A 72089-nucleotide genomic window follows, 5' to 3' on the forward strand; every position below is an offset into this window, starting at 1 on the left:
GTCCTACCGGGGACCCTCACCACAATCTCTCTTTGGTACATTGAATGCTTGTGGATGTGACTGCTTTATCTTGGATGGTGTCAAGTCTCTTGACTGTTATTGGAACTGGAAATGTGTTGCTGGAAAAACGCAGCAGGTCAGGCAGCATCCAGGGAACAGGAGAATCGACGTTTCGGGCATAAGCCCTTCTTCAGGAATGAGGAAAGTTTGTCCAGCAGGCTAAGATAAAAGGTAGGGAGGAGGGACTTGGGGGAGGGGCGTCGGAAATGTGATAGGTGGAGAGAGGTCAAGGTGAGGGTGATAGGTCAGACTGGGGTGGGGGCGGAGAGGTCGGGAAGAAGATTGCAGGTTAGGAAGGGGGTGCTGAATTTGATGGATTTGACTGAGACAGGGTGGGGGGAGGGGAAATGAGGAAACTGGTGAAATCCGAGTTCATCCCTTGTGGTTGGAGGGTTCCTAGCCGGAAGATGAGGCGTTCTTCCTCCAACCGTCGTTTTGTTGTGGTCTGACGATGGAGGAGTCCAAAGACCTGCATATCCTTGGTGGAGTGGGAGGGGGAATTGAAATGTTGAGCTACAGGGTGGTTGGGTTGGTTGGTCCGGGTGTCCCAGAGGTGTTCTCTGAAATGCTCCGCAAGTAGCCGGCCTGTCTCCCCAATATAGAGGAGGCCACATCGGGTGCAGAGGATGCAATAGATGATATGTGTGGAGGTGCAGGTGAATCTGTGGCGGATATGGAAGTTTCCTTTGGGGCCTTGGAGGGAGGTGAGGGGGGAGGTGTGGGCGCAAGTCTTGCACCTCCTGCGGTTGCAGGGGAAGGTGCCGGGAGTGGAGGTTGGGTTGGTGGGGGGTGTGGATCTGATGAGGGAGTCGCGGAGGGAGTGGTCTTTACGGAATGTTGATAGGGGAGGGGAGGGAAATATATCCTTGGTGGTGGGGTCCGTTTGGAGGTAGCGGAAATGACGGCGCTGTACATGGAGATTGGTGGGGTGGTAGGTGAGGACCAGTGGGGTTCTGTCCTGGTGGCGGTTGGAGGGGCGGGGTTCAAGGGCGGAGGAGCGGGAAGTGGAAGAGATGCGGTGGAGGGCATCGTCGACCACGTCGGGGGGGAAATTGCGGTCCTTGAAGAAGGAGGCCATCTGGGTTGTGCGTTTTTGGAACTGGTCCTCCTGGGAGCAGATGCGGCGGAGTCAAAGGAATTGGGAGAATGGGATGGCGTTTTTACAGGGGGCAGGATGGGAGGAGGTGTAGTCCAGGTAGCTGTGGGAGTCGGTCGGTTTGTAGTAGATGTCCGTGTTGATTTGGTCGCCTGAGATAGAAATAGAAAGGTCGAGGAAGGGGAGGGAGGAATCTGAGACTGTCCAGGTGAATTTGAGGTCGGGGTGGAAGGTGTTGGTGAAGTGAATGAACTGTTCAACCTCCTCGTGGGAGCACGAGGCGGCGCCGATACAGTCATCGATGTAGCGGAGGAAAAGGTGGGGGGTGGGGCCAGTGTAGTTGTGGAAGATGGATTGTTCCAAATATCCTACGAAGAGGCAGGTGTAGCTGGGGCCCATGCGGGTGCCCATGGCTACTCCTTTCGTTTGAAGGAAGTGGGAGGATTGGAAAGAGAAGTTGTTCAGGGTGAGGACCAGTTCAGTCAGTCGAAGGAGGGTGTCAGTGGAAGGGTGCTGGTCGGTACGGCGGGAAAGAAAGAAGCGGAGGGCTTTGAGTCCTTCGTGATGGGGGATGGAGGTGTACAGGGACTGGATGTCCATGGTGAAAATAAGGCGTTGGGGACCGGGGAAGCGAAAATCATGGAGCAGGTGGAGGGCATGGGTGGTGTCCCGAACGTGTCACACTCCTGAATTGTGCCTAGTTTGTATGCAGCTTCTATAAAAAGAGAGTTATTAGCATCTATGCAAGTTCAGTAGCTTCAGTCTGAATACAGAATTAGAATGATGGGCTTTCTTTTCCGAATGTAATACGTGCTGTAAGCAGTTGGTGGCACTATCAGGTTTGAGAGGACCAGACTGAAGCCCAGCATGACGTAGAGAGGCATACAGAGTACAAGGTAATGAAAACAGTCGACTGTAAACATGAATGAATGTTAGCTGGTTTGTCTCTTTTTACATGCTAGCAAACACGCTCTGTATTTCTTTAGCACCCTCTTTGTTTTAATTTCAGTGCAAAGTGGTTATACAGGACACCTTAACAAAGGGACGATTGTGAGGAAAACAGTTGAAATGAGTTTCAGCACGAGGGAGTTTGTTCTGGTGAGACTGTATGACTTTGTAATTTAAAAAAGGTTTGATTCCAGCATGGAGGAGGACGATAGCATCTTGTCAGAGCACCTTTTCCAGGTGGTTCAGATGCAAAGTAAGCATCTTTCTTTTACGGAGCAAGGAAAAGTATCCAAAAGGTGACAATGGAAGGAAACAATAAAAGTTGATGCTTTTATCAAATGCCAAGAGCACTATTTTGCAAATAACTTGCAAGATTATGGAAAGCACAGGAGGGAATTGCAAACATTATTACTGGAGACAAAGAGAGCCCCTGAAATCAAGGCAGAGTATTTGCTTCTTCTGAATGATGAGTTTAGTGGCAGGTAAGACATTTCATTGAGCAGGATGCTGGTGACTGGGGTCTTATGGGACAACTAATGTCCTCTTACGAGCCCATCTCACTGCCATTGACCTAGGGACAGGTGGGTTACTCACCATGTAGGAGCATGACAAGCAAACCCATACATGTTGCTTGCCAGTTCTCTGGAATGAGGAGTTCTACATTTGAAGGCACCCAGTGCCTCTGCATTGGGAAGGCAGGTTACTGGAGCAATAACAGCCACCTCTGTCCTTGTTATCTATCCTCTTACTTTGTGAATTCCAGCCCATGATGCCATTTCTGCCAACACTCACCTGTAGCCTGGGTCCATCCACAATCCTGGACCATGGGTGGGTGTCCTACTTGCAGCAGCTGCCATTTTTGAGTGCTGCTGCTGTTGAATAGATCTGCCTGCCTCTGATCATCTAGCAGCTTTTGGTGAGCAATACTTGTACCCCCTTCTGGGGTCCTTACCCCAGGGCCAGCCCAATGCATGGGCTGTTGCAGTTATCCATCTGATGGGTAAGACCCCATTGCTTTGACTAAATACTGTTCCCTGTTCCCTGGATGCTGCCTGACCTGCTGTGCTGTTCCAGCAATAAAGTTTCAACTTTGACTAAATACTGTCCCAGGAATGGGAATCAGCACGGCATGATGAACTTATAACAAATGAGTTGTGATATAGAGTCACCAGAATGGAAATGTAAACTCTGCCCTCTTTCCAAAGATGCTTCCAGACCTGCTGAGTTTTGCCAGCAATTTCTGTTTTTGTTTGAGATCCCCAGTATCGACAATTCTGATTCAGTTAGCTGCCAACTTGGTGTTGCCTTCCATCTTCAATGATTTCAGAATCCAGCCAGCACTGACCGTGCTTTTGAATGACTAATTCCTGAGCAGGAGCCAACTTCATGATGGCTAGCCCCATTCAAAGCTGCTTAATGCTAGCCTGTACCTCTTAAACCATGAGTGCATTGTGGCTAGAGTGAATGCCTGGAGTCATTTGTGAACTGGAATTGAAATGTAAAACATTGAATGATGGCACATTAGGAAAGAAAGTACTGTAGACATTGACATTTTCAGATACATCATTGGAAACCTTAGTGAAGGATATGGAAAGGAGGGGATTGCTTTCAAAATATGATCTCTGTTGGCAGTGGAAGCAGATGACTGTGGAGGTCGATGCCAAGAATCAGGACCCAAAACCCACAAGAGGTTCAGTGACGTTAAGTAATTGCTCAGGTTGGTAAATGCGTCTTCAAACGCTATACACTATCAGCTGTACCATTCGCCTCAGGCCTCCTTTGTGAGGTACATGGAACATTAGCTCAAGGATGTGTCAGGCACAGTGAGTGGAAACATTAGAAATGTTTATTTTCGAACACTGAAGGTCAAACCAGTTCAGAAATGAAAGGTTTTGATGGAGTAGCTAAAGAAAATATAGGCCTGGCAAATGGGCCAATGTCTACATGTCATAGAGTTAAGATCACTTTCCACAGATCCAAAGGGCTGGAGATGAGGACAATTGTTTTCATTCAGAGTGTCAGTGGGATCTAGCTTTCTGTAGCTTTAGCTGTAGTCGAAGCTGAATTCATAATTAATTTTAAAGGGAGTTGGGCAGGCACTCACAGGATTGTGGAAAATAAATGGGACTACGAGGCTCAGCATAACTGCACTTTCAAAGAACTCATACAGACAAGATGCACTGAATGTTTAATTTTCTATTATTGTAATTTGAGGGTAAATTTTAATGCCAGTGGACAGTGGAAAATAAACTGGTGTATCAAACGTTAATAACTGCTTTATTTACCCAACAGCTTTAAAGTAGTGAAACAGAATCCAAACTTGATTTTGAATGAATTGTGAAGTTCCATTCAGGCCGAAAGTATAACCACAATTTTAAACATGTGGTAACCATTTCTTACTTTGTGAATTACATGAAAGGAATGGAAGTGTTGCGAATAACGTGGGGTCCCTTAAAAGCTGATCAACTACAAAGAGACTTTGGAGTGAGGGTTCACAGCTCCTTGAAAGTAGAATCGCGGGTAGATAAGATAGTGAAGATGGCATTTGGTATACTTTGTTATTGTCAGAACATTGAGTATCGAAGTTGGGATGCCATGTTGTGGCTGTACAGGACGTTGGTTAGGCCACTTTTGGAATATTGCATGAAATTCTGGTCTCCTTCCTATCAAAAGGATGTTGTGAAACTTGAAAGAATTCAAAAAAGATTTACAAGGATGTTGCCGGGGTTGGAGGGTTTGAGCTATAGGGAGAGGCTGAACTGGCTGGAGCGTCAAAGGCTGAGAGGTGACCTTATAGAGGTTTGTAAAATCATGAGTGGCATGGATAGGATAAATAGACAAGGTTTTTCCCTGGGGTGGGGGAGTCCAGAACTAGAGGGCAGAGGTTGAGGGTGAGAGGGGAAAGATAGAAAAGAGACCTAAGGTGCAACTCTTTCACGCAGAGGGTGGTACATGTGTGGAATGGGCTGCCAGAGGAAGTGGTGGAGGCTAGTACAATTGCAACATTTAGAAGGCATCTGGTTGAGTATATGAAGAGGAAGGGTTTGGAGGGATATGGGCTGGCTGCTGGCAGGTGGAACATATTGGTGTGGGATATCTGGTCAGCATGGATGAGTTGGACCAAAGGGTCTGTTTCTGTACTGTACACCTCTATAACTCTATGACTCTTACAGTGTTTTCAGAGTCTTCTTTAATGGATTTTTTTTTGTCTTTCCTCCCCACAATGAAGTCAGGATTAGAGGCTGGGTTGGAGCTATAGGTAACCCATCAGTCAGAGTTCCAGTTTGCTGGACCGAACCTTCTTCTCGGCCATTTTTTGCAGAGGCATACCCCCTGTCTGCCCTAACTTTGCCGGTGAGAAGGAGCAGTCACAGATCACCCTATCAAAGGGATCCCCAAACCATCCCAGTTCCCCTCCCTAATTTCTACTTCCTATTAAACAATTTATACCCAATATTAATCATCAACAGAGATTAATAGATTTTAAATTAATCAATGTATTAATGGATATGCAGCAAAGATCAATCCTTGGCATTAAATTAAAACTCAGCTCAGATTTCCTTGCATATATTAAAGGCTACATGGCCTACTCCTTTTCCTGTCGTGCTATATTTCTATCCACAGTGTCAGACCTTTCAAAGTTCCTCAATATGTGGCACCTCAAAAGCATTGCACTCAAAAGTTCATAACAACAAGCAAAATGGTTTAAATTATATCAAGCGTATAATTTAATAAATAATGACCCAAATGGCTAAATATGAATCAATCATGTAAGGTTGCATTTTTTGAAATTACGTAACAGACTTGTTAAGGTCTTATCAAAATTATTACAAGAAGATGTGAACTTCAATATGTAGCTAATTTATTGGGTTTAAACATTTGATACATTTGTGAATGAATAATTATCAGTGCATTCTACTGATATACATTGTAAAGTTATATAATTCAATTAAACAACAGATATAAGCAAGTGTGTCTTTCTATCCTTTTGGGATTTTGGCAATGGAGCACTCAGAGCTCAATCTCAGATCCCACAGCACTAGTCGCATAACCCCAGCCAGATGGTGTGAAGTCCAGTGAGCGAGGCAGCATCCCTGATATTAATACTATTCTGAATCTAAGGTTATATGCTGAATTCCATTTCATGACTTTTCCAACCCTCAAAAGTAGGTGAAAACAAAGCCAAATGGCCCAGTGTAGACTATACAAGTGGACAGTTCCCCACCAACCCTCAAGGGTCAGAGAGTTTCCCCCTCTTCCTGGTGAAAAAAGACTGTTTTTGAATTAAACCTGTTTTTCATTGACTTGTCCACTTTACTTCAATTGATCATTGTCATATCCAATTAAGCCTTAACAATTGATCATTAATGGTCGGGTTGGAAGATTTCATTTATAAGCCCAACACTACAGCAGGTCAATCTCTCATGCACGGAAAAAAATGTGTTTCTTTTACTGTCCGTAATCTGCATGACTATATTTAAGAAATGTTGATTTTGTTAGAGTGTGGATCTCAAGTACAATAATTTCAGCGGTAAACTTCTGTGAATTAAAAATAAATGAAGCAGGTTATTTATTCTCATTCACTCATCTTGAAAAAAGTACAATGTTTCATTCACTCATCTATGTCTCTCTCTCTCTCTCTCTCTCTCTCTCTCTCTCTCTCACACACACACACACACACACACAAAGGTTAGAGATAAAAATACTATACTGTATAACATAATTATCTCTGTTTCTTTTGTGGTAATCCTGTGGTTTTTTAGATAAAGTTGATCCCTTAAATTGATGAATGTCTTGTAAAGATAAAGCTTCTCAGTAGGCTGTGAGGTTTCTTGTCGTCACATTTCAAGAGATTGGTTTTCAGGTGAACTTGTTGTTGGAAAATGTTAGGAAAGTCCTCTCCATTAGGATCTCCCATTTCAAGGTATTATTCCTTGGCTGCTTGGATGATATGCAACCATTTGGATATCTTTCTGTTAGAATGCTGTCTGCAGGATACCTTTGCTGATCTTTAACATGACTCTAATCATGTGACCTTTCATAAGTTCAAAATCTTTTTCCAAATAAGCTGGGTGGTTAGGTTGATTATACACTGTGTTGTGAGTTTCATATCTTGAGAGCTTGAGACATCCAGTGTCTTTGCGTTTGAGTTACCCAATCAAATGGATGAATCAGTTTCATGAAAGGGCATTCATGTCTCATCAATTTAGAATGGTATTTTTCCCCTTCTTCGTCCACAAAAGTGGTCAGGCGACCCTTGGACAGCTATCTTTTGCTTTCAGATTTAAAATGTAAGACGAGTTTGAGATGCAAAACATACTGAGACATGTTCCTTCAGCGGGATGTACAATTTGTTAACATACAATAAGTGCTCTATGTCATTTGAAAGCTTTGGTTCATTGCTTGGGTATAATTTTCAGAGCACAAAGTACACTGAGGTATGGCTGAATTCAAGGCATCACCTTATATGTTTTGATAGTGTTGCCTGGCAATTTGACACCAGTAATTTAGTCAGTAACCACAGTCTCATTGAATTGTGATTATACCTGGGAACTTTATATGATTTTACTCTTCCCAGCCAGAAAGCATTGAAAACAATTGTGACATTTATAGACAGGTGACCCTTTCAAATGGGGTAGTGAGATTTCCATCTGAGTGATTTCCAATAAGATAGTGCAATGTGAAAATTTTTTTTCTGAAAAACTGGCAGAAGGTTTGAGTTGATAATGTTTATCAGATTAGAATTGGATAAGGGCATAATGTGCTATGAGTTAGAAACACCGAAGAAACCCATAAAAATGTAACAATTTACACTGAAAATTAAGGCAATTGGATTTAATTCTATTACAATAAAATAATGGATCTACTGATGTTAAAAAACAACAGCTTTACTAATCTGTCACACAGTTGATTATTAAATTTAACAGCTGAAACGAAGTGATAAATTATTGAAAATGATAGACTTCAGCTCATGAAATTGTGTATCATCTATTTTGATTGTGACATCAATACTGACATTGGTTAGCGATGCATTCTGGGACTCTTAATGGGGTTATAACTGAAGATATGAAAGCAAGGGACAACATCTAGTCTGTCCTAGTCTTTCATAAAGCATATTTCATTGACTCAACCCTCCCAATTTCCATGGGTGAAGGGAACCTACGCAGAAAAATGCACCTTTCCTGATTGTAATTGAGCAAAACTGCAGAATATTCATCTAGTCTCACCACTCTAATGTTTATAAGTTAACATCCATTACTCCACAGCTCAAAAACCATTATAGCCCATGGAATGAAAAGAAAGATATCAGAGGATGCTGGAACACTGAAATAAAAAGAAAGTGCTTGAGATTCGATTGGTCTGACAGCATCTGTGTACAGGGAAACAGTGAATGTTTTGAGTCGAATATGACTCTCCTTTAGAACTCTGGTTCTTATACTTTGAATGTTAATTCTCCTTCTCGGTCAATACATATGCTGCTAAGTTTATAACACCCGTAATATTCTGCTTTTCAGTTGACACTGTCTTGATCTACATTTCACAGATTTTTCTACAATATTGGACATACTCAATTGACATATAAAGGAAGCACACTAGATAACTTTGCATGGCATGGATGGGTTGGACCGAAGGGTCTGTTTCCATGCTGTACATCTCTATGACTCTATGATTGAATGTTACGATTGTCCGATAGTGTGAAGACAATGGAATCCTAAGGGTTGATTTTGAACACTTAAATGAGGTAATCTATTTCTCCTCTGAACTGATTTGTTTCCTTTCCTGGAAATGGCATTTTCATGCTAAGATGCAACTCCGGTGCTCCACAGAGATGTCCAATGACCTTTCTTGAATGTGTGAGTCTGAATAGTGGAGATCAGTTATCATTTCAACTTGATCTAAACTTTCTTCCCCTTGTACCCATAGATAAGCAGCAAACTGGGTAAGTTATTGATGGTTGATAGTGGTGTGAAGCACATAAGGTTTGTTCCAATCATTGAACCTTGTGTTTTAAGTTTGAAACTTATCAATGAAAAAAAATTGATTTATCATGTATCTGCACAAGAGATATGAGAAATGCGTTGGTGTAATGGCATTGAACTAAAAATCCAGATACCAAGCTCATATTCCAGGGATAAAGCTATGAATTCCACCAGGGTAGGTGGTGAAATTTGACTTCAGTAAAAGCTGCAATAAAAAAGTTCATCTCATGTAATCAAGCGCCCACTGACAACTGTTGAAAAATCCATCTGGTTCACAAATATACTTTAGGAAATGAAATTTGTTAACCTTACCTGGTTTGGCCTACATATGACTCCAGACCTACAGCATTGTGGTGGATTCTTAACTGTCCGCTGCTCAAGGTCAGAAGTCACACGACACTGGGAGATAGTACAACAGGTTTATTTGAAATCACAAGCTTTCGGCATGCTGTTCCTTCCTGAGAAAGGAGCAGTTCTCTGAAAGATTGTGATTTCAAATAAACCTGTTGGAATATAACCGAGTGTCATGTTCTGACCTTATTCGCCCCAGTCCAACACTGGCACCTGTACGTCATGGCTACCATCGTCCTCCGGACAAATAGGATTGGGCAATAATTGTTGGCCTAACCAATGAAAAGCATACCCCCAATTTTTAAAAAAATATTCTTGCCAATGGATGCTTAGTGAAGGTGTGGAATGCTCTTTAGATTCCTCTAAGTGATTGTGATTGAAGCAAAGTGACTGATTTCTATAGAAACCATGAATGACAAACAAACAGTCAAGAATTTCTTTTATTTGAAAACATTCACACTTGAAGGCTAAAAAGCTAATGACTTTCCAAGCTCACTGTCTGGCTGAGAGCATATTTCTGGCCAGAAACCAAACCCCTTGAGAATCCAGTTTCACTGAATATTTCATTCGAAGTCATGAAATACACTTCAGTTATACCTTCACCAGAGGTGAACTTTTCATTTGACAAGCGTTCCCATTTTCTATGCCATGAAGTCGGCAGACTCTACCTGTAACTGAACTGTTACATCATAACAATTAAAAAGTCGTAAAGAAATAGACATTTGGATGTATTCCATTGTAATGAAGAGTTGATTTGACTAAGGGGAAACTGCTGGGAATTCTAAATAATTTCGTCTAATCAATGCCAATGATTAGGCTGTACATTAGCCAGCAGCGCCTTAATGATAGACATTCTCGAATTGAATGACACAGTTACCACCATTTCCACGAATTTCCTTTCATTTGAAGGAGCGGCAGTTTTTGAGAAGTGTCGGGAGCTGACAGCCCGGAATTTCTGGAGGCGGGGCTGAGAGCTTTTGGCTTGGTTTTTTAGCAGCAGTCAGAGGCGGTGAGTCAGTGTGAAATAAGAAACACTGCAGGACAGTACTCTGAGAGTAAACTGTCGTATGTTGAGTGTCCAGTGCACTCAGTTTAAATAAGTAATTTGTGTTTTATGATACATATTTTAATTTGTCAAGTAGCGAAAGGCAGAATGCGCACGAAGAGCGGCTGTCTCAGCTCTCTCCTAATTATTTTGTGTTCGTTCATTTCTTGCTGTCCAGCTGTTGAGAACAACACTAAATGTGGACTCAGGTGTTCGCAGGTACCGTTCAGATCTTTAAAATTCATGATTTTCTCTCAGGATAGAAGTATGAAGTGTTAAATTTGCAAACATACTTATTTGCTTAATGTTCATCTTAAATGTTTCATTTTGTTTTAATGTTTTGGCGTTAGTTTTGTCGAATTTTTCAACTATTTATTTTCAAATGTACCAAGTTTCAGGATGATCCCAGCTCCCAGGGATGAAATGCTAACTCGTAGGACCGCTTTAAGACATCCTTTTAAATTGGCTTGGGAATAATATTTTCTGATTAACCTGTTGAGAAAGAGAGATCTTATTATATACCTCTGGAATAGATGGAGCTTAAACTCGGATCTCCTAGCCCTTAGGGACACTACTGTCGTGCCTCAAGAGCCAATTTTAAATGATGTTTCTATATGTTATTGTATCCGCAACAGTTAACACGATTTCATTTATTCATTTTTAAAAATCGTTTGGAATCCTATTTGGTCTGGGGAATAAAAGGGGAAAAAAAAGATGTTTTGCCAGCACAAGTTATTTTACTTGATCCTCAGACAGTGAGATACAAACTGATAGAAGTCCTATTGTTTGAAAATAAGAACAAAGGGATTATTTTCTCTCAACTGCATGAGTGATGCTCCAGCTACGGGTGTGAATCTGCGATTTCTGGATCCAATTAAACGCCATCAAGTGGTACAACTGCAGAACTACAAACCTGAATTTTCTGTCTCAACGAGGATTATAAAACTCGGAGAGTAAATTTAATTTGTTGTTAGCCCATATTTCATAGCTAAGCAGTTTATCTCGGAGGTTATAGTTTGTGTTTACCTTCCTTGTTTCTGTAACCCTCTCGATTTCAGCTTTTTCGTTTTTGTTTCTTGTTTGATACATGGTGTTGGAAGCAGATGCCTTAACAAAGTTTAAGAGGAATTTAGACAGCCTCATGAAAAGGTGGAGGATAGAGGGATATGGATCATGTGTAGACAAATGGGATTAGTTTAGAATGGTATCATGTAGCACAGACATGGTGGGCCAAGGGGTCTGTTCCTGTGCTGTACTGTTCTGTCTTCTAATTGAGTTGAAATGCAACATTTGAAACATGAGAGCAAATAATACTAAGAAAACAGACACTTTTTCTCTTCCATCACTTCTGCCATTCCTCTCCTTCTTACCTCAATCTCCATTTTCTTTCTCTCATGTCTTTCTTTTACTTACTCTCCCTGACCCTAGTCCTTTACATTTCCTTTCAGTTCTATACAGTTTCTGAAGTTTAAATGTAAATGTTTCCATGAATATGAGCCATGACAACTGTTTTTCTCTCTCTCTAACATAAAGTGATACATTTTAAAAAGTTTTTAAAGCATTTTTCCATTTAATATCTTTTGTTCCATAATTAATAGCAAAAAAAAAGCTATTGGCCAGAAAAAAAATGGAAACTAGAGACAAATGTTCCATTAGGAGCATAGACTGATGCAAGGACATTGGGTATAAAAATGCTGAGACTACACAGCTGGTTATCTCATTGCGACAGCTGTAAGCTAAAATATCAAATCTAAAGCCAGGCTGTTGTGGGAGACTGAAATCTTCAGCACAGAAGTTCAATGAGGGCGTTAAAGATAACTCATTGGATAAATGTGGTACTGGAAATGTCTTTTTTTATTTAAGATGTGATCATAATCATTTTAGACTTTACAAATTTTAATTATTAAGAACAAAATGCTTAAAAAAACATTTTAGAAACATTTATGAATGATTTGGTTTCTGGTGACCAGTGTAAAGATAAAACTGACTATAGGTAGAAATTGATAGTTGGAAACAGAAGGCTGACAAAAAGGAAATTAAATTGTTCAAACAGTAAGTCGGAGTTGACAGAAAATATTTAAGAATGTAGATGCGTGACTATTGTATGAACAAATTGAAATATTTTAAAAGGTAGCTCAGTCCCTATTTTTTTCTTAATTTCAAAGGCAAAATGTGAAGTGCTGTGTTCCAGATGCCATGCAACAATGAAGTTACTCAATGTTAAGCAAAATACAATTTTGTTTAAAACTATACTTAAACTACAAGCAAAAGAAAGAAGAACTTAGAATAACTTAACACTATTGGAATACTGAACAGAATAATAGATACAGTAACTACTACTAATTAACTGTTTCAATATAGTAACATCCCATAACCACACTCCTCGGCAAAAAGGCAAATTCAGACATAGGTTCTCACATGCAGTCCTCCAATTCAGGAGGGGAAAAACATCAAGAAAAAATTCTGAGAGTAGCAGCTAGGAGACATCCACTGAAGATTCCAACTCTGTTGATACCCCAATAGCTTCTGATACTACTGAAAAAAACAAAACCAGAAATTTGGATGTGGGAGTTAGCTACACCCATTCAGACAGCATAAAAAACACGGCCTCCCAGGCTGTTTACATTACCCTAGACTGCTCGCCTCCTCTGCCTTACAACCTCCCTTCAAAATAAAGCAGGACAAAATAATCTTTAAAGTCACAGCATCGTAAAAATGTATGTATTTGTGCTATCTTTCTGTTAAGGTAGGTAATCAATTGCTTTCTAAAGTTGTATATATAAAATTCCATTGAACTATTTTGAGGAGAAGTAAGGAGGTTTTCCTCTGTATCCCGGCCAGTGTTTAATGTTCAACCAAATCACAAAAATGGATTATTTAGTCTACTCACACTATCGCTGTGCACAAACTGTCAACTCTGTTTCCTATATTTCAAGAGGGATTGACTATACTTCAAGTAATGAATTTGCTGTAAAGTGTGTTGAGACATCCTGAGATCACAACAGTTTATATAACTGCAAGTCTTTTGGTTGGTGTCATTGACCATTGATGTCATTGGCTGTAAATTAAACTTAAAGTTCAATGAGCAAATATAGAAACATCCCTGTTTAACTTATCCCATTTGCACAGTATATAGTTTGATAAGGACTCTTGTGGTGTAATGGTAATGCCCAGACCTCTGAGCCAGGAGACTTGAGTTCAAGTCCCACCTGCTGCAGAACTGTGTGATAACATAGTTTGCGAGATCTGGCCTGACTACGTCAAGCAATTTTGTCTCTCCCTTTTTGTAAACAAATCATTTTTTTTGCAGGGTACTCTTGAAATTTAAGGACAACCTGGATTGGTTGCTTGTCATAGTTTCAATGATGTATTTGAAGCACTCGATGTAGACGAGTAGATCTTGGATAATCCTTGCTAGCTATATGGTAATTTTTCTGTGATAATAAAGACCAGGGAGCTGGAATATCAATTTCTCACCCGATTTTTCAGTAATTGCCAGGCCATCCTGTGGGCTGCTCCAATTACTGCACTACACCACATGACTCTGTGATTATATCATAGGTCAAATTTTGGATGTCACAATATGACTTTCTGATCCCAGTCCGATGTCTAATATCTCACACGTGCTCCCTGGCTAAATTGCCAGAATCAGCTTGTGTGTGGGATTCACTTAAAGTAGCCTGAATACAGGTTGCATGGTTTGAATGGAAATGACTACAGGTGACCCCACTGCACTATACACTCTATCACACATGTAAATGCCTCTTTTACATACACTCACAGTCACGCAGATCCTATGCCATACACACGCTCTGTCTCATACACACACATGCATATACCCCCCACACTCACACCCCATGCACAATCCCTCTCACAGGCTTTTACTCCATCACTCCCACACACACTTTACCAAGCTTTCACACATGCAAGCACATAGTCTCTCACATGCACTCACACTCACACTCTCACGCACACACTCAGTCTCCCTTTCTCTCATGCACGCCCACACACATATAAGTTTATGGGGTGAATTTGTTTTTACAGAATTATGTTTGCAGATACATTCTATTCTACTCAAAAAATGCACACTCTGCAGGCAGTCAATCCATGCAATATTTTGTAAATTCCACTTAGAACCAGTCTGACTCAAGATTGGGATACAGACAGACTCTGACATCATACTTTTAATGCATTGCCTGAGCTGAGATGTCAGCTTTTGTTATTTAAAAAAACCTTAAGTTATATCGAGAAGGTGACTGAAAAGAAGTTCTGGGATTTACATATTAATGAATCAAAACCTGCAACCAATTTTAAAAGACGAAAGACTTAACAATCTAGCTTTTTTCAATATAGCACTTCAGTTGCATGACACTGTAATCTTTTGCTATACATTCTGTGTGTCTTACGATCTTATACTCCACAACCACCTGATAAAGGAGTTCTGAAGCTAGTGCTTCCAATAAACATGTTGGACTATAACCTGGTATTGTGTGATTTTTAACTTTGCCCACCGGCTCCTCCACATTATGCTCTGAGAAGTTTCCAAGAGATGTGATAATCACTAAGTACAAAACAGTTAAGATAATTAAAGTTGATTCAATAAGATTGCCCTCCCATTTACTGAGTTGAGCTTGTAGCTTGGCTTGTTGGTCATTGTGCTTCATTGCCATCCTCTACTTCAAACTTGTCTGTTTTCAACTTACTCATATACTTTCACCAACTTTTAATGATCAGTTGAATATGTGCGTACAAATAGATACAGTTCTGTCGCTATGTGTGGAGATGTGGGGTGGCACACATATAAATGTGTATATATACTTATTCACTATGCACGTAGAAATTTGCATTCTCAAATATGTTTCTCAGTATGTTTTTTGTTTTTTCAGGGTCTACAATGCATAAGCAAAAACCTGACTTTCAGTGAGTATTACATTTTTAAATTGTAGAAGTTCTAATTTGCAGGTTTAACAAATTAGGGAAGAGATGAAGAAAATGAAGCCTGAATCTAAAACTAGTTCAGGTCTTCTGATGATTGTTTTGGATAGAAGACACAGTTTCATCAAGTGCTCCCAATTCATCTGGAAATGCTGCCATTCATCTCACACTCACCCTGCCCTCAATAAGATATTGCTGGTGACTGAAGGACCAATGTTTTTCAGGGCAGAATAGAAGCCAGTTTTAACAGTTACAGTAAGATGGATTTACTCTCTGCTTTTCTAAATCATTCATTAACCCCTGTGTATGAAAGTAGATTTAATAAAAACATGAATGTATATGATCTTATTTTTATTATACCATTAATAAAAAAAGCTAATTTAACTTCTAATGTTAAGTAAACTCGATGCCTTATCAACTTTGAATAGTGAGAATTGTTTGCTTATTACTCAGCAGGGACTTCCGCATGGACATTGTACTACAGGGAATTCCAAGATTGCAATTATGTATTAACTCATGTATCAGTCTGAAAATAGTAATGAGAAGCAATCCATCATCACCTTGATGAGTAAATATACCATCTAGCCTTACATTAGTTACATAGATCAGCACATTCCTAGATTCAAAACTCTCTCATAGAAATTAAAAATACGAGCTGGATTAGGCCATTCAGCCCTTTGAGCATACTTCACCATTCAATCTGATCACAGCTGATTACCCAATTCCGTACCCTGATTCCACTTTCTCCTCATACCCTTTTGATTCCTTTAGACCGAAGAAATATATTTAACTCTTCTTAAAAACATTCAATGCTTTGACCTCTACCATGTTCTATGGCAGAGAATTCCATGGACTCACCACTCTCTGGGTGAAGAAAGTTTTCCTCATCTCAGTCCTGAATTGTCTGCCCTGTATTCTTAGATTGTCAGTCCTGGATCTGTAATCCCCAGTCATAAGAAACAGCCTTCCTTTGTTTACCTTGTCTAATCCTGTGAGAATTTCTCTCCAAAGATTATACATTATTTTACATCACTGATAATCTGAAAAGAAAAGGAAATCAGCTCAACGATGATTCCCTCCACCGTTAATAGCTTTCTGAGGCTCTTGCATGGGGAACAGCCATCTGAATGTATATCAGAGTATGCAGCGCTCACAAGACATAACCCAGTACAAGTTAATCTTCAGAAAACATAGTGTGAACTTTAAGAAATCTCTAATGATGTGAGAAATGGATGAAGCAGAGCGTTATCACCATCCATTCCATTTAGAACCACAAAAATGTTGAATAACTGCCAACTCTTTAAGAGTGCTAGGGGAATGATTTTGACTAGTCTTGCTTCTTCTCTGGCTTTCATCAAGCCTCCCTTCATCCACAACTCAATGTTATCCATGCATCCAACATTTATCTTCCTCTTTTGTAAATTTTGTTTTTATCCTCAATTATGACCCCCAGTCTGAATTCTCCTACAGGAGGAAACATCATTTTTCCCACACCCACACTATCAAGGCACCTCACCATTTTATATGTTTATCTAAGACACTTCTAGCTCTTCTAAGTTCTACCAGATACAAGCTTAGACTGTCGAGCCTTTCCTCTTAAAGCTATCTGTCCATTCGTGGTACTTACATTGTTCCTTAAATAAGGAAATAGAACTCCAAACATGATTTTGCCAATGCTTTGCATAAGTGAAGCATGACCTCCTCCTTCTGTGTTCGACTCTTGAAATAAATGATGACCTTCTATTAGCTTTCCTAATTACTTGCTGTGCGTCCATACTAACCTTTTGTGATTCATTCACTAGGACACGCATATCCCTCAGCCTCTTGGAGTTCTGCAATCTCTCATCATTTGGATAATATCCTTTTCTTTTATTCTTCCTGCCAAAATGGACAAGTTCATAATTGCCCATATTATATTCAATTTCCCAGTTCATTGTCCACTGACCTAACCCATCTAGAACCCTTTTTTAGCCTCCTTGTCTCCTCTTCACAACTTACCTTCCAACTGATCATTGTATCAGCAGCAAATTTAACAACCATGACATATACACACAACAATATTTCCCTCCACACACATCAGAATGTGGGCATTGCTAGAGGTTGTGGACTATCCTCTGGAGCTGTGAGGTCTTCTACTTGAACTTGTGCCATAGGTGCTCCCACAAAGGTGTTAAGTGGGGGAACTGTATGCATTGTTGGAAGTCAGATACAATGTTTAACCAGGAGTAAATGGGACATTATGACAACCTAATTTGGGCCTAATGAAAAGAAAGGAAATTTGGATAGTGGATATGAACACTTAAATGTCTAACGGATTTGTGATTTATTCCTTCTAAAGGTGTGCAGCACCATTACTGCCGTGAGCCTCCATCATCCTTGCCCTCCAAAGTTTTGGAGGATCTCAAAATATTTGCAGTGTTGAAATGCAGAAAGGAGCGGCAATGTTCCATTCACCTCAAAGCTAAAGGGACATTGATTCTTAATGGTATTGATTTTTATATTTTTGTCAAACTTCTGAAAACAAATTTATAAGTCCTTCTTTGCAGTGAATGTGTGCACCCAACTATATAGATTCTGAAAACTGCACACATGTAGTTTTAGTTATAAACGTCTGGGCTGACACTTATATTGGTTTCTCCCATTCTTTATAGGATTAGCATTAGCAGCTGTTTTTAACTAGGTATACCCTTTTTCTTTGGGAATGATGCTGTTCATCAGAGGGAGAACCTCTGAAAATTTCAGTATACTTACAAAGCAACTTAATATACAAAGTAAATATTGAGAAAACATTCCTTGACTTGGTGGTGGAAAACATCTTGTTGATAAGAAAAGGCCACTCAAGTGATAAATGTTAGTATCTCATTTCTTCTGATGCATCTACAGGGATCCAAAAGTACTCAACTTAGAACATGTACACCTAGATGACCATCTAATATCTTGATCATTTGAAACCTTTCTTATATCTTTCATTAAATTGATCACACATTTGAAATTAAATGCAGCACACCACTTAAAATTTCCTTGGTTATATTGTTGTTTTCTTCCCACTAAATGAAGTACTGAGTGAGCTTCATGTTATAGTTATAGATCTGAAGGGAAGAAAGGCAACAGGTATTACTCAAAAAAAAACAACTCTGGTAGCTAACTTGAAACTATTCCTTCTGCTTGTTTGGAGTTGAAGGAGTAATCATTAAAGCAAAAAACATAAATGAGAGTAAATCAGACATTTCAAGCTAGTCAGTAAGATCATAGCTGATCATAACCTCAAATCATTTTTCCTGCCCAATCCTTTGATAATAGTAGGAGACTTGAGGATATGACTTTTGACAAGTATATTACTCATCAGCTGAGCGATTAATATTTACTTTGGTCCTCTTTTTCCTGTGAGAGAAAATGTGGCAATAAGAAATGTCAGTGCAAGTTATGAAGAAAATATGGATAAAGAAGCAGGAAATGGTTAGTTTGGGGGACTTTGGTGCATATTGAAAATGTTTACTGTGTACTGTGTGAGAACGTCTAGACTAGTTGTACATGAGCAGATTAACACTCCTATTGGAATGCAATAAATCTCCATACATATCCTAGCCAGAACCTGCCCATCTCCTTCCCAAATATCAAAGTTGTCTTTGCAATGATACTGTCTTCTTCTCCACATGTAGTTGCTGTGTTAATAACGAAGTGTGTTATATTTGCTTGATCTTGCATTTCAGAACATATCCGTGGTGTGGAAATGTGCTCTTTTTCAATGACGACGTTACGATACCAATGTGTTATTGTGAAATTCAATAAACGTGGATATAAGAAGTTTATAGAACATCCTGTAAGTTTGAATCTTGATGTTAAACCCTTAACAATTAAAAATCTGTAGTAAAACAATCTGTAATCTGTTCAGCTCTGCTATAAAGTCATAGATTCCATTGGTTGACAACAATTGTATGATTAGCTTTAAAGTTCTTTTAAAACTCTCAGCATTGTTGGAAGTATGAGCTAATAATACTGTAGTAAGGGGAATAAAATACCTGGGACTGAAAGGAATAATGTGTCAATCAGTGTGACTCCTGAACAAATGACATCAAAGAATTGAGGATAAGGATTGAGGAAGATCAATACAAAAATTGGATCAGATTGGAAATAAACATTATTTGACTGAAGTATTAGAAAAGTAAGTAAAACATTAAGTAGAGTAAACCTTTTCAGATTTTTAAAATCTCATAAAATTCGGTAACTTGAAGATTTCATACTTTTAATTATTTACTATTTGGACAAGAAAATATTTAGTAATTATTTTGGTAGTGTAATTTTTCGTAGTGATTTAATCAATAAATAATGTACAAATCTCACAATTTAATGAAAATTATGGGGAAGTTAAACGATAGAGACAATTTTGCCAATCTAACAACAGTATGGCAAATTGGCCAATAATTTGTGGTATTCATGATTCACAGAATGTCTGTCATCTGTTGACATCAGATGAAGCATAATAGCAGCGTGAGTCATTCTGATGCTATTGTCTTAGATTAACATACAGCTGGATCATTATGTTTAATAGTAAAAGGTAATTGTTAAAGTCTAAGACCTAGGGGCAGAGTGGATCAAACAAACCTTCAAGCTTGCTCTGCCATCCAATAAGATTATCCATTAACATAAGATTAGCAAATATCTACTTGATCCCAACTTTCCCCGCGGCACTGCAGTAGGAAAGTGGGGCTCAAGTAGATATTTGCTAATCTTATCAGAATGGAAAATCTTATTGGATGAATCTTTAGTGTCCAAAGATCTATTGAACTCAGTCAGGAATTTGCTCTACGTTGGTGCATTTGTAGGGTTAGATAGCTCAGTTTACTGGATGGCTGGCCATTGATGGAGAATGTGGGTTTGGTCTTTGTTCTGGCTCTGGTATTTTTCAGAAGTCTGTTTCTTCAATTTTCCCTTGTTTCTGGAGTTCTGTTCTTCAAGATAAATTATGTTCCTGTGTTTGCCTGTGTCTCTCTTTAATGAATACATGCCTAATGTTCTTTTGGATTATGGCTAATTACATTCTTAAATTACAGCCCTCTGGGATAGAGAGCACCAAAGGTTTACAATGCAAAAATTCTCCTTCTTTATGCCCTATAAAGCCAATCTCTTTTTATCCCGAGATTATAATCACACCAGAATTCTGGACACTCAAGCTAGGGGGGAAGCAACACTCAGAATTAACCCTTGTAAAACTCTCTCAGGATATTGTATATTTCAATGAGGTGGCTTCTCATTCTACTTAACTCAAAAGAATATAGACTGATTCTGCTCAATATGATGGACCTTCATTGCATCCCCTTAGAGACAATCATATTCTTCTCCAGAAATGAGAACAATATGGTATAAATCAATTGTTGCTGTTTTGAAGATTAGTTCAATTTAAAATTCTCAAAATAAAAAGCTGACTTCTGCGAAATTGATGTCAAAATCTATCTATCTAGTGCTTATTTTTTTGAAAAGAAACCTGCCACTCATCCAATTTGGCTGATAGGTGACTGAAATCTGATTTGAGTGAAACGTATTGACACTCAAATGTATCTAATAACAAGAAAGTGCATAATACACAATCGCTGGGGGATGGTAGTTTCTCCTATGATGAGATGCTGTCTATATTCTTTGGAGTTGGGAAGAATGATTGGTCTTTCATTGAAATATGAAAGGACTTAACAGGATAGATACTGACTTATTATTTCCTGTGGACGGGAATCTAAAACCAGTGGGCACGATTTTAGGGTAAGGAGCCAACCACTTGGCTGGAAAAATTTCTCCAGTTGAAAGAACATGTATCTCTGGACTTCTCTACTCCCAGTGGTTTGTGAGTATGCCATCAGTTAAGGCTGAGCTAGAGAGATGTTTGGATTTAGATTAGATTTTCCTGCTCCTTGGATGCTGCCTGACCTGCTGTGCTTTTACAGCACCAATCTAATCTAGACTCTGGTTTCCAGCATCTGCAGTCCTCACTTTTGCCTAGATGTTTGAGTTTTTCAGGGGTCCCAGGCATACGGGCAGTAAAGTGAAGTTGAAGCTGAAGATTTGCCATGATTGTATTGAATGCCAGAGCAGGCTCAATTGGCCGTTTGATCGACTTCTGCATCTATGTCTTATGCTTATCTGACAAGGCCTAAAGAAATAGGTGTGGACTGTGGCTGTCTTCTCAGGAACAATAAGTACACCATGTGCTGTTAAACAATAATTTTTTTTGAAAAATCACTATATAATAGGTGAGACTGGGTCTAATATGGTCTGATAACTGAGACAACAAAGTAAAATTTGCATATAATTGAGGTTTGAATAAATTAAAATCTGAATCAGTTTGGAAATCTCTGACTACATTCTATTCATATACACAGTCAGATTCCTAAGCATAGTTAACTTAATTTGTTTGTATTTTTTATTTCTTCAATGAAGCAAAGGCTCCTGTTAGCCTGGTTTAGGATAGGATCTGATACCAAATACTATCTGAGATCTCAACCAAAACTATAAGTTTTGTTTGTTCATTTGTGGGACATGGGCATTGCTGGCTGGCCAATATTATTGCCAGAGGTTTCATAGTTAAGGAAGCTATCCTTTGCCATTTTGATTTGATTTTGATCCTTAGTTAGGCTTGAAACATTAATGTTCAAATATATGTTTCAGTCTGATATTTAGGAGCCAGGTGCAAAGTGTTTCACTTCCTGTTACCTTTACGGAGTATTTTTAAAGAGATGTCATAAGCGAATGATTAGTATAAGTTTCAGTATTAGGTTACTGTAAAACTGAGGACATTGTTATACACTGTACAACAGTTGCTTAACATTTCTTAGATGGGCTTTTCTCAAATTATGAAGAAAGTTTAGCTTTGTTGATCTCTATACAATTTTCAGAGTCATGCCAAAAATTTCATTGAGGAAATTCCTGATCTTTCATTGTTTAAGATAGTTGGTTGAACTTCCTGCTTCTGTTATTTTAAGACATTTTAATCTGCTTATTATAAAAGGATTAACATTCTCCTTAAAATAATCCTAGCTGCGATTTACCGATGGAGACTTAAATGCCCCCATCCAAAGATTAATCATTTGAAAATTTCCCTATTCGTATCCACTCTTTGATCAGTATTTATTAGCTGAATATCACTATTTATTAGCAGCCTCCAGCAATTTTTGATGAAGCAAATACACTCTGTGAATAGTAGGCACTTTGTCTAGAGGGAGATGCAAGTTGACACTAGTGAACCATGGTGATTTTTAAAAAAAGGGGGAAAAAAATTGCAAATACTAAAAATCAGGCAAAAAATAATGGAACATATTGGAAATATTTGGTCGTTCTCAGCAGAAAGGTAAAAAAAAACAACAGTTTGCTCTGAGGACTACAATCTCAGTTTCTTTAATCTCTCTCCACAGAACTGAAACCCTTATCACTTCAGTCACTCAATGCAAATTTGCCAATCTCCAAGAAATAGGAGCATGAGTAGGTTCAACAGCCCCTTAGCCTGCTTTGCCATTCATTAAGATCACAGTTGATCTGATTATGACCTCCATTGCACATTCCCACCTATCTCTGATTAAACTTTGATCTTGATCTTTTTGTGATGTGTCACTGTGCTGTCTGTAATTAGACATTCAAGTCTTTGTTTTTGTTCTTTGTTTATAAAGTTGTGTATATTTTTTTTAAAATCTTACTGCCCGGCTAATTTCCAAGACAAGTAAATAATAGAGTTCCTGTTTCAGATATGGCTGCACAAATGTTAAGTGTACATTAATCAAATGTTACTCCTTTAACATGGGTGGTGTATCTTTTAAATTTGTAACCAAACACTCTTGTTACCACTGCTATTCTCTTATGACAGGTACAAATTGAATATGATTGTTTCAGTGCTGAAATGGAAGAATATACTCAAGTGACACTTAAGACAATTCCTTACTATTGTGATGCCTTAATAAAACAGGAATACCAAGTAGGAGGTAAAAGATATCATCATGACATCTGTGTGGTGTTTAAGTTGCTGTTTTTTGACAACATTATCTTGTGGTGTAAGATCATGAATATGTGACCAAAAATCATAAACTTTGTGTATGATTTAAAACCATTGCCACTTTCCACTGAAACTTCCCTTTTTGTATTGTGGAAACCTTGTATAAAATTTGGCTGAGGTAAGCATTTCTGTCTAACAAAAAAAACTAAAATTACTGCCATGTTAAGGATACAGCAAATTCTCAGCATTATCAGTTTAATAAGAGTGTGAAAATACTATTATCACACACATCCTTATAAATTTAATGGTAAGGTCCTGGGGAGTGTTGCTGAGCAAAGAGATCTTGGAGTGCAGGTTCGTAGTTCCTTGAAAGTGGAGTCGCAGGTAGATAGGGTAGTGAAGAAGGCATTTGATATGCTTTCCTTTATTGGTCAGAGCATTGATTACAGGAGTTGGGGGCTCATATTGTGGCTGTACCGGACATTGGTTAGGCCACTGTTGGAATATTGTGTGCAATTCTGGTCTCCTTCCTATCAGGACGATGTTGTGAAACCTGAAAGAGTTCAGAAAAGATTTACAAGGATGTTGCCAGGGTTGGCAGGTTTGAGCTATAGGGAGAGGTTGAATAGACTGGGGCTGTTTTCCCTGGAGCATTGGAGGTTGAAGGGTGACTTTATAAAGGTTTATAAAATCATGAGGGGCATGGAAAGGATAAATAGACAAGGTTTTTCCCTGGGTTGGGGGAATCCAAAAGTAGAGGGCATAAGTTTAGGGTGACAGGGGTAAAATTTAAAAGGGATCTAAGAGGCAACTTTTTCACGCAGAGGGTGGTGCGTGTGTGGAATCAGCTACTAGAGGAAGTGATGGAGGCTGGTACAATTACAATATTTAAGAGACATCTGGATAGGTATATGAATAGGAAGGGTTTAGAGGAATAAGGGCCAAGTGCTGGCAAATGGGACTGGATTAGGTTAGGATATCTGGTTGGCATGGACGAGTTGGACCAAAGGTTCTGTTTCCGTGCTGTACATCTCTGACTGTATGACATCATAATTGGTGCATATTAGACCTCCATGACTAGGAACTGGCTTTATCTGTCAGGTGATGATGGTGGGAGAATTAACATTCTATGATTATCTGACAGTTCTTGCAGAAGTAGTTTGATATTATTTAGGTTTTAACTTTTTTTTTCTATTTTAGATTGCACTGATAAAGATATTGGAAAAAGTATCTCAACCTGTATAGGTAAAGTAAAATAGTAATAAATTATACAAATTGAGTAATAACTATTTTAAACTCTGATATTCCATCATTTTCTTCTTTATTTTATTCCTGAAATTTCCGTGGGTCATGCCTCGAGCTACAGGGAGGTGATGAACCTATTCCCTAGTTTCTGTAATGATACATTAGTGTCTGTATTTTGCAATGGGAATTGGGTCCCAACATTAGATCAAATAGGGGTCTTGAGCCCCCACTGGCCAGTAGTGAGGCTGGCTCAGCAATCTTCCAGGAAGTTGCCTCTTAATTGTCTGTCTGTAATTTCCTTATCCAACCTCCAGTCCTCTATCACTGGCTGGGATAATTCAGCCTGCAAAGTTGCTGACGAGTCCATTGTTTCTCCTTGCACCACCTTGTGAAGAAAGGTCTATTTTTTTTTCACTTATTGTTAATGTGGATGATGCCAGCATTTGTGACCCATCCTATTTGCCCTTAAGAAAATGGTGAGATGACTTTTTTTTGAATGGCTCTGATGAACTACCAGATCTAATCATGTTACTGTGGGTCTGCAGTCACACGTTGGCCTGGCTGAGTAAACATGATCTACTTCCTTCCATGAGGACATTGATTATAACAAGTGGATTGCTTTACAATTGGAAAGTTTAATGGTCACCATTACAGAGCCTATTTTTGTTTTCTTCCACACTGATTTATTTAATTCAGTGAAAATTCCTTCACTACCATTTGTGGGTTTTGAAACTTGTATATCTGGATCATTAGGCCTCTCTATTTCTAGTACTGTAGCAAAACCAATATTCTACCTTACCCTTATCTTTTCTTTTATATATTATCATATTGTGATGGGTTGGCTTTGAGCAAGGATTTGTACTGGGGTTTTATAGTTATGTAGAGTAAATCATAAAATATACAGGGAATACCTTTTAATATGCACTGTCATTGTAGTCTATATTTTAATAAAATACAATATAATTTTTAAGAGCTTAAGGCTGGTCTACAACGTGTATAATTTATAATGACCAAATTTGATCATGTGCACATTTTAAAAAATGTCATCTTTTAAAGAAAGAAAATTACTAAAGAGTTATTGGCATGCATAAATTACTTGTTGATAATACACTAGATTTCAGAATTTGAATACTGAATAAATTAATTATTTTCTTATTATATTTCAGCTGGCAAATTAGACTATGTTATTGACAAAAAACAGAAGTCATTGTCTGTTCAAGTTTCTGAAATCGTAGAAGATCTTCCCTACCATGTGCGCTTATGCCACAAATGGTTTATTTGTGATGATTTGGGAATCAGTAAATTGGTAAATAATCACCGTTTCATTTAGACATTAAATTCCATCTCCTTTGAAAAATGTAGACTCCATACTTTGTGTTGTCTTCGCTTTTGGTTGAAATATGATGGAGGGGAATCCCAATCCACACTAGGCTATGTATCATGTGACATATTACAAGAGTGGGGTCATTTCAAAACTACGCTGTGGCCCATTGATGAAACTTTATAAGCTGGAACAATGCCACGTGGAACCCTCTTGCCACCAAGAATGTATTGTTTGGCTTTTAATGTAGCTACACTGTGATGAGACAAAAGAATTGAGCCATTTCAAGAAAATTACCTTAGTCAACAAAACAAATTTATAATGATCATCCATAAGGTCCAGTGAAGCCTTTGAGGGTGTAAAGGATGGAAGTCTTTTTGGGAAGGCCTGGTGCTTGTTCAATCTGCAGCTCCAATAAACCCCCTTTAATATAAACTGAGGAGACTGGTGATCTGCCCGCTGAAATCCAGGTCAATGATCAATTTTCTCCCAGAGAAAAGAGAGCAGAATCTCTGTACAAATGGGTTTCACACCTGATTTCCTCCTTATCCCCAACTCTGTCTCCTTCAGATTCGGGCATTTTGGAGCTGTGCATTTAGTTCTTTACTCTTTTTATATAATTGGATGTTTATTGTTATAGTGTCATTTATGAAACTATTTTTTTAAATATAGATTAAAGTCCAAGACTCCAAAGAAGTCACCTTGCCATACTCCCGGATATTGCCCTGTTTGTGTATTGAGGTAATGAGTGAGTGTATTTGCATCATTATTCTTTGAATGTGAAAGGTGAAACATTCAACTTATCGGTCTTAATGAATTCCTGAATACTGAGACAATAAAATATTTAAAGAGGAGCTAAATGCAAATGATATTGGAACTTGGAAAAACATAAGTACTTTTATTTAATTGTTTTTACTTCAGTCTTGCAATGGATAATTTGTACTTCTGCTTAAAACCATCAATATTTTTATAAAATGTGTAAGTGTTATCTTCAGATTATTTTCTAAGGTTCTCGCTTTTCTGCAGCAAAAACCTAGTTTTTCACATGAAGAGAAAACATGACATCTTTTACTTTTTTAAAAACTCTGCTTTGTCGTTGTATTTCCAGGGCTGGTCAGCACTGCCTGATGCTAGAAGGGTACAACTTTGTCCGTTTAAAAACTGTAAGTCACCAAACTTAACTTTTTACAAGAAAATCTTGCATGCATTCTCAGTGACTGAGTAAAGACATCTGGAGTGAAATTGAATGTAGGCAGGGATATAAACCAAATGGAATGGCTTTTGCTTCAGTGAATGGCACAGAACATCAGGCATTGATTGTAACAGGAAACCAATGCAAAACAGGGACCTTTATTTCGCCCTGCCTATATCCAGTTTCACCACCAATCCACTTGTACGCATAGCTATTGTTTTATTGTGGGTTGATTGTGATTAAAAGCGTTATTGGTTTAATTGAGAAATCAACGGCTTCTATCCTTCTCTCCCCTCAGTTTTCTGATGGGTGTGGAATGGGCAATGTTAGACATGAGCTTGAACATGGCCTTTGTACCCACCCCCATACCCAATGGTCAGGCTTTTTAGCATAAACTAAACAAGCATACTGTCCAAATGTGTGTGGGAACATGGAAGTCAGAGTTAAGGGCATTGATTGCACTGCAAGAATGTTCCCTTTTTTGTCTAGGAATGTCTTTGATAATTCCGATTCATAGACCCACCTTCAAATGTGACCCCTCAATCCCTTCCCTATTGGGGTGCTGGGGGTGTCTCACTCACTTGTTTAGCAGGTGGCAAGATACCTGAGCTATCTCTAAAGAGCAAACCCTGCTGCAACTTCCTGTAGTCAGATTATTTGGAGGACTTCTCAAAATCAAGTCCCACCAGTGAAAACTGCTGGCCCATCAGAGCTCCGCAGTTCTTGTACGTTGCACGGTCACCAAAAAGACTGTGGATGCTCCTAAAGAACCCAAAACTCAAGAACAGTACTATCAGGTAAGGGTGTTTTTATTGGATGGGTGCATAGTCTCTGGATTCTTTTTAATTCATTCATGAGTTTAGGGTGTCTCTTAGTGGGTCAATATTTATTGCCCATCCCTTGTTGCCCTTGAAGGTGGAGCTGAGCTGACTTCTTGAAACATTGCCTTCTTGCAAAGGGAGGGGTGTCTGAGACAAGGTCATGAGGGTGGCTCTCAGTGACCCTCCATTTCCAACCACACCCTCTACCTTTGGTCCAGTCCCTCAGTATTATAAAATATGTTTGATCCAGTTAGAACTCTTCGCCCACACCAAGTCTAGTTTAATAGTCGTGTATGTCTACTGTTATGTCCATCTTTTTGGGGCAAGAATAATTATCGCAGCCCAGCTGGGAAAAGGACTTGACTTGGTCCTTAAGTGGTCATTATTGACACATGAAACCTCACATAGCAATAGAGAGAGTGCCTAGACCTTCCCACCCAGAACCTGTTAAGGCGGGACGGCAATAGGGTTCCAGGACCTCGCACATGTCTCCAGTCCCACTGGCTTCAGGCCAGGAGCTTCTGCCCTTAATTATTTTTTAGTCTAATTATACATTTAGTTCAATAGCCTCTCCTGGTTGATTATGCCATAACTCTGTTACACACCCAGTCAGAACCACTTGCTCAATTTCTCATGACTTTGAATACTGTATCTTGGGGATTTTATTTGGGGAAAAAAAACCATTTGGCACAACAGAAATTGATAGCAAATTATTTAAAGTTCTAGAATTATAATATTATTAGATTTTGGCACAACAGAGGAAGGTAATTCAACTTTGCTGTTATTACTGTAACGCATATAAACTTGAGAGGATTACAAAGTTTGTGAGAAGATTTGTAGCTCGGGTGCTCGTTGCTGTGGTTCTGTTCGCCGAGCTGGAAGTTTTTGTTGCAAACGTTTCGTCCCCTGTCTAGGTGACATCCTCAGTGCTTAGGAGCCTCCTGTGAAGCACTTCTGTGGTGTTTCCTCCGGCATTTATAGTGGCCTGTCCCTGCCGCTTCCGGTTGTCAGTTCCAGCTGTCCGCTGTAGTGGCCGGTATATTGGGTCCAGGTCGATGTGTTTGTTGATGGAGTTTGTGGATGAGTGCCATGCTTCTTGGAATTCCCTGGCTGTTCTTTGTTTGGCTTGCACTATAATGGTAGTGTTGTCCCAGTCAAATTCATGTTGCTTGTCGTCTGCGTGTGTAGCTACTAGGGATAGCTGGTCGTGTCGTTTCGTGGCTAGTTGATGTTCGTGGATGCGGATCGTTAGCTGTCTTCCTGTTTGTCCTATATAGTGTTTTGTGCAGTCCTTGTATGGGATTTTGTACACTACATTAGTTTTGCTCAGCTAGAGGTCTGTCAGGATATGTGGGGGCAGGGATCTTGTCTTTCTATATTTCAGCATACTCTGGGTGACCCATTGCCAGAGATCTGGAATTTAACTATCTTGAGAAAGCTGAATCCAAAACATTTGCTGCTTTTCTTTGTTGTTGTTTCTGCACACCTGTTCAGAGATGTTACCATACACCTCTGGAGCAAGTGGGACTTGAACCTAGGTCTCCGGGTTCAGGGGTAGGAACATTATCACTCCAACAATAAGGCCCCTGGGTCAGCATTCAACTGACCTGAACCAGGAGTTGGTTAACGGTACACAGTTGCTGGTAAGCTCACTTTAACAAAAAAAAGAGTATCAACAAGCACATACAATTACATCATATTGTTTCACAGGATGTGAGGTAACTAGACTGGTCTGCATTTTTTGACCATCCCTAATTGCCCTTTAGAAGGATATAGCGAGCTTCCTGAATTGCTGGCGTCTATGTGATGCAGTTTGTTGCATTATGTCTCAGTCATTATGTCAGGATACCTTGAAGAGACACTGGTCATAACATCACTATGCATCAGAGCATGTGACCTGAGGGTTTAAAGGTCTCCTATTCCATTTTACCCTGTTCACTTGAAGCATGACACCCCAATTAGAAGTATGCTGCTCTGTTTTAATTTAGACGCTTGTGTGCCTGTGAATATAATACTTGTATATAATAATTATCTTGAATAAATGTCTGCTGATTTATCTTGAATAAATGTCTGGTATCCATGCCCAGTTTCTTATTTTATGAGAGATAAAACAAACATTACTACAACAGGTAAAATACCCTTTCGGAGATAAACTTGCATCTCTGAAGGAAGGTAGTTCCAGCAACAGTGAAGATATCATGATATAGTTCTAGGTCTAGCTGTGTGGCTTGGAGGAGAACATGATGTTCCTGTGCATTTGCTGCATTTGTCCTTCGAGGTGGTAGAGGCTGCAAGTTAGAAATTACTGTTGAAGGATTCTTGGTGTGTTGCTGAGGGGTATCCTGTAGATGGGACATACTGTTGCTACTGTGTGTTCGGAGAAAATGTAGAAGGTTGTGGATGGGATGCCAATAGAACTTCTTGAATGTTGTTGGAGCTGCATCTCGCCAGTGAAAAACAGAGTATTCCATCAGACTGCTGACTTTTTATTTGTTGACAGAGGGTAGGCTTTGGGGAGTCATGAGTTGAGGCATGTCCAGCAGAATCTACTTAATTGTTTTTTAGAATTTTCAGAAGTGATTTTCAGTGAATTTAAATTGGGTCATTGAAGAACTGAGCATGCATTAGAAACCTTTTGCAGATAAATATATGTTCAATGGCATAAACAATTGATATATTAATACCAATTATAACTTTGCACTTGTAAATATTCTTTAACCCAGTTTCTGATATCTGATTTCAGATACAGCTGAGCTTTGGAATGGTATAACTTATGATCATGTATCACAGGAATTGGCCTGGGAACAGGTCTGTCCTATGGAAGTCAGTGTAAACCTCTGCTGGATGACTAGAAGCAGTGACCATTGCATTGATCTACAAAATTCCTTCCACAAAAGACAACATAAAGTAAGTACATATGTTATGAACTTGAATGCAAAACAACCATTGGCACAGCCAAATCCTGCATAATATTTTTCTAGAGGTTAAAAGACTGCGGGAATGTGGTGGATAGCTTTATGGAGTTGACAAGATCATTTGGAAAAAGAACAATAATGTACTGATGGCTGAGTCTGTTCCAGAAGGCATACTTTTGAGAATAACAACCAAATTGAGGGAAAACCATTAGTTCTTTCCAAAAGGACGTAGATGACTTTTTAAAAATTATAATTAAATTTGGGAAAAGGGAAACGGAATTTGATTCATCACCTGAATATTTCAAAGGGCGGCACGGTGGCACAGTGGTTAGCACTGCTGCCTCACAGCGCCAGAGACCTGGGTTCAATTCCCGCCTCAGGCGACTGTCTGTGTGGAGTTTGCACGTTCTCCCCGTGTCTGTGTGGGTTTCCTCCGGGTGCTCCAGTTTCCTCCCACAGTCCAAAGATGTGCAGGTCAGGTGAATTGGCCATGCTAAATTGCTCGTAGTGTTAGGTAAGGGGTAAATGTAGGGGTATGGGTGGGTTGCGCTTCAACGGGGCAGTATGGACTTGTTGGGCCGCAGGGCCTGTTTCCACACTGTAAGTAATCTTAAAAAAAAAGCAAAGCAGCAATTTGCACAACTAAAATCGAAGAAAATATTTTATATATATATATATATATATATATAATATTGAGCCTGTGTTTCCTCTTCTGACTAGCAACCACAAATTTGACCTTTCAACGCAAGTGCTTTCTAATTTGAACCATTTCCAAGTTTTCAATTTGATTAGCTCAAGTTGTAGCTATTTTAGGGGATGTTTTGCACTTTAGAAATCAGGATAATAGTATGATAGCATAGTATGACATTTATTTTTCAGCTAACAAGATTTCTTTAATGTCAATTATTTCCATTTTCTGATGCATGACTTTGTTCTATAAAACTTTCATGCTGGTCCCAACAGAAACCTTGCCAATTATGATTCGAATACAATAAAGCATATGTATATTTTTGTGGGGCTTAGCAGCAGATGAACTAGTCCAGTCATGACTGAGGGTATTAGACTAATTGTGGAGAGCTAGAGATTTTGGCAAATTAAACCTTGCAGCAGACTGACGAAGCACAGATTACAACAGGGCATTTTCAAAATTATGTAAGGATGATCCATTAAAATTGGACCAAAGCTCAAATTTTGAAGTACTAAGGCAGATTATTGCCAATAATCAATTATAAAATTCAACCTCATAAACAAATGTTCAACTGCAGTTTTTTTAAAAGAAAACGACAAATGTGATTTGAACAAATGTGATTTGAACAAATCGAAGGTCTCCCTGAATGAATTAAATATGGTAATCTGCATGGCTTTTGTCATCAAAATTATTTTAAGGTAGGCACTTTAATGAATATAGTTTTGATTTTTAAAAGAATCTCAGTCAGTTCTTGTGTGGAAAATAATACTGGCTTTTTTGAATAGGTCAGGTATTCACGCGTAGATCCACATCCAAGACTTTGTGTAAAGGTAAAGCTTTTCCATTCTTCCATCTTAATTAGAATTTGATTTTCTTTATTTTCTAGTTAATGCTTCATAAACACACCTAGTTGTGGTATTTTGTTAGCTTGCACCATCCATGCACTTTTTCTAGTTGTCGTCTGCCATCCTGAACAGGAATTCTGGATCTATTGGTTTCTTGTTCAACCCAGATGCCAAGGTGACTTGTGATACTCCTCCTGTTACTCGATGGTTAAAATCAATCAATCGAGTGCAGATTCCGAGTCCAGGCTGGGATCATTTGGTGTGCGTGCGCGTGTGTGTGTGCGTGCGCGTGTGTGTGTGCTGTGCTAAGTGTTGAGTTTTTGAACAGAGCATTTCTATATTTTCTCAATCGAACGCTCAGATTTGAAAGTAATTTGGCAAATATAGAAATTGTTTTTGGAATCGGAAAATTCTATTCTCAAAGATTCTGCCCTGTTCCTCGATATTGCATGTTCAGCTTGTGCATACAAGTGTAAAAATGTAAAAGTGTAAAAATGTGAATATTTTATGGCTTTTCATATTTTTAACTCAAAATTTTATACTCATCCCCCTAATGTATTGTATTTTAAACCTTGTTTTACAGTTTACCACAAATGAAGGTGTTTGGGTCAGATGTCCTTTTGCTTTTGGATATTCACCAGGTAAAAATGCATTTTGAATGAAGTTGTTCACTGTGTCATGTGGCCCTGAGCATCTCTGATCTCAGTTTAAGTACCTGGTCAGTTAACTGACTTAATTTGGGCAGAGCTTGCAACACTACTTTGGGTTTAGGCAGCTGTGATTCATACTCTGGATGGTATGTAGGTTTACATTGCACGTGTGGAAATCTGCCTGCTCAGGATCAAAAGAGTCATCCTCACATTTAGGAAGTTAAAACTGAATCTATTAATGTGTGAGTGACTGGAGGAAATTAAACCCTGCTATATAAAGCAGCAAAGAACTGTAGATGTTGGAAAATTCAACAGGTCTGGTAGTTAATGTTTTGGGTCTGGTGACCCTTCCTCAGAACACCATATGGTTTGCTACACGGTAGTCTTGTGGAATTGTCTGTAACTCGGGATGACTGAAAATTTGTAGATATTTGCAACAAGGTGGGACCATTGATTGTATATTGACACTATTATGTTGAAAATAAAATTTCAAAAGTTGTCAAATTGGTGACCTGACTCCTAAATTATAATTTGTTTTGAATTGATAAATTTAAAATCAATATTTTTAGTGCATCATAGTAAAGATTTGTGGGGGTGGGGACATCTGAGGGATTTGATTGTAAATTAGAAATCGAGAAAGGGCAAGTTTTTCTTCATAGCACCCGAGGGAGGCTGTCCAAAGAAATGCGAAAATCTGGCATCCTCTGAATGAAGTTATGTAAAGACCAAGCAACAAAATGAAAAATACCCTTGTTCATAAAGGCATTGCTTAAGCTGATCCTTCTATTAAATTACTGGAGGTGTACTAACATGTTTGAAGGAGATAAACATAAGATGGTGCAACAATATGCCGAGTTATGACCTCTGTGCTTCCATTAGCAATTTTGAACTTACACTGAAGATTTGTTTCCATTTATGTTTAGAAACAAAACAAAATTTGAAGGACCTTGAGGAAAAATTTTTTTTTTTCACTCTATGTAGGGTATATAATGCACTGCCTGGAAGTGTGATGGAGGCAGGTCCAATTTGAGGCATTCAAGAGGGCATTAGATAATTATCTGGATAAAAGTAATATGCCAGGGAATGGGGGAAAATCAAGAGATTAAATGAGTATCATTACTCAATGTCAATGAGCCAGAAAAGGCATGATGAAATTAATGACCTCTTTCTGTGCCATAACATGACTGTGATTTCTATAAAAGATGCACATTTTATCTATGTTCTGCAGTATGAGGCCTACTTTATCGTTGTAACTGTCATCAGGTTCCATTCTTGTTCATAGAGTCATGCAGCATGGAAACAGGCCGTTTGGCCTAACCAGTCCATGCTGACCATGTTCCTGATCTAAACTAGTCCCATTTGCTACACCTGGTCAAATCCCTCCAAACCTTTCCTATTGATGAACCTATTAAAATGTCTCTTAAACATTGTAAATGTACCTGCATCCACCACTTTGTCTGGCATAGGAAAGTTATAGAGTCACAGAGGTACAGCATGGAGCAGATACTTCGGTTCAACTCGTCCATGCTGACCAGATATCCTAACCTGATCTAGTCCCATTTGCCAGCACTTGGCCCATATCACTCTAAACCCTTACCATTCATATACCCATCCAGATGCCTTTTAAATGTTGCAATTGTACCAGCCTCCACCACTTCCTCTGGCAGCTCATTCCATACATGTACCCACTCTGCGTGAAAAAGTTGCCCCTTAGGTCCCTTCTATATCTTTCCCGTCTCACCTCAAACTTACTCCCTCTAGTTCTGGACTCCCCCCACCCCAGGGAAAAGACTTTGTCTATTTACCTCATCCATGCCCTGCATGATTATATCATCCTCCATAAAGGTCACCCCTCAGCCTCCGACACTCCGGGAAAAACAGTCCCAGCCTATTCAGCCTCTTCATACAACTCAAACCTTCCAACCCTGGCAACATCCTTTTCTGAACCCTTTCAAGTTTCACAACGTACTTCCGATAGGAAGGAGACCAGAATTGCACGCAATATTCCAACAGTGGCCTAACCAATGTCCTGTACAACTGCAACATGACCTCCCAACTCCTATACACAATGCACTGACCAATAAAGGAAAGCATACCCAAAATGCCTTCTTTGAAAGTTCTTTCAAAACAGACAGAAGACAGATTTCTTTCTGATTGGGTTCTTTTGAGGATTACGTTAAATCTGATCTGTCAGGCACTAACAGCAACAGTCTTTCCACTTGTAAAGACTGCCTCTCACGGTAGTGACAGGGTCACATATGAACAGGCCATTCAGCACGTCGAGTCTTCCCCATTTTTCTGGATCATGGCCAACCATTTCAACACTATTTTCTGGCTATCTCCACTTTACTTAATGTCATCAATTTTCAGAAACCCATCTATTCTGACTTGAAATTATTCAAAAATTGAGCCTGCACAGCCCTGAGGAGTAGAGATTTCTCTAAAATTTATCACCATGTAAGTGAACAAATTCTCATGACATCTGTCCACAATTGCTTGCTCTTTACCCTGGCAGTGGATATGAGAGTCTCCAGCCAGGCGAAACAAACATCCTTTCTTTCTGAACTTGGTTATGCCCAGTAAAACTTAAAGCAAAAATCATGACTGTGCATTGGCCAGGCATTGAACCCAGACCCACTGAGCCACCAATACAAATGCTTACAAAGATTGCTACAATTATATTCCAATTTGAATTCCAGCTGAAAATTAATTAGATATTGCTGAAATAGCGACAACCCAAGTAGGAAAATCACAATGAAGCACTGTTTGTTTGATCAGTTTGTTAACTACTGCAGAATTGCCCCTGAATAGACAGAAACATAGAACTGTACAGCACAGGAATTGGCCCTTCGGCCCACAATGTTGTGCCCACATGATGCCAAATTAAACTAATCCCTTCTGTCTGTCCTTCATCCATATCCCTCCATTCCTTGCATAGTCATGTGTTTATCTAAAAGTCTCTTGAATGCCCCTATTGTATCTGCCTCAACCACCACCCTGGCAATGTGCTCCACACTTCTACCACACTCTGTGTGTTTTTTAAAAAAAGAAAACTTGCCCCTTACATCTTTTTAATTTTCCCACTCTTACCTTAAACGCATGCCCCCTAGTTTTAGATACTTCAACTACTGGAGGAAAATTCTGTCAAGCCTCTCTGTGTATCTTATAATTTTATAGATTACCATCAAGTCTCTCCTCTGCTGCTCCAGAGAAAACAACCTGAGTTTTTCTAGCCTGTCCTTATAGTTCATATCCTCTAATCCAGGCAGAATCCTGGTAACCCTCTTCTGTACCCTCTTTAAAGCTTCCACATCCTCCTGTAATGTGGAAACTGGAATTGAATGCTACACTCTAACTTTGGCCTAACCAAAGTCTTAGAAAGCTGCAATGTGACATCCTGACTCTTGTACTTAATTCTCTGATAAAAGCAAGCACGCCATACGCCTTCTTTACCATCTTGTCTACTTGTGTGGCCACTTTCAGGGTGCCATGGACTTGAACCCCAAGATCCCTCTGTACATCAATGCTGTTCAGGGTCCTGACATTAACTGTATACCTTTCCTTAACCTTTGATTTCCCAAAGTGCAGCACCTCACACTTAACTGGATTAACTCTATCTGCCATTTCTCCACCAATATCTGCAACTGATCTATATCCCACTGTATCCTTTGACAACTTTCTACACTATCCACAACTCCACCAATTTTTGTATCATCTGCAGACTTACTAACCCACCCATCTACAGTTTCATCCGTCATTTATATATCTCAAAACTGTTTTATCTAATGTTTCAGATCTGTTATCTTAACTGGTTTCTCTGAACTGAGCCACAATACATTCCCTCACCTTCAATATGTCAGCTTGTCTTGCTGCTCCATTTATTTCTCCAACTTTGAGAATTTATCTTCAATAGGACTTAAATTTTGCTGGATAACTTCAAGATTCCACTCCATTGTTTCCAGAATCCTCCTCTTGTCTGAATAAACACTACTCTTTCTCAATACGAACCTGATGCATTTTAGTGAACTTGGATGTGATGTGTATCAGCAGACTGCCTGGCCGTTCCTACAGAATCCTGAAACAATTTTTTATTCTCATCTATGTTAAACACTATACCAGAGAGCAGTTGTTTAAGTCCTTTACTGTTTTCAACTTAGATAATTAAACATATCTTTGTTTGGAAGCTGCTTCAACTATCAGCAGACTTAAGATGAAATAAATACATTGTGGACGCAAAAGTCTTTTACACGAGTCAGCAAGCCCTTTGGCTGCATTTTACAGGCACTGGCCAGATGGACAGTCAGTTAGAAGCTGAGATGCAGCCAGTAGAAACCCATCTGCCAACCATCACGCATCCAGCTAAATTGACTGGCTAACAGTGGTATTTACAGCCATCAGTGGAAGAACATTTTATCCTTGAAAGCTGCAGGCCTGGCTTGGAACTCCATTCATCATTCCCTTCCAAGTCAGCCAGTAATGGGCATTGTCAGGACCACGTAGGAGATGACAGCTGCCCTGGAAAGGCAGGTCCTGAGGTTTTAGAGTGGGGGATGGGGGGTATCAGACAGCCTAGGGATTTGAGTGGGGGTCTGCAATGGTGGTGGAGTTCTGGTTTTGGAAGTCAGGTGGGCACCAAAGAAAGGGCAGCGGCATTTTGGAGAGAAGATGGCCTCCAAAGAGGGGTAATGTGTGTGTTCACCTTTCCTTCCTGCCTTCTCCCACATAGGCCATTAAAAATAGCTGCCCATTTCTTCCCTGTTGTCTGTGTCAATGACATGAAGCTATCATAAGTGCATGATTGCAGTCAATACCTTGTAAACGGGCCTGATTGATCTTTTTATTTATTTATTTACATCTGGAGAAGGGGTTGCTAATTTTAGCAGCCACCCATCTAGCATTTTGTGGAGGTGAGTTGAGAGCATGTAGGTGGTCACTTGATTTATTGGACATATCCCCCTGCACCTACCCACTAATAACCCTGGAAAGGTCATGTGAAATCCAGTCTCCTCTATAACATGTGTAGCTGGTGTAGATCTTAACATTGTGTCATAGCACAAATTGAGTGATAGAAAGCTGGCACCAAGTTTGGATTTTATTAGGAAAGGATTTAAAAGTTGCTGTGGAGACACTGTCATACAAAGTCAAGGTCTACCTCGATATCTTTGAAATTAAATTCTTGGAACTGATTCAAAATTTTAGATTTATTGGCATAAACTGAGATCCTCACCTCAAAACTACAAATGTACTATTTTCAGAACAGACTTCGAAGCATGATGGTTACCAGTTAACAATTATTTTTAATATAGCTTGGAACATGACTTTTGATGAGCAGTACAGTAAGCTTCAGTTTACATTCAAGACTTTGAACAAGGCTGAATTCAAGATGGCGTTGTGTAACAGGACTACCCCCCATGAGTGTGACCCACTGAAGGAGCTGCAAGTTACTGCAAATACGGTGAGTTCATGTTGATTTTAAACCACAGATTAGTCAATGGGACTAAAGATGCTATATACTTGCATTTGCAAAAACATATTTTCAACACAGACTTGAGAAGGTTTACAAATATACAGATACATTAAATATTTATAAAATACAATTATTCCCAATCCCACTAAAGTAAAACTTAAATTTAATTGGAACTCTGAATATAAGCTGTTTTGTATTATACAACTAATTTAGTTATTTAATTATTCTGACTGTCGATCAACATTCTAAACTGATCTTGCTTGGCACTTCAAAATAAACATCCTATGGAAGAGAAATCATGTTGTACTTGACCCTCCATTGATGCTATTTGGATAATGTTTCTGAGGTAGTTGTTTTTAGTAGGAAGATTTGCAATAACTTCGGAGTTGTTCGTTGACTCATATATCCGTTACTGTCTCAAAGCAATAACTCATTAAAATGTTTCCTGTTACAGGTTGGTGCCTATACTCAAGTTTTTAACCTGTCGCAGGAAGAATATGACAGCAATTTTTGTATACAGGTATGAGAGCTTTTAATTTAGCAAAGATTTTTCTTCTTAAATTTTGACTTCCTGTTCTGAAGTTGGAGATTTGGGTTGGCTTATTCAATACAAGACCAACCAGGGTAGCCTATTTTCCCATGGGGTGGGGGTGGAAGTATTGGAGCACATGCATTTCATCAAAATATACCCAGCAGGGTTTGCTCAATAGCAATTGAAAGCAATAAAATCTAGTCACGTTCTCTTCCGCAGCCAGGGATGATCAAGCTGTTTATAACACTTCACTAATTGCCAGAACTTCCAAATCAGTGCATGCAGGGTTACATTTCCTTGTCTTAAAAAAAAATTAACAATTGATAACAAATCTAAATTGATTTGTCCTGACAGGGATGGCGGACAGATGTAGAATATTCTGTTCGGATTCAGTTCTGTGACATCATGTACAGTAAGTGACTTATTTATCTTTCTTTTTGAGAGGATTGCTGCTGGGCTGTCTAGTGTGTTTGCTTTTACATTTGTACTGAATACTCTGTTTCAAATAATTTGTTACAACATGCAGTTCACACTGATGAATTGTTGGAGGCACAATCTTTCTGATGTGCCATTGCACTCAGGTTCCTTCTCGTAGACTCTGTTTTTACAGCATAGAAATAGGCCCTTCAGCCCATCATGCCTGTGCTGGTCAAAACAACCACCTAACTGTTCTAATTCCATTTTCCAACACTTGGTCTATGGACTTGTATGCCTTGGCATCACAAGTGCATACCTAAATACTACTCCACCACCCTAACAGACAGTGAGTTCCAGATTCCCACCACCCCTGGGTGAAAAGATTTTCCCTTCCATCTTCTCTAAGTCGTCTGCCTCTTTTCCAAGATTTATGCCCTTGGTTATTTGATCCTTCCATCAAAAGGAAACATTTCTTCCCCTCTACCGTATCTATGTCCTTCATAATTTGATGCACCTCCATTTTCTCTGCTCAAAGGAAAACAACCCCAATCTGTCATTGTCTTAAGTGAATCTCTCCAGCACAGGCAACTCTCCTCTCCTCCCTCTCCAGTGCTATCACATCCCTCCTATAATGTGGACTACAGAACTGCACAGAATATTCTAGCTGTGGCCGAACCAGCATTTTATAAAACTAAAGTTGCCATGATCTTACCAGCTATAGGGCTGCTCTCTCATTAGAGAGAGACAACTGGTGGTTTAACCTGAGGTCATCATGCTTCAGGCGAGGGGAGAGGTTGAGAAGGAGAATTGAACCCATACTTTGGCATTATTCTGCATTACAGACCAGCTCTCCAGCCAACTGAGCTAAAGTGACCCCTTGTACAATCCCAGCATAACCTCTCTTCTGTTCAACTCAATGCCTCAACTAATGCTTTATTAACCACATTATCTACTTGTTTTGATACCTTAAGGGATTGGTATACATGCGCACCAAAGTCCTCTGATCCTCAATGCTTCCCAAAGTTCTTTATGTATTCTCTTGCTTTGTTTGTCCTACCCGAGTGCATCACTTCAAATCTATCCAGACTGAATTCCATTTCAGTCTGTCAGACCAGTCAAATGTCCTCTTTATAGTCTAAGGCTATCCTCCTGCCTATGTACCACCACACCAAACTTTGTATCATCTGAAAACTTACTGATCAACCCTCATACATTCAAGTCTAAAACATTTATATAACCGCAAATAACATGGGCCCCAACACTGAGTCTTGTGGGACCCTACTGGATGCAAACATTCAGTTTAAAAAAACCCCTCAATCATTACTCTCTGCTTCCTGCCTCTTAGCCAATTGTGGATCCAACTTGCCAAATTTCCTTGGATCCTATGGGGTCTTATCTTTGCTATCAGTCTCCCATGCGGGATCTTATCAAAAGCTTTGCTGATGTCAAAGTAGACTACATTATAATCTACAAATGTGGTCACCCTTTGAAAAAAATCAATCAAATTGTTTAGGCATGACCTCTCCTTAACAAAACCGTGCTAACTATTCTTCATTAATCCCTACCATCCAAATGCAGATTAATTCTGTCCCTCACAATTGCTTCCAATAGTTTCCCTACCACCGAGGTCATATAGTTTCCTCATCTATCCCTTGGTTCCTTCTTGAGTAATGCTGCTATTTTGGCTGTCCTCCATTTGGCAAGTTGGATCCACCTCTGCGTGGCCAAAGAGGAATTGAAAATCTTTGCAAGTGCCTCTGCGATTTCCTCCCTTGCCTTACTCCAACAGAAACTGGGATACATATCATTGAACCCTGGAAATGTATTTACTTTTAAGCCTGCCTGACCACACAACCTCCTCTCTGCCTATCCTAATGATATCACAGACCTTCTCCCCAATTTCTAGATCCTCTTACTAGTGAGCGCTGACCCAAAATATTCAATTTGAACCCTATCCATGTGCTCTGGCTCCACGCAAATATTACCACTGTGGTCATCAACCATCCATCACTTCAGATTCCATTTTCCAGCATTTTCCTGTAGTCTTGTATGCTTTTGCATTTCAAGAGCTCACCTAAATAGTTCTTCAGTTCTTAGGCAGTGAGTTCCAGATATCCACAATTCTGGGTGAATTTTCTTTTCCTCAAATTCCTTCTAAGCATCCTGTTCCTTGCCTTAAAACAGTGGCCTTTGGTTATTTTCCTGTCTGCTAGGGGAAAAGTGGCTCCTTGTCTATGCCCCTCAGAACTTTGTGTACCATGATCAGATCCTTCCTCAGCCTTCTATGTTCAAAAGGAATCCGTCTTGGGTGGAGATTAAAATATATTGTGGGATGATTTGTGAAGAGAAGGGGAGGTCTTCCTGATGTCCTGATCAATATTTATTCCTCAACTAACATCACAAAGAAAAGGGAACATCTGGTTATTAGCACACAGCTCTGTGGGGAAGTTTGCTGGATGCTGATTGATTGTTGGAAATACTCTACCACAAGCTGCCAGTAGTTGGTTCCACGGTGCAGAGGAACCTCAATTATCTGAACAACATGAGTGAGGAGTATTTTGTTCGGATAATCGAATGCTGGATAACACAATTTGGCCAAGCATCGGGACTTTGCGATCTTGTCCAAATAATCCGAAATTCGGATAATCGCGGTTCCTCTGTATGAGAAATTTGAATATAAGTACATGGTTATAAATCTTCATATGGGAGAAACAAATTGTGAACAGATTTGTGCACAGCATTGGATCTAAAAAGATGCTAATCATGTTGATAATTTTGCTACAAGAAGGAAATTGCAGGGAACATTGAAGGCTTCAGCCATTAACCACACTGATATGAAGTCAGAGCTGAATGAAATGGGAAACCATTAACATCAGGTGGATGAGCTTCTGATGGAAGCATTTGTCACAGAAATCTCCAAAGGATAGAAGAGCAAACAATAAAATCTTAAACTCTGTCTGTCCTCTAACTGTTACTTTAGCAAAATTATAAGTCTTTTCGTGCGACAGTAGGACGGATAGTTGGGGAGAGTCTAGGAGTGGAGACTAGGCTCCACCCTTTCTTATTCCTCTTGGAATTACGTGTTGGGGAATTGACAGGAGTCTTTGGGAGTGCAGGTGAAGGGAAATTTTAGTTACGAGTGATGTGATTTCTTTTACATTTTACATAGTACTGTATAAATCAGTCATGCAATATCCATTTGTTTCCAGTTACAGAATTAAAAGCCACGGGTACTTCCTCAGCGTATACCTGGCCAGTTGCAATCATTATGATTTTAGTGATTCTACTGACTGTGATCCTTGTTGCAGGATACATGTTCTGCAGAGGTGAGAAATAATAGTGAAACAGTATTCATTGTTTGAACTGTTGGTATTGATTGTTGCTTGGCCTTGAAAGAAGATGTGCATTTCACTTTAAAGCATTAATGTTTTTATGAATGTATGAATTGTAACTTTACACAGCTTAAAGCAGCAATATACTATGGTAATCATTAACAGTAAAAGCAGACACTTTTCACCATAGAACATAGAACATAGAACATAGAAGAATACAGCGCAGTACAGGCCCTTCGGCCCTCGATGTTGCGCTGATCCAAGCCCACCTAACCTTCATTAGCCCACTATCCTCCATATGCCTATCCAATGCCGCTTAAATGCCCATAATGAGGGAGAGTCCACCACTGCTACTGGCAGGGCATTCCATGAACTCACGACTCGCTGAGTAAAGAACCTACCCCTAACATCTGTCCTATACCTACCCCTCCTTAATTTAAAGCTATGCCCCCTTGTAATAGCTGACTCCATACGTGGAAAAAGATTCTCACTATCGACCCTATCTAAACCCCTAATCATCTTGTACACCTCTATCAAGTCACCCCTAAACCTTCTTTTCTCCAATGAAAACAACCCCAAGTGCCTCAGCCTTTCCTCATACGATCTTTCTACCATACCAGGCAACATCCTGGTAAACCTCCTCTGCACCCGTTCCAGTGCCTCCACATCCTTCCTATAGTATGGCGACCAAAACTGCACACAATACTCCAGATGCGGCCGCACCAGAGTCTTATACAACTGCAACATGACCTCAGTACTCCGGAACTCAATTCCTCTACCAATAAAAGCCAGTACGCCATATGCCTTCTTCACCGCACTATTTACCTGGGTGGCAACTTTCAAAGATCTGTGTACATGGACACCAAGATCCCTCTGCTCATCCACACTACCAAGTATCCGTCCATTAGCCCAGTACCCCATCTTTTTATTACTCTTACCAATGTGAATCACCTCACACTTAGCTACATTGAACTCCATTTGCCACCTTTCTGCCCAGTTCTGCAGCTTATCTATATCCCGCTGTAACCTGCCACATCCTTTCTCACTGTCTACAACTCCTCCGACTTTCGTACCATCCGCAAACTTGCTCACCCAACCTTCTAACCCCTCCTCCAGGTCATTTATAAAAATGACAAACAGCAATGGTCCCAAAACAGATCCTTGCGGAACACCGCTAGTGACAGCACTCCAAGATGAACCTTTGCCATCAACTACTACCCTCTGTCTTCTTCCAGCCAGCCAACTCCTAATCCAAACCTCCAACTCACCCTCAATGCCATACCTCCGTATTTTTTGCAGTAGTTTACCATGGGGAACCTTATCAAACGCCTTACTAAAATCCATATACACCACATCTACCGCTTTCCTCTCGTCCACCTCCTTAGTCACCTTCTCAAAGAATTCAATAAGGTTTGTGAGGCACGACCTGCCCTTCACAAAACCATGCTGACTATCCTTGATCACATTATTCCTATCCAGATGTTCATAAATCCTATCCTTTACAATTCTCTCTAAGATTTTGCCCACAACAGAAGTGAGACTCACCGGCCTATAGTTACTAGGGTTATCCCTACTCCCCTTCTTGAACAAGGGAACCACATTTGCTAGCCTCCAATCTTCTGGCACTACTCCTGTAGACAACGAGGACATAAAAATCAAGGCCAATGGCTCTGCAATCTCCTCCCTTGCTTCCCAGAGTAACCTAGGATAAATGCCATCAGGCCCAGGGGACTTATCTATTTTCACCCTTTCCAGAATTTCCAACACCTCTTCTCTACATACCTCAAAGCCATCCATTCTACTTAATTGTGACTCAGTTCCTGATTGAATGAATACTTTTCGTCAGTATTCAATGTCTCCCCAATCTCTTCAGCCTCCACACGCAACTTCCCACTACTATTCTTGACTGGACCTATTCCTACCCTAGTCATTCTTTTATTCCTGACATACCTATAGAAAGCCTTAGGGTTTTCCCTAATCCTACCAACTAAGGACCTTTCATGTCCCCTCCTTGCTGCTCTTAGCTCTCTCTTCAGGTCCTTCCTGGCTACCTTATAACTCTCAATCGCCCCAATTGAACCTTCACGCCTCATCTTTACATAGGCTGCCCTCTTCCATTTAACAAGGGATTCCAATTCCTTATTAAACCACGGCTCCCTCACACGACCCTTTCCTCCCTGCCTGACGGGTACATACTTATCAAGGACACTCAATAGTTGCTCCTTGAACAAGCTCCACATATCAATTACGCCCTTGCCTTGAAGCTTACTTTTCCAAGCCACACATCCTAAGTCATGCCTCACCGCATCATAATTTCCCTGCCCCCAGCTATAACTCTTGCCCTGTAGTGCACACTTATCCCTCTCCATCACTAGAGTAAAAGTCACCGAATTGTGGCCACTGTCCCCATCTTTTTCTCTCGGGGGTTGAGTTTTTCTTGGCATTAAAATACTTTAATGCATGTTCCTCTTTTATTGGAATACAGACTGGGTCATGGAAAATACTCTGTCATTTTACTCAGTGTGGTTGTTTTAAAACTTAACTGCAATAGTTCCCTAACATTCCTTCCCTACCTTTTAATATTTATCTTCCTCTTGGATACATGAGTAGATCTTGCATTTATGGACTTCTGCATCACATTCCCCCCCACCTTTGTGAGGAGGCTTTTATTGCTTTTTGTTTATTTGCCTATTTACCAGCCTGATTTTTAACTCCGTCTGGCTGATGGAAAAGCAGCTGTAGAGAGATCAAAAGTGGAGAAGTGTGACAAAGTGGGCACGTCAAAGAAAAATACCCTCCTCTCCTAGATCCACAAGACCCACCTTGTGTTCGGGCAGGCTGGCAAAGTCACCACCTCCTATTGCAAGCTGCAGGATGATACCCATCTGGAGAGTGTAGCTTGACTTATTGAGGCCTGAACCTCCAAGTGGACAGTGCCATTTGCTGACATGATTTAAGCAGCCTGATGGCGATCTCTGCAACCTTTCCAAAACCCTTTAATATTTCTTGATTGAGCAGGAAAGCTCTTTCCTTGCTACATTGTGTTTTATTTTTAATCACTTGCCCATGCAGGGGTGGGGATGAGAAGTGTGCCACTAAAGTTGGCAGCATCCTTCTTGACTTGATGTCCAAGAACCTTGAGGGAATCCAGCCTTTCATTGGCAGTGAGAAGCCTAGACTTTTATGGGGACATTTTATTCCGGGAGAACCTCAGATGGCAAAAATCTGTGCTCCTCCCACCAAGAACTGCCAACTAATCAGAGGCTAACAATTCTCTTTCACCATTAGTACCAACAGAGGCAGTGGCTCCTGCTAATAATTAATTTAGGTCTTTGCGAGTGACAGCGAGCAAAGTAAATGAGGGCAAGTTGGGGTTGGTGGAAGGGGCATCGACAAGTGTTGTGGTGGGTGAAGAGTGGGGCAAGGAATTGGCTTTCAGTGGGCACCTGCCGCCCCTTCCTTGCACATTGTCTCTCAATCAAGCGGTACGTCTTTGACTGATTGACCCCTTCCCCTTTCCAGGAAGCTGCAAGTCAATGCATCAATTAGTTTCCCATTTATGAAGAGTCCAATGGTGGCAGAATAAAACCCAGAAGTGGGCATTAATGTTCCACTTACGGACCTCAATTGGCAACTCAGTGGGAAGGCTGCCAGAGAGATTTAACCACACAAACTGAATCAGAGGGAGGGGGAATGGCAGCAGGATTTCCAACCCTGTATCCTCCCACGTGATCATACAGCTTCTGCCTCTGAGCGTGCCTGAGGATAGTGATCCTTCATTGGAAAGGTTTTATAATAGCTTGTCAGATCTGCATGCATTTCATGCCCAGTCTCTGGAAAATAAATCCTTTCCAATGATAGTAGTAATAATGCTTTTATCAGTATTGTTTATGTTTGAATCCAATCGCATCCATGCATTTTTTTTCTTCAAAATAGGAAAATGTGTGGCAGGCAATCAACCTGATTTTTTAAACCAGATCTTAATATCTAGACTTTGCATGTTAAAAGCCAGTGTCACTAAAACTCCAAGGCCTGCACAAAAGTAGCTTTACAGTAGATTCAGCAGTGCTAAGGCATTATATGTGAACTATTCACTTTTTCTCACAATTGTTTCTTAAATAGAAAATTCAATGTGTACAATAGTAAAGATGTACTTTCCTTCTCTTTTTGTCGCTCAACATTTATATAGCTCTTCATCGTCCATACAGAAAAGTGGTTCAGCATTCAAGCCAGTCATCCAAAAGGTAGGAAAACCTCTCAGTTGTGGATAATAGCAGAAGCATTTAAAGCAAGACAATGCTTTGGACTCGTCAAAAGCGAGAGGTTTTTATACTGTACTGGTGACTTTGTTTTGGCCTGATATTAATTAGAAATTGTACTTTTCAAAGATTTTTTGATACTTAATTTTAAAATTTCCATTGGATCTAACCCAATAATATTTGGAAGTGTAACTTTCTAAACTGTACCTTGATCTTCTTTGGGGCTACTTGTTCCTCCATATCTGAAGATCCTTTCACTTGCCAGTTTGAATCCCTTTTTAAGAGAATGTAGCCAACAATAACATAATACATTTTAATGAGTTGATATGGAGATGGGTGTTTAAATATTCAGCAATTCCAAGAACATGTTCTCCTTGTAACATAAGTCGTGGTTTCATATTTGAGAACTTATTGAGCCCACTGACGACCTTGTTATTTTCTGAAAGTTTGTAACAGTTGGCGTTAGAATTCGACTAGGATAAATGTTTCACTCTCCAACAGCCTCAAGTTTCCACTCATTTTCCTTTGTACGCTGGTGGACAAAAAATACACCATAAAATAATAGTCAGATAGTGCTTTAAATCTAATTTTATCAGAATCCTTTATTTGCTTAAATTTGATTAATATGATTGTACTATGAAAAAAAAACTTAATGTCAATCTGCCACTTGTGGAAAAAAACTGGATTTAAAATTACTGAAAACTTTTTTTTAAAGGCCTTTTTTTTAACCTCACTTATGGTAAAGTAGTGAATGCTAAAACAAAATCAAAACATCTTCTCATGCCCCAAAGATCCAGCTTTAATTTCAGAGATCTGTGTTCAAGTCTCATCTGCTCCAGAAGTATATACTAACATCTCTGAACAGGTTGATTAGGAAAATAACTTGATTTTAACGCCTTATGAGTATCCTGCAATTGAGGACAATTAGCATAAAATCCTAAAATAATTAATCAACCATAAATGTGAAACCAATTTTGTGGTTGAAACCTGCTTTAGGCCAAAGGTTTTTAAAACCAGTATTAAAAATCACACAAACCTGAAACATTCTTAAAATCCCATGATATTTTGCCCAGCTACAGTAATATCTGGTAAAAGTACATTGGACAGGATATTTAAGGCTATCATCTGCATCTCTACTTATTTTACAGAAGTGTTATTGATTATTTTTCAGAATGTCCGTGGACATACAAGAAGCCTCTCCCCTCTGAAGTTCTTATCATATACATCAAGCTAAGCAAAGATTTTGCTACATTTCTCTGTGAAATGAAGAGAACATTTACTCTGAGCTGCTTCTGTGAAAAGAAGGTTTAGAACATTGAGCAGATCTCCTACTATTTATTGCAGCGTACGTTGCCTAAGATTATGGGTGCAACACTTATTCTAGTTTTATCAGAAGCACACATAGAAAAGCTTCAATACTCATTTATGAAGAAGTGAAAAGACAATAAGCTTGAGAATAGATATTTTGTTGTTCTGCTTTTGACAATGGACCAACCTTTTGTTTTCAGGTCTAAGTATGTAAAGGTGCAGACAAATCCAGATGTAGCTAGTTATTCAACTGGTATACTCTGAATTAAATGTATTATTGTGGTGCTTGCAACTATAGAATACATCGAGTATTTTTCATCTTTTTGCCCTTAGATTAGTGATTACTTGTGGTTGATGGTAGCTGTAGAGTTAAGAAGTTTTTTTAGCTTTGACAAAGGGTCAGTTAGACTCGAAACGTCAGCTCTTTTCTCTCCTTACAGATGCTGCCAGACCTGCTGAGATTTTCCAGCATTTTCTCTTTTGGTTTAAGAAACCCTTTTTTTTTCTTAGTTTATCCATGAATCTAGGTGTTAATGTAAATCTGTATCTAGATTCTGCAGGGATTGGCATATCTTTGCCTGATACAGAGAATTCGGGAATTGTTTAATTTGCACAAAGCCAATTGTATATTTTCTCATTCTCTCTTTTTCTCTTTCTCTTTCTCTCTCTCTCCCTCTCTCTAAAGTATTAATAACATAAGTGGCAGTGTAAAATGTGTTTAAGATGCTCAAGTATGGTTCGACTCTTTCCAAGTTGTACCAATTGTCAAGATTTGGAGTAACAATTGTATACTTCTGTATAAGTATTTTGTAAATACCTTTGTGACTACCTATTCAGAAAGATATTTTTGGTGGCCAGTGTACAATGCTGAAATGAAAATATTTTAAGCTATAACTTAATTCAGGACTGAAGTAATTAAGCTGAGAAATATTAAACACTTACCCATCAATATTTGTCTCCACTAGATAGTTTGGAATATCTATCAAAAGCAACTTGTACAATTATGTGTTTGCTAATGTTTTGATATTGAAAATGTACTGTTTAGTATTATACTTTATCTAACATCGCTTTATTTTAGAAATTGTCTTTTTCAATGTTACAACATACATTAAAACCAGTATTAGTGACTCAACAGCGAGGAGCTTAGTGCATTTTATAAGTGTATTTTGAAATGTGTTTACTGAGATTGTTTGTTGGTAGAACTTAAGTTTCTTGTTTGAAACCTCTGGTTCAGGAACAGTTTTGGAAAGGTTCTTGAGGTGAAACAATACAAGATCTATGAAATGGCAAAAACATTGAATACAATTGATTTTTCTTCGACACAAAATATTATGATGTTTAAGTGGATTTGGTTGCACTGAATATCCTGCTGTGCTCTTCATGGTTACTGAAATATTTGCTCAATATGTATATGTAAATTGGAAAAACGGTTGTATTACAGACTCATTCTATATAATTAAAATGCATCTCACAATTTTGCTACATGTATGGATTACAACTGCATCGTAATTTTTAAAAACATAAATAAAAAAAAGTCTTTTTTTTTGTATTTCTGTCTTGCTATTTATTTGGGTGATCTCTTGTGTGGCTGCTGAATGTGGTTTTCTCTTTGTTCTGGAATATTGATTCCAACCTGGGAGTGATGGTGAGAACTTAAGTGTAGCAAAAAACACTCTGATCTGAATCTTACCAAAAATTGGCTAAGTATCATTTTTGACAAATTGCATGTTGTTTTTCTTTCCTTGTGAATATACTGCAAGACCCTGCTGACTGAACCATGCATTAGAACCTTAACTGCAGCAAGTCTATTGTCTATTTTACCTTGGGCTGTATTACACACACACACACACACACACAGTCTCACTTAAGGGGTTGCTCAATGGAACCATCAGACTAAGTCATTCTAAGGCATTTGGCCCTTAAAACACAGCAGGGACGTGAGAATTCCCAAGGGTATAAGCATTATGGCAGTGCCCAGGGTACTTGGCTTATACGTCTAAGATCTCATGCCAATCTTTGCAGATGACATGCACATTGATGGAACAGGAGCTTTGTTTATTGATTAACTGGCTGTGTTATAGTCCTTCCAACACAATGTTTCTGGTCTCTTGAATCCTGCCTCTTGGGGAAGCCAGTTGTGTTGGTTAAGCCTAGTGTCTGGGCTGCAGCATCAATGTGATCTTGCATAAAGTGCTTTGGTAACAAGCCTGAAACATCTGTAGGCTGAGGATTGAGAAATCCCATGCAGGTCCCTAGTGGAATCTTGGAAGGAGCCTTTTCTATAAACATTTTAAGAGCACGTGGACACCAGGATAGGATGGCCCCCCACTCCATCAGGTTGCGGGTCCTGCTCAAGGAGTTCTGTGAACGTATGCTGAGACATCCTCCGCCTGTGGTGACATTGGGCCTCACTTAACTGGAGGTGATGGTATTCTAGCCCTCATGTGCCTCCTGAGGGGCCCTTCAACTGTGACCCTTCTCACTGGAGGTTGCTGCTCTTCCTGGGCTTGCTGATGCATTTGTTCCTCCACAAACTGTCTGCACCTTCCCTTGCATCACAGCGACAGCAATGATGGAAACTCCTACTGTAGCTCGATCCTTTATTCATTACTAATAATGAAGCTACATGGGGAACTTAAGAAACAGAAAAGGTTTTTAGTATTGTGAACAGTTGCATTTGCATTACTCTCAATTTAGCACAATGCTCTGTAAGTGGGACATGGAGAAATCTGACAAGCAGGCTCATGGAATACTTTTATGTGGATTGTTGATATAGGATCCTTTTCTGACAAACTCTGCACCTGTCATGTCACAAAAGAGACAGTGGGAGATTGTTAGTGCTGAGACCCTGTCCTCTTAGACCCACATCACCTAAGAAAGGCATCATTGCATAAAAGAGCATGTTGTTGAATACTTGCAGTTCAAACTGACAGGGCATCAGTTCCATGTTCCTGTGCAGCCTAGGGATCTTGCTTTATTTTTATATTTTATGGCCTGCAGGTGCCAATTTTAAGATCACATGTGATCACTTCTGCTTCACAGACATGACTTTCTTGAATCTGCAAGGACTAATGACATGGTCAAAATAGCTGGTGAACAGGATTGTATTCCACACACAGTTACTGCATGGTTTTCACATGGACGATTCCATGATTACAGATAACTTCAACCTCTACTGTGAAAGTCCCTGTTAATGCAATTGCCCCTTGAACAACCTCAAGACTCATACAGCCATAGAGTCTTAGAGCTGTACAGCAAGATAACGCACCCTTTGATCCAACTCATCCATGTCGACCAGATATTCTGAATTAATCCAATCCCATTTGCCAGTATGTGGATTATATCCCCCTAATCCTTCTTATTCATATAACTAACCAGATGCCTTTGAAATGTTGTCATTGTACAGCCTCCACTACTTCCTCTAACAGCTCATTCCACACACGTACCACCCTCTGTGCGAAAAATTTCTCCCTTAGGTCCCTTTTAAATCTTTCCCCTCTCACATTAAACATATGCCCTCTAGTTTTGGGAAAATACCTTGGCTGTTCACCCTATCTATGCCCCTCATGATTTTATAAACCATTATAAGGTCACCTCTCTGCCTCTGATGCTCAGGCTATTCAGCCTCTCCCTATAGCTCAAATCCTCCAATACTGGTAACATCCTTGTAAATCTTTTCTGAACCCTTTCAAGTTTCACAACATCTTTCTGATAGCAGGGAGAACCCCACCCGACCCCGCCAAAAATAAAATTGCATGTAGTATTCCAAATGTGGCCTAACCAATGTCCTGACGAAGGGCTTATGCCCGAAATATTGATTTTCCTGCTCCTCGGATGCTGCCTGACCCACTGTGCTTTTCCAGCACCACACTCTTGACTCTAATCTCCAGCATCTGCAGTCCTCACTTTCTGCTAACTGATGTCCTGAACAGCTGCAACATTACTTCCCAACTCCTATACTCAATGCACTGACCAAAAAAGGCAAGGTTACCAAACGTCTTCTTCACTATTCTGGCCACCGATGATTCTACTTTCAAAGAACTATGAATCTGCACTCCAAGGTCTCTTTGTTTAACAACACTCCCCAGGATCTTACTGTTAAATGTAAAAGTCCCACCCTGATTTGCCTTTCCAAAATGCAGAACTTCACATTTGTTTAAATTAAACTCTATCTGCCACTCTTCTGCCCACATGATCAAGATCCCATTCAACACTGAGATAACTTTCTTAGCTGTTCACTACATCTCCAATTTTGGTGCCATCTGCAAACTTACTAATCATACCTCCTTTGTTCACATCCAAATCATTTATATACATGATAATGAATAGATTCATAGTTTCAAACAGCAAATGAAAGCCCACCAACTCCAGGTGTGATCACAGCCATTTTCTATTTGCAGGCCATATTTACAAGTCTCATGAATATGGATGGCAAGGTCATTGTATTTTACACAGTGAGTCTCAGGCTCTGTGCGGTTTTCAGGGGGACACTTGAGTATCCAAGACTTTTTCTTCTATCAGTATTGATCCACCACATGTTCCCACATGCCCCCTGGAATTACGGGTACAGCCCTCAACATTATCCCTTGAACAGCATTTTGGTTATGCCCACCAATGCAGCTATGCTAAACAATAAGATTGGGGAGAAGTACTGTGAGCCTTTAAGTTTTGATTTGGGGGTGGTAAAGCACCAAAAAAGCAAGGCAGGGATACAGTGAGTTTTGAAGTAGGCACAAAGTGAGTGAGCCTCAGGTGAGCAAGCAGTGCTGAGATGCACTCTGGTCGAACCCATGATGTCAGTGTTTGGCCTTGTGTGCAAAGTGTCCTTGAAGCAACAGTTCGATGAAAGGTGCCAGTGCACTCGAAGTGAATACTGAAGCAAATGGTGAACTGGATCCCAAAGTAACTACTCAGAATTCCATACTGGGAATTCTCACTTTTTCTCACTAGTTTCTCACTAGTTTCTATTCGATGGGTGAGAGAATGAGAAATTGCATACTAATGAAGTGAAACTAGGCAATAATGAGATGTTAATGCATGTTGTAGAAAATGTACTGTTTAGTATTATACTATATTCTATCTAAGCATCATTTTACTTTAGGAATTTTCTTTTTTAATTTTACAACATATATTAAAACCAGCATGTGAATCATGTAAATACACTCTTGCTGCTCACTAGCAATTTTGTCTCACCATTTAACACTTGATTGTAAAATGGGACTCCCTACTCTTGATGTTGAGTAGCCTCATAATTTACCCAACTTTCTCACCATTAGTCGCATTAACTCAGGACTAGGAAGTTTCTGTCCCCAATAGTGCAAGTTCCCAGATCTGAGGCATCCATATTACAAATTTTCAGTTGAATTAATTATTTGTTGTATTATATCTGGGGAGGCCAATCAGTTGTCTGATCAGGTGGTTTGCGATGCTATCAGCACAGGTTCAATTCCCACACTCGCTGAAGTCACCATGAAGGTCATGCCTTTTTGACCTCTCACCTAGCCTGATGGTGACCATCAAATTAACCTCAACACCAGTCATTCATTTTGAGAGTCCTTTGGTCCTCTAACTTTCACTACATTACAGGAAAGGGTGTGCAGTGAGTCTGATTTGCTGTGCTGGCAGATTGGACAGCATTCAGCATTAAACAGTCTATGATTCGTGCCGTGAATTCAATATAAAACAGTGCAAAAGGAGAGCAGTGACACTTTGTACTGCAAATGAAAGAATCTCACTGCAGTACTGGGGAAGTGTGCTCAGTCTTTCTTAAGGGTTAGTACAGTTAGTTCATCTTCGAATTAAGTCAGGGAGTTCAGATAGTGAGTAGTTAGGGGGTGCTATTTGTTAGAGAGTGATAACTATAATTTTTAGGTAGCTAATTAAAAGCTAACTTGTAATCTAACAGCCAACAGAGGTGGGGTGGGGTCAGAGTCAGGGTGGGGTTTTGTGTTTCGTCTGCGAGAATTTGTTAATCATGGACGCTGAGAGCATCCCTGATAGTGACATTTGCAGGAAGTGTACCCCTTCAGCTGTTCACTGAATGAATGGATCAGTGTGAGCAGCAGTTGGAGGCACTAAGGAACACACAAATGGTGGGGAGCATTGTAGATAGAAGTTATAGAAACATGGTCATACCCAAGATACAGGAAGATAGATGGGTGACTGGTAGACGGGGCAGGCAGTCAGTGAAGGAGTCCCTTGCAGCTGTCCCCTGTCTAGCAAGTATTCTGTTTTGGATACGGAGGAGGAGGATGGTCCATCAGGAGACAACAGCAGTAGCAGCCAGAGCAATGGCACCACGGCGGGCCCTGCTGTACAGCGGGGAGGGACAAAGCATAATAGAACAATAGTAATTGAAGATTCAATACTTAGGGCCATAGATAGAGATGTCTGAGGCTGCAAGAGAGATTCCGGGATGGTAGGTTGCCTCTCTGGTGCCAGGGTTATAAATGTCTCTGAGTGGGTACGGGTCATCCTGAAATAGGAGTGTAAGCAGACAGAAATCATTATCCACATTGGCACAAATGACATTGGTAGGAAGAGTGACAAGGCCTGCAATGACATTTCAGGGAGTTAAGTAGTAATCTAAAAAAGGACTTCCAGGGTAGTAATCTCAGGATTACTTCCTGTGCCACGTGCTACTGAGGCTAGGAACAAAGACAGAGTACAATTGAACACATAGCTAAAGAGCTGGTGTAAGGGGGAGGGCTTTAGATATGTGGATCATTGGGATGACTTCCAGGCAAGATGGGACCTGTACAAGAAGAATGAGTTGTGCCTAACTGGAGGGGCAAGGAGGTTCCACAGTGTGCTTGTGAGCATTTAAACTAGTGACACAAAAGGCAGGGTGGGTTCTGGACCAGTCAATAAGTTTGGAGACTGGGGAAGAGCATGAGTCTCAGGCAAATATTGTTAAGAGAAAGAGTAGTCAGGGAGAAATCGCTGAGTTCAGTGGAACTGGAGGCTTGGACTGTATATACTTCAATGCAAGAAGCATAACAGGTAAGATGAATGAACCTAGAGCCTGGATTAATGCAATTATCATGTGCTGCTGTCACAGAGACATGGTTGAAAGAGGGATAGGATTGGCAGTTTAATGTTCCGTGATATTGATGTTTTAGACAAGCCGAGGAGCAAGCAAAAGAGGTGGGGGTAGTAGAATTACTGGTTAAAGAGCATCTGACAGCTGTGTTGAGGAAGGACACCCTGGAGGGATCTTGCAGCAGGGCAGTCTGGGTAGCTCAGGAATAAGAAGGATGCAATTACAATGCTGGGATTGTACTACAGTCCTCCCAGCTGCCAGTGAGAGATAGAGGAAGAGTTATGTAGTCAGATGTGAAAATGACAGCTTTTGTGGTGGGTGATTTTATCATCCTTCTTATTGACTGGAACTCTCCTAATGCCAAGGGTTTGGGATGGGAACAATTTGTTAGATGTGTCCAGGAAGGTTTTTTGAAACAGTATTTGGATAATCCATTGAAAGAGGGGGCCATAATGGATTTGGCATTGGGGAATGAGTCTGGCCAGTTGGGGACCATTTTGAGAATAGTGAACCATAATTCCATATAAGTTTTCAGATACTTATAGATAAGGAATAACAGTGGACCTCAGATGAAGGTGTTAAATTAGGGAAAGGCCAGCTATAACTGAATGAGACAAGAATTGAAGAATGTGGAGAGGGAGTGGCTGTTTGAGGGTGAATCCACATCTGACATATGGCAGTCTTTTGAGGATCAGTTGATTAAAATGTAGGACAGGCATGTTCCTGTGAAAGTGAAGGACAGGAATGGCAGGATTCAATAACCTTGGGTGACAGGGGAAATGATCAACTTAGACAAAAAAAAAGAAGCATACTTAAGGTCTAGGCAACTAAAAATAGACAAAATCCTTGAAGAATACACAGAACACAGGAAGGAGCTCAAACAGAGATAAGGTAGGCTAAAGTGGGGGGAGGGGGGACTTTGAAGTGTTCTTGGCCAACAGGGTTAAGGGGAATCCCAAAGCATTGTATATATATATATTAGGAGCAAGATGATTTGATAAGGTACCTTATAAAATGCCAGTAATGCATTTGATAGTTACCTCAAAGCAGATTAGTACAGAGAGTAGAGTCTAATGGGATCTGGGCTGAGCTGGCTAGATGGATACAAATCCCAATGCCTTGAACACACTGCCAGAGGAGGTGGGGGTATCAGGCTCGTTAGCAATATTTAAGGCATATTTTGATACATAAATGAATGGGAGGCAAACCAGGGGATAGAAGCTACACATGGACAATACATAGTGGGTCTAAGAATTAGAATTGGCACAGGCTTGGGTTGAAGGGCTTGTTCCTGTGCTGTACTGAATTGAATTCTATTATATTCACACTTTTATAAATGCAAGAGCTGTGAAAGTATGACATATTCTGCAGCTTTTCTCCCCATTGGAAAATGCCTCCCAACATTTTAAGTAGTAACTTGCATAGTCCATTCCCCTCTTTCTCTGTAAATTCTAGCTACATTCTGAATCAGACCAGCATTAATTGAAATCTTGTGCACAGAATCTAGTTATTTTACTAGTTTTATTTACAAAGAATCACTGCAGAAAAGAGGGAATAACAGGACAAAAGGAAATTGGATGACAAAGGACAAGGCGCATGGCAAGTAAGAGGAATACTTTAAAATAAAATTTAGTGTACTGTTAATATTACAACAATAATCAATTGTAACACTCAAAGTAGGCTTTGCTTCAAGATCCTTGGAACAACCTAGTGATGTCATGGAACCAAGTATTACTGAGCATAAATAGCACAAGATGGGTAGAATTAGATGACACCAGACTAGACCACAGTAGACTAGGACTTTAGAGAGTTTTAAGTGAAGATGGACATGAATATACAAGAAAACTGGATTAGTCCTCACCTAGTGTAATTCTAAGTGAGAGCTTGATATATCTATGATGTGGTGGTGCCAGTAGTGGACTGGGTTGGACAAAGTTCACTTAAAGTTTTATCCATGTGACATTTTATAAATTCTTACTTTGGTAATAGGAACAGTCTGACTCAAGATTGGGATACAGACAGACTCTGATCTTATACCTTTAATGCATTATCTGAGCTAGGTTGTCAACTTTATTGATAAAATCTTAAGTTATCTTGAGAATGTGACTGGAAAGAAGTTCTGGGATTTACATATTAATGAACCGAAATCTGCAACCAATTCTAAAAGATGAAAGGTTTAAAAGCAATCTAGGTGTGTTTAATACATCATTTCAGTTGCATGACACCGAGATCTTTTGCTATAAATTCTGAGTCTTATGATCCTGCTCCACAGCTACCTGATGAAGGAGCAGCGCTCCGAATGCTGGTGCTTCCAAATAAACCTATTTGACTATAACTTGGTGTTGTGTGATTTTTTACTATATCTATGATGACCATATATTGTAATATGTGGCTTTAATGTGTAATAAGTAATGTTACTTTTAAGTCTAAACTTGAAGACAGCTCATGATATTGCCTTCTCAAGCAGTCTGTTTTAAAACCAAGTTCAACATTGCGTCAAACTACACGATAAAAAGAAAAAATTGTTGCAACTTCAATTAATTGAGCTTAATATTTCAAAATTAGATTGGCCAAAGAAATGCAGTTTCATCAGACCAACCGTTAGTGACAGGGTTAAATGCCCAATTAAGTGTGGAATTTCATTAAAAAAATCAATAATATTTCAAGTTTTTTATTCATTTGTGGGAAGTAGCCATTGTTGGATGGACGAATGTGTGGCACTCATTCCCTGTTGCCTTTGACAAGGTGATGGTGAGCTGCCTTCTTGAGTATATGCAGTCCATTTGGTGTAGATTAATCTATAATGATGACAGGAAGTGAGTTCCAGGAGTTTTACCCAGCAACATTGAAAGAACAGTGGTTTACTTCCAAATCAGTGCATAGCTTGTACAGGAATTTGTAGGCGGATGTTTTCCTATATGTCGGTTGCCCTTGTCCTTCTATATGGTAGTGATCATATGTTTGGAAGGTGAGGACAAGGAGCCTTGGTTGATTTTCTGCAGTGTAGCTTGTAGATGGTTCACTTTGCTAGTGACCATTAGAGGTGGTGAGAGTGATTGTTTACGAATGTAGTGTCAGTCAAGTGGGTTGCTTTATCCAAATGGTGTCAAGCTTCTTGACGGTTGTTGGAGTTTCACTCATCCAGGAAGAGGGGGGATTATTCCATCATACTCCTGACTTGTGCCTTGTAGATGGTGGACAGGCTTTGGAAAGTAAGGGGGTGAGAGACTCACTGTAGGATTTCTGCTTTTGTAGCCACAGTATATAAAGGACTCGTCCAGTTTAGTTGCTGGTCAATTATTGCCTCCCATGAAAGTCACAGATTCAATGATGGTGATGCCATTGAATGTCAAGGACTTAACAGGAATAATGATCTTGTGGTGATGTGGTGGTGTCCTTATCTCTATATCAGAAGGTTCAGGTCATAACTCACCTAGCCCAGAAGTGTGCCATAATGTACCTTAAAGTTGCTTTAATTTTTCCTTTAACTAATCGGATTAGTTCATAAACTGTTTGAACTTTTAGTTAAGAGTTCCTTGCCTTAATGGTAGGCTTCAGGAAGTTTTAGGTTCACCTTCTTGATTTTAGCAACTTGAGCTTGTTATCTGTTTTTATCTTTTCGGGAGGTTGGACCAACTTTTCTTTTGAAAACTAGTCCAAAGGCCGTCAATCAAAAGCTGGAACATTGAAGACTGATGTGGTCAGCATGAAATGGTTGCAGTGAAGTTAAATCTGTGACATAAAATGCATTAAAGTTGGGAAGGTTCCTAAAGGATAATATTACACATCAGCAGTCTACAAACATAATTAGGTTTCATTACCAAATTGATACAGGTTGCTCCAATTATCTGTGAGCAGTTGCATCAACTAGATTGTTAATTTGTAAATTCAGCTATAAAGACTGGCTCCAGGTGCTAAAGCAGTTTATTATTAGATGTGCCATGTCTGAACAAGTTGGGAGCAGGTACTTGCCAAATTATTCTACGTGATAAACATGTGCTTTCAAGTTTCACTAATCATTGGCTTTTCAGTGAGCATTTTAAGCTGAACTGTTTGTTTTGTATCTTTTAGTATACTTAGTATTATCTTCGCAAATGATATTGTTACTACACAAAACAGATTCCAGACCGAAATCCATCAAGTTTGTTCTTCTTATTTAATTAGGTTGTCTTAAGCTCAAGCATGCAATACTGCAGATATGGTTTTACCAGTAAAACAGAAAATTCGTATGTAAAGGAAATGAAATAGAACTAACCCAGTTACTAACATATAACGCAATTTGAATAATTTCAAAAGCCCCAGCAAATATACAATCCCATCTTTTCCCAACACCATCTCTTTACAGGACTCCAATCTCCGAGAGTTCCCTTCTCTATCATGCCTACAGGTTTGACTTAAATGTGTCTTATCATTCTTGAGATTTTGATAAATTTGTTTTCATTAGGCACACAACTGAGCTTACATTTTCTTAGTTTCAAATTACCCCTTCAGGTTTATAATCAAACACTTCTCTTCTGTAATTTTCAAATGAAAATCCTTACATTGAGGTTGGATATATCCTAACAATTCTGAATGAACAACTTTTGCCAGGTGAAAGTGTTTTTGCACTTAACTTTATCCAAAACTCAAGACTGCAAACTGAAACCAAAAGCTTTCGCATACATCGGACTTCTATTGAAGTTAAAAAAATCAATTTCTGATTCTTCTAAACCAAAAACAAGCTAATGTTTTTCAATATTTACTGTTTTTGATTGTAAGACTGTCACAATATAAACAAATTCCAATTATAACTCCAGGAATCACTATCTTCCACAGATTGATTTACAAATCATGGCTCTGAAAAGATTGGTTAATTGGACAAAAAATTATCATACATTTGGACAAAAGAAAATCACATGCTAATAGTTCAAAATCCAAACTCTTAAAATATGCTGTTTTAAAAGATATAAATCACACTTTCTACATCACAGCAATGAATGCCAGAATAGTTGAGGGATTACATTAGAAAATCTATCAATGACTTTTAGCATAATTCTGTCAAAATCCAGATACCGCTACTTCATTTGTTGCTAGAATCCATTTCCAAGGGGAAACCCATACTTCCTCTCAACTGAAACATGATCGTATGCAAATATGTATGCAACAAATTGATGCAAAGTAGTATAATAGATAATCTCACTACTGGAATTTTAAATGGAATTGATATGGAATGCCTTTCAAACTGGCTGATAAATTAGGCTTGGCCTAAAAATGACGTATAATTTTCACTTAGAAGCAAACTTAAACAGATAACTGTGCATCACACCATATTTCCTTGTTTTCCTTTCTGCAAGCTAGTGAAACTCTATTTGGTTTTGTACTGTTTTGTACCATTTCAATAAACGCATCTACATGAGAAAGGCAAATACTCTTTTCAATCAAGAGAATGTTTTAATGTCTGCATTCCTTCACAGGATTTCTAAAGTTGGCTTTGATTTACCCTATTTATTTATCTCACCCTCCCAAAGGAATACTCACCTTAACACTCGTGTATTATATGTGTGAGGCTGTCACTTCTTAAGTAGAACTTTTAGATAAACACATTGATTCTTAATTGAATGGCTGGGAGAAGAGTGTCACATCTCTCCCCAGCCTAAAAAATCATCAATGGGAACTGTGGGCAGTTTGCTCTTGGGAATATTAAAAATCAGGTGTACAAGGACTGGTGACTCTGCAGCAGAAACTTCCACTGGTTTGTGAGAAGCATAGAGTGACTGATACACTTGAAAAATGTCTCTGATTTATCAATTCAAACTTCACAACTCACTACAAATGTGTAAGAAAGGTAACTGGTTTTCTTCAAGTTTGAATTGAGTTATTTTTTGCTGCAAAGAACAATCAACTTCTGCTGGGAAAACAACAGCGCATACATCTGTCTCTTTATCTCCCTGCATGCCTGTGTCCCCTCAAAATATATTAAGAAGATAGTTTAGACCCTAACTTTTTCTTATTTTAAAGGCAAGTGCCAGGCATTGTATTCTGGATGTAATTCAATTGATCAAACTCACAGTCTTGAAGCAAAGTACACTTTAGTCATACACTATAGTTAAAATCCAACAAAAGAAAGAAGAAATTGGAATAATTTAATTCTATTCGAAAACTTAACAGAATAATAGTTTATTTAACTACTAAATAGGAACTGTTCAAATGTAGTAACATCCCATAAACACAACCTTGGCAAAGGCAAATCCAGTAAAATTTCTCATACGTAATTCTCCAATCTAGGAGAAAAAAAACCAAGAGAAAGCTCTGAGATAGGGACAGGAAGGAGGAGATGTATTGCAGTTCCAAATCCAGCTTCAAGACCCCAGCAGCTGCTATTGAAAAAATAAAACTAAAGTCCTGGTTTTATGGAAGCTTGACCCATTTCCCGTTTCAACATTAGGAAATAAATCCAAGGCCTCAAGTTGTTTACTTTATTGGATTCAGATAGACAGCTTGGTACCTCTGTCTTAAATATCCGTTCAAACAAAAAGACAAATTACACCTCTTAAAGCCATAGTATCATCACAGTCTCTGTCTGTTGTTTCCAGTTCCAACCAGCTCAGTTAGCCGAGAATCTTTGTGGAGGACAAGAAGAGCAAAAACACAGCTCTTGGAATAATGAAATAAGTGGATTTGTTTTTGCATATTTGGCCAGGACCATGGCTGTTCTCAGACTTCAGTGGGTTTGTGAGTGTGCAACCATTAAGATGGGTTCTCACTTAAAATGGTATCCTAATAATGACATTTTGAGATAGCTTCTCTATTTAATAGAGTGAAATGCTTATTAATGTTGGAAAGATTGATTGGGTTGAGTCTTTCTTCTAGAAAAGAGAAAGAGGAGGGATGGCTGGAAGTAAATAGAGGTGGGGAGCATTTGATCGTGAATAACATTCCTTTCCAGATATTTACTGAACCTCTGATGTCCATTTAGTGCCTGTTTAAAGGCCATCGATGTAGAGAGTCTGTCAACCAAGTGCTGTCATATTTGCTTGAAGCTCCTTACAGGTGGCTTGGCTGTGGAATGGTCTCCTGCTGGTTTCTCATTCCAAGGCACTCAGTGCCTGTTCGTCCGGAAGTGCAGAAAGCTGTCATAAGGTTATTCTATGTTCTTTCTTCTGCTCACCTCCCTCTTTTCCTGTATTGCCCTGGGTTTCTTAATGGTCCTAAACTCTCCCTAGGCACATTATCACCAGCTCTCTCCACCCCCTGTGCCACCACCAGCAATGATAAGCTGCAGTTTTCTGGTTGATCAGCAACTGTCTAGGGTGGGATATCTTAATTCCCAAGAAAAGCCTAATGCAATTGAATGGCTCTCAGGCACTTAACTGACTAGCATTGGGCCTTCCCAAATGGGTGACAATGTGGGACTTCCTATGACATCCTCATCGCCAAGATACATCCTGCTCTAGGAAACATAGACTGTCTCTAATGAGTATGATAAATAGAAATGTAGAAGATATTTTTAACCCAGAGAATGGTAAGAATGCATAACCTGCCAAGATGGGGCAGAAACTTCTCTTTTAGAATAAAAGAACAAAAGAACAAGGAATAAAGAATATTACGGCACAGGAACAGGCCCTTCGGCCCTCCAAGCCTGCGCTAATCCAGATCCTCTATCTAAACCTGCTGCCTATTTTCTAAGGATCTGTCTCCCTCTGCTCCCTGCCCATTCATGTATCTGTCTAGATACAGCTTAAATTACGCCATAGTTCCCGCCTCTACCACCTCCGCTAGCAACGTGTTCCATGCCCCCGCCACCCTCTGCGTAAAGACCTTTTTACGGATATCTTCCCTAAACGTTTCCCCTCTCACTTTGAAATTGTGTTCCCTAGTAACTGAGTTCCGCACGATGGGAAAAAGCTTCTTGTAATCCACCCTGTCTACACCTCTCATGATTTTGTCAGGTCTCACCTCAACCTCCTTATTTCTAATGAAAATAATCCTACTATTCAAACTCTTTTCATAGCTCGCACCCTCCATACCAGATAACATCCTGGTTAACTTCCTCTGCAACCTCTCCAAAGCATCCACATCCTTTTAGTAATGTGGCGACCAGAACTGTACGCATTATTCCAAATGCAGCCAAACTAATGTCCTATACAACTGCAACATGTCCTGCCAACTGTTGTACTCAATACCCCATCCTATGAATCTAATGAATCCAAAGCATGCCATATGCCCTATTGACCACTTTACTGACTTGCTTTGCCACCTTCAGGGAACAATAGATATAAACACCTAGATCTCTCTGTGCGTCAATTTTCCCCAGACTTTTCTATTTACTGTATAATTTGCTCTTGAACTGGATCTTCCAAAATGCATCACCTTGCATTTGCCTGGATTGAACTCCATCTGCTACTTTTCGGACCATCTCTCAAATCTATCTATATCCTGCTATATTCTCTGACAGTCCCCTTCAAAATCTGCTACTCCACCAATCTTAGTGTCATCTGCAAACTTGCTAATCAAGCAACCTAAACCTTCCTCCAAAGCATTTACATATATATCACAAACAACAGCAGTCCCAGCATGGATCCCTGAGGAAACTATTGCTCACAGGTCTCCCTTCTACTATAACTCTCTGTCTCTTGTTGCCTAACCTGTTCTCTTTCCATGTAGCAAGAACAGCCTGGATCCCATGTGACTTCACCATCTCCATCAGCCTACCATGGGAACCTTATCAAACACCTTACTAAAGTCCATGTATATGACATCTACAACCCTTCCCCCATCAATTAACTTTGTCACCTCCTCAAAGAATTCTATTAGGTTTGTAATACATGACCTGCCCAGCACAAAACCATGCTGCCCATTACTGATAAGCCCATTTTTTCCCAAATGGAAATAGATCCTATCCCTCAGTATTTTCTCCAGCAGCTTCCCTACCACTGAAGTCAGGCTCACCGGTCTATAATTACCTGGAGTATCGCTGCTACCTTTCTTAAACAAATAGACAACATTAGCAATTCTCCAGTCCTCCGGGACCTCACCCGTGTTCAAGGATGCTGCAAAAATATCTGTGAAAGCCCCTGCTATTTCCTCTCTTGCTTCCCTCAATAACCTGGGGTAGATCCCATCCGGACCTGGGGTCTTTTCTACCTTAATGCCTTTTAGAATACCCAACACTTCTTTCCTCCTTATGCCGACTTGACCTAGAGTAATCAAAGATCTATCCCTAACCTCAACATCCGTCATGTCCCTCTCGGTGATTACTGATGCAAAGTACTCATTCAGAATCTCATCCATTTTGTCTGACTCCATGCATAACTTTCCTTCTTTGTGGGCCAACCCTTTCTCTAGTTACCCTCTTGCTCCTTATAAGTGAATAGAAGGCATTGGGATTTTCCTTAACCCTGTTTGCTAAAGATATCTCATGACCTATTTTAGCCCGCTTAATTCCTCATTACAGATTGGTCCAAAATTCCCGATATTTTTCCAAAGCTTCTGCTGTCTTCAGTCACCTAGACCTTATGTACGCGTCCATTTTCCTCTTACCTAGTCTTACAATTTCACCTGTTATCCATGGTTCCCTAACCTTGCCATTTCTATCCCTCATTTTCACAGGAGCATGCCTCTCCCGAACTCTAATCAACCTCTCTTTAAAAGCCTCTCACATATCGAATGTGGATTTACCTTCAAATAGCTGCTCCCAATCTACATTCCCCAGCTCCTGCCAGATTTTGGTCTAGTTAGCCTTGCCCCAGTTTAGTGCTCTTCCTTTAGGACCACTCTCATCTTTGTCCATGAGCATTCTAAAACTTATGAAATTGTGATCACTATTCCCAAAATAATCCCCTTCTGAAACATCAACCACCTGGCCGGGCTCATTTTCCAACACCAGGTCCAGTATGGCCCCTTCCCAAGTTGGACTATTTACATACTGCTCTGGAAACCCCTCCTGGATGCTCCTTACAAATTCTGCTCCATCTAGACCTCTAACACTAAGTAAATCCCAGTCAATGTTCAGAAAATTAAAATCTCCTATCACTACCACCGTGTTGCTCCTACATATTTCCATGATCTGTCTACATATTTGTACCTCTATCTCACACTCGCTGTTGGGAGGCCTGCAGTCCAGCCCCACAACATTGCTAAGTACCCTTCCTTTTTCTGAGCTCTTCCCATATTGCCTCACGGCTTGAGAATTCCATAGTGCCCTCCTTCAGCACAGCTATGATATTTTCTTTGACCAGTAATGCAACTCCTCCACCCCTGTTACCTCCCACTCTATCCCACTGAAACATCGATATCCTGGGATGTTTAGCTGTTAATCATACCCCTCCCTCAACCAAGTCTCAGTAACACACAATGACATCACCTTGGAGAAAGTGAGGACTGCAGTTGCTGGGGATCAGAGCTTAAAAATGTGTTGCTGGAAAAGCGCAGCAGGTCAGGCAACATCCAAGGAAAAGGAGAATCGACATTTCGGGCATAAGCCCTTGCACCTCAGACTACCAGTTACTTTGCATTCATCATCTGCTCCCTGCTTCCTCTTCCCCTTAGTCACGCTGACTTCATTATCTAGTTCCTTACAAGCTTTAGTTACTGCTTTCTTACTGTCCTCTAACCTCCTCATTTGCTTCCCAACTGCCTGCCACATTAGTTTAAATCCTCCCTAACAACGTGGGCAAAAGCGCCACAAGGACAAGTCTGGCCCAGGTGGAGACCGTCCAATTTGTAAAAGTCCCACCTCCTCCAGAACCTGTCCCAATGTCCCTTAAATCTGAACTGCTCCCTCCTGCACCATCTCTTAAGCCATGCCTGATTATTCTATCATTCCTACTCTACCAGCGCAGAGTAGCCACACACGCAGACGACAAGCAACATGAATTCGACTGGGACAACACTACCATTATAGGGCAAGCCAAACAAAGAACAGCCAGGGAATTCCTAGAAGCATGGCACTCATCCACAAACTCCATTAACAAACACATCGACCTGGACCCAATATACCGGCCACTACAGCGGACAGCTGAAACTGACAACCGGAAGCGGCAGGGAAGGCCACTCTAAATGCCGGAGGAAACACCACAGAAGCGCTTCACATGAGGCTCCCAAGCACCTAGACAGGGGACGAAACGTTTGCAACAAAAACTTCCAGCTCGACGAACAGAACCACAGCAACTTGTAGCAATCCTAAGATTACTCCCTCTGAGGTCCTACTTTTTAACTTGGTTCCTAACTTCCTAGATTCTGCTTGTGTGATCTCATCCCATTTTTGTACCTGTATCGTTTGTGCCTATATGCTCCATGACAACTGGCTGTTCACCCACCCCTTGAGAATGTTCTGCAGCTGATCCAAGACATCCCTGACCCATGCACCTGGAGGCAACATACCACTTGGGAGTCTTGCTTTCGACCACAGAAATGCCTATATACTCCCCTTACAATTGAATCCCCTATGACTATAGCCCTTCGATTCTTTTTCCCGCCCTTCTGAACAGCCACGATGTCATGAACCTAGCCATTGCTGCCTTCCCCTGGTAAGCCACCTTCCCCAACTGTATCCAAAATGGTATACCTGTTTTGGTGGGAGATGACTGCAGAGGACACCTGCACTGCCTTCCTGCTCTTTCTCTGCCTTTTGGTCACCCATTCTCTTTCTCCCTCAGCAATCCTAATCTGCAGTGTGACCAGTTCACTAAATCTATGGCCCCCTCAGCATAGCGAATGCTCCAAAGTGAGTCCATCTACAGCTCTAGAGCCATCATGCGGTCTAACAAGAGCTGCTGTATTTATCATAAACTACATCATTGTGTAAACGTGATGATTATCTTGCACAATGGTTTAATTAAATAGACTGTACTTTTCTCCATGGCTGAAATCAATCCTAGCGCAAGTTTGATAAGATTATTGTTGAAAGAAACTGTACAGGTAGCCATGTACAGTTTTACAAAAGTGTTTCCAAGTATATACAAGCAATGCAGGGAATTAGCAGACAAATGATAATCATGTCCAGGCACCGTGGAACTGCAATCAACAAGTCAAATCGAATTCTGGGCAACGTAGCTGAAACAAAGCACAAAGTTGTAGAACGTTCTGCTAAAACTGCACAGGGCTCCAAAAAACAAGACTGCACCTTGACAGCTATGTCACAAGGTACAAAGAAGACAAGCAAATTTTGATTTGGTTTCTGGGAAATGCCTCAAGGCTGATTCCTCATGTCACCACAGTTAATTATATGGAAAAAACTCGCCTCCAAAGATTGCAAGAGAGGATGTGTAAGAAATATTTAACAAATAGAACATGGAAATCTGGAATACTACTTCAAATTGAAGTCCGCCCACAGGAACCTAGTGAAGGTTAATTCAGAACTGACATCAGGAAATTCTGCACAATACTTGGTGATTAAATTGAAATTAGCTTGAAGGTTACTAATCCACATTTTAATTTTAACCTTACCATGCATGGATGGCCTGGTTGTATATGGGTCTAAAAGAGTTAAGGGAGAAAGTGAGGACTGCAGATCAGTTGAGAGTGTGGTGCTGGAAAAGCAGAGCAGGTCAGGCAGCAACCGAGGAACAGGAGAATCGATGTTTCAGGCATAAAACCTTCATCAGGAATGATGAAGGGCTAATGCCCGAAACATCGATTCTCCTGCTCCTGGATGCTGCCTGACCTGCTCTGCTTTTTCAGCATCACACTATCGATTCCAAAAGGGTTAATGTTGGTAAGAAACACCCTCCACTGTGATTGTCATCTGGACTTTAGGGCAGACCAGTTATACCTACAGACTGTTTCTAAGACAATGTATATCTTACCAGTGTTGATAACTCACGTGAATGACTGCAAGTAACTATCTTGTTAGCTACAAGAGCTTCCTCTAATTAGACCAAGGAGTGGTTTTCCTCTCCTGCACTAGGCTGAATAGCAGCAACTTTCATTATGAGCAGCAGTTCATACAATGTCGTGAGGGATGGTACATCCCCACAATAGGCATGAGTGAGAAAAAGTAGCTACAAATACTCAAAGCCTTTGCAACAGATCCCTTCACTCCAGCATTTCCAATTAGAGTCGCGTCTCTCTCTTTGAAATATGAACTTACCTTTTTGGAGGCAACAGAGATTCATGGGGAGTTTCACCAAACACCATTCACTGGAAATCCAATTCTACTAAACTTACATTTTCACTATGGTTATCTATAAATGCACAAAATTGTACAGCTACATCTTCCCACTTATCAGAAAACTTTTCTCATGGTGTGTTTATGTAGTATTTAATTATCTTTATTACTCTTGCTCTTTGTTAGATATTTTATAATCAACTCAGTTCTGGAATACAGAAAGCTTCAAATCAAGCTCAAACCTCTTCTGCCAAGACTTCCAGGGCAATTATACAGCGCAGAAAAGACTCTTCAGCTCAATGCGTTTCACGAACATATCAACAACTAAAAGTGAGCTAATCCTGATTTCCTGCACTTTTCCCATTTCCCTGAATGTTATATGTCAAATGCTCATCCAAAGCCTTTTCAGAAGATGTAAAGTTTCCAGCCTCCATTACTTTCCCAGGCAGTGCATTCCACCATCCTGTGAGTGAAAACGTTTTTTTCTCAAATCCCCCCTGAATCTCCTGCTCCTTACCCTAAAACAATGTCCCCTGACATTGACCCAAAGTTGCTATCACGTTTCATGTGAGCAAAAGCAATGTGATATTTTGGCTAAGTGTTGATTCCGTTGAGTTTTATGAAGGGTTTCTCACTGTATTGCTCAAAACACATTAACTATATATCTTACCCCTACACTGGCATTTTGTCCAGTGATTGCCTGATTCTATGATTCATTGAAGCCAGAAGTGCTGCCAGGAATATCCTGGAATTAACTGTCGCCTCTATTGTTGGCACCATCTTTAAAAGACCATTGCAGATCTGGACAAATTCTGTCAGTTTGTGCCCTGCACAGTTCTTGACATATGCCCTGAACATGATATAGAAGGGGGATTTGGCATTCCACTTGGTGGGCAGGGACCTGGAGGTTCTTGTAGATGGAGTGATGCAGAGAAGAGATGTTGTCTTTGCCCAGTAATGCCAGTGGAAGCTAAGAAATCAGACCATGGCAGCCTGGTACAAGGTCGCCAACTAGGTCAATGCTGTTTCAGCCATGTAGAGAAATGCCCAGCACTGTAGGAAGAAGGTCAAATGACCTCATCTGCCCTGCCAGTATAAGTGCGACCATTTTCTCTCTGCTACCTGGAATTCACTCTATCTCTGCGACTGCACCCATCTTCCAACAAGGCTCATGCTCTCCCCACCTGACTTTTACAAGCAACATCTTACTTCATTCTTGCACACTCAAGGGCCCCACATTACTAACCCTGAATGACCTCTGCACTGCCTACTCACTTTCTCAGAACACCTCACCCAAACAATCCCCTGTACAACTTAGAATCTGAGAATTCCGAAAGTGTGGAAACTGGCCCTTCAGCCCAACAAGTCCACACTGACCCTCCAAAGAGTATCCCCAATCAGACCCATTCTCTATTACTCTACATTTACCCCTGACTAATGCACCTAACCTACACATCCCTGAACATTACAGGCAATTTAGAATGGCCAGTTCACCTAACCTGCACATCTTTAGATTGTGGGAGGAAACTGGAGCACCCGGAGGAAACCAGGCACGGAGAGAATGTACAAACTCTACACAGACACTCACCTGAGGCTGGAATTGAGCCTGCAACCCCGCGCTATGAGACAGCAGTGCTAACCACGGAAAGACTGCCAACAATAACAATCAGCCATTTTCATCACTCTTAATATCTCCCTTTGTCTCATTATAAGCAATATAGGATAGCAAGAGCCAGGATGGATGGTGTGCTCCTCAATGTTTGGCTCCTCACCCCCTATGAGGAGAAGAACATAATCCTGACCCACTCCGAGTAGCCTATTGAACATGCCCATGGACATGGAGTGATTTCAAAGGCTGCTCTTAACTTACTGGACTGGGAACCCCTAACTGAAGGCTAAGCTCCATACTTGATTGAGGATAGCTGACAACCATAACAAGCATCCTGGCGTTTCACCTGCACTAAACTGTAAGGAAAGGCTGAAGTAGTGTGAACCCGGTAGCTGTGACAGGGAGCAAGAGGAAAGCGCAAACAGGCAAGGCAAGGTGCAGATGCTGTGAGCATCTGGGTAAGCTCAAGGTGAATCAATGCTAAGAGAGCAAATGAACAGCCCTGAACTGCAGCCTTGTTCTAATCCGTGAGCTGGGAGCCTGTCCCTGCACATAGTGTCCCTGAAGCAGCATTTCAATGCTAGTGACCAGTGCATCACAAAGTGCAGCTTTAAAATGCAGTTCAACAATTGGAGTGCAGATGTGCCATGAGGGTCCCGAGAGGCTGGAAGGTGCATGGCCTGTGAATGTGGGGCTCGGCACTGATGATGTTGTTGCCAGGTATCTGCTTTTGTCCTCAATAACTCCTAAGGGGGATCCTTCTAGTGCAGGAAGTAACCACCTAAGACAACAAGGGCCGAGCTGAGGTTGCTATGATTTTCATGTCAGGAACTGTCAATGTTTATTTTCTGTGTGGCAGGTGGTGGGATAGGAAGCTGCACATTACCGTTGAGATTTGCAGTTATTGTGGCCAAAAGCAAGCAATAATCCCCATTAATGGGCATTTCACGACTCCCTGGTGAGAATCACGTCCCACAATAGAACTCTGTTTGAAAATGTGGCGCATCACTCCTGATAATATAGGTCACTCAATACTGCAGATTGCACCTTGCTAGCCTCCCTGTGTGGTAGAAATTAGAAAACAGTCATTCAGAATATGAAAATTGCAATCAATTCTGATCAAAAAAAAACTTAAGAATGAAAAAGAACAAAGAACAAAAAACAAAGATGCTGGAAATTAAGATTACTGGAAAAAACTCAGTCGGTCTGGCAGCATCTGTAGAGAGAAGGTAAAGTGACCCTTCTTCCGAACTGGTGGTCTCCATTAGCAGCCTTTGATTCTCCCAGGCTGACCTTTACCCATTCCCTTGTCTGTCCAACTGCTGTTGTTTCTCTCTGGAGTCCATCTCCACTTATTATTTGCTCGTCTCTCCTCCTCCCGTCCCCCGCATGCACACCAAACCTTTCCTCGCTCCAATCAGTTCTGAAGAGGGCTCACTGGACCCAAAATATTAACGCTGCATTCTCTTCATACATGCTGTCAGACCAATTTGAAAATGACACTTGGTAGGAGGACATACTGTAAAAGTCGAAAAAATAAGTATAAATCAGATCGCTTCGACCAGATAATGACCATGATAAGTAAATCCCTTTTTCCATAATTAACTGGTACAAAACTCCACAGGATGTTTTGCTTGAATGATACACTCTTAGGTCAAGATTCACTGATCTGCTCTAAACTTCACAAAGCTATTGAATATAGGGTAACAACAAGGGTTGTCAACACAAGGTTTTACATTTGGCCATAAGATGTCCCATTCCCAAAGTTAACCACTCTGTCTTCGTCTTCCTCTTTCATGTCGACCATTTTAAAAATTCACTTCCTTAGCTAAATCTTTAAGCACCTGTCCTTTAAGCACTTGAGTCCCTTAAGCAGCTGAGTCCTCCAGACTCAGCACCTACTTCTATCTGACTACACTTCTCTGAGGTGCTTAATTTATGCCAATGATGATAGGTCTTCTGTACAGTTGATTAG

At 40.0% G+C, this 72089-nt stretch overlaps 1 protein-coding gene across 1 annotated transcript; it reads left to right on the forward strand.

Moving 5' to 3' along the window:
* The first annotated feature begins 10468 nt into the window (after positions 1-10468).
* On the forward strand, positions 10469-49925 carry LOC122561702 (interleukin-17 receptor E-like protein). The gene is made up of 18 exons (XM_043713729.2): positions 10469-10699; positions 15367-15400; positions 17754-17900; positions 19126-19235; positions 23259-23373; positions 24585-24629; positions 25796-25935; positions 26623-26691; positions 27059-27113; positions 30707-30870; positions 32352-32396; positions 32995-33052; positions 38368-38516; positions 38983-39048; positions 39415-39472; positions 42687-42803; positions 46999-47053; positions 48240-49925. The coding sequence occupies exons 1-18, from the start codon at positions 10550-10552 to the stop codon at positions 48274-48276; spliced, it is 1614 nt and encodes a 537-aa protein (XP_043569664.2). The 5' UTR covers positions 10469-10549; the 3' UTR covers positions 48277-49925.
* Positions 49926-72089: the final 22164 nt, after the last annotated feature.

Source organism: Chiloscyllium plagiosum, unplaced genomic scaffold (genome assembly GCF_037043375.1).
Source record: "Chiloscyllium plagiosum isolate Xiang-an unplaced genomic scaffold, Cpla_swu_hap1 HiC_scaffold_23, whole genome shotgun sequence".
Classification (NCBI taxonomy): Eukaryota; Metazoa; Chordata; class Chondrichthyes; order Orectolobiformes; family Hemiscylliidae; genus Chiloscyllium; species Chiloscyllium plagiosum.

Excerpts from the sequence above, each read along its gene's own strand:
- LOC122561702 (XM_043713729.2), top strand. The coding sequence starts at position 10,550 with ATGATACATATTTTAATTTGTCAAGTAGCGAAAGGCAGAATGCGCACG. Across the intron at positions 25,936-26,622 it reads ATTTGGGAATCAGTAAATTG|ATTAAAGTCCAAGACTCCAA; the intron begins GTAAATAATCAC and ends TTTTAAATATAG. Across the intron at positions 30,871-32,351 it reads TCCACAAAAGACAACATAAA|GTCAGGTATTCACGCGTAGA; the intron begins GTAAGTACATAT and ends TTTTTTGAATAG.